This window comes from Adiantum capillus-veneris, chromosome 30 (assembly GCF_014529385.1).
Source record: "Adiantum capillus-veneris isolate H3 chromosome 30, ASM1452938v2, whole genome shotgun sequence".
Lineage (NCBI taxonomy): Eukaryota > Viridiplantae > Streptophyta > Polypodiopsida > Polypodiales > Pteridaceae > Adiantum > Adiantum capillus-veneris.
Genome location: NC_140960.1, coordinates 92,695,983 through 92,759,839, shown reverse-complemented (window position 1 = coordinate 92,759,839; position 63,857 = coordinate 92,695,983). Strand labels below are relative to the sequence as shown.

Below are 63,857 nucleotides of genomic sequence, written 5' to 3'. Positions count from 1 at the left end.
TAAAGAAGAACCGGTGTCACCAATGCATCAAAAAGATACTTCTTGAGAACCCAACACTTGATGTTTCCCGCATTACACATGTTCTCAAATGCATAATATGCTCTCTTTCCCGCTTCCAAACGACGCATAGCACATTCATGCCACTTGTGATTGGATGGAACCTCAAGGCCAAGGTACTTAAAGCTCTCAACAACTTCAAGTGTCTCGTTGTTGTACACAATGCATGGCTTCTCCTTATGGTTGGTTTTCACAAGCATAACCTTTGTTTTGGATTCATTTACAATCAGCCCACTATGCAAGCAAAAGTTCTCAAGGACAACCATAAGCTTTTGTGCATCTTCTAAAGTGTGTGCTAGAAGCACTACATCATCCGCATACAACAAAAGCATGATTACCGCATTGCAAATAGTGACCTCTTCAATGCCTTCTTCTTGCATAAAGTCAAGTACCATTTGTTCCAATTGATCGATGCATAGACCAAAGAGAGTTGGTGACAATGGACATCCTTCTTTAACCCCAATAGTGCTTACAAAAATTTCTGAAATTTCTCTTCCCATGCGCAATTGACAAATCACCTTCTCATAGATTCGAGAAACTGCAAGCATAAACTCACTTGGCACTTGAAGTTCTTCCATCCTTCTCCACAAATTGTTACGTGGAATCATATCAAAGGCTTTCTTAAAGTCCACAAAACAACAATACAATCGCTTGCCTTTCAACCGACTTTCCTCCATGAGAACACGAAGAGTGACAAGATGATCAATGGTGCTATGGCATCGACGAAAACCCGCTTGTCCCTTTGCACGCTTGTCATTCTCTTCAGCCCAATCACTCAATTTCATCTCCATTATGCACCCAAACAACTTTGCCATAAGAGACCCAATCATTATAGTCCGGTAGTTGCTTACATTCTTTACATCCCCTCCTTTATGCAAAGGCTTAACCCAATTAGTACTCCAATCATAAGGCATACCATGTTGAAGTGCAAGGTTGAACATATCACACATCCACTCATGGGTAAAATCTCCCGTCCATTTGATCATCTCTGGCTTGATACCTTGAAGATCTCCCGCTTTGCGAGTGGCCAACTTTTCAAGCCCACCGCATACATCCTCAATAGTAAAAAAAGACGGCATACATGGGAGTGAACCATAAAATGGCATTTTTTCAGTATTTTCTTGCTCATATAATTGCCTACAATGTGTGTACATATCCACTAGACTCAAGTTACCAAAATTCTCAACCCGCTTGCCTCTCAAGTTTCTCCAAAATCTTCCACATGCATGTGCCTTTTCTGGGGACTTGAAATTCTTGTTGCTTTACTTCCCATCTTCTTCTCTTCTTTTGAATCAATGCCTTGTATGTACGCAAATGACTTGATAGTTGTCTTTGTCCATAGTTGCATCAAGCTTTATCAAGGACTTTCGAGCATCTTGACATTCTTTATCAAACCACCTTTTGCGTGATCTATCTTTGTGGATACCATGGAGATGCTTTATGGAAAAGCATTCTTCCGTACAAGAACAAATAGCTTTCTTGAAAGCTTCCCATTTAGTTTCCAATGGTGCATCACATTGAAGCTTTGTCATCCATAATTTTTGCTCAACCATTTCAATGTACATTGGTGCCCGTTTGAAATCCATACATAGTGATAACTTCTCTTTCCTTTGGCTGAGATTATCATGCTTAGTTGCTTCTCCACATGAAAGGTCAATACATAAGGTGCGATGGTCGGATTCCGGGGTCCATTGACCAAACATAAAACTCTTTATGCGATACATGATGGCTTCAGAGAGTAGCATATAATCAATCACACTATCCCCATTATGTCTTCTACATGTAAATCCATTGGTTCCACTCCACAAAGATACACCATTGGCAATGAGCATACCCGTGCTATTACACATGTGTAAAAGTAACTTTCCATAGTGATCCGGCTCTTTCTCATCCATTGAAGTACGATCATACAAGTGAACTTCCTCCAACTCCCTTGAAATGTATGGCATATCAAATTGTTGAGTATCATGTTGCAATGTTTTTGTGCGAGTATTCATATCCCCAAATACAATAACATCACCTTCACCTTTGAAATAAGCAATGTCCTCTTCCAAATCAGAAAATGGTTGATCTCTATCCATGCAAGCATAAAAGGGAGAATCATGATGAGCAATGTAGCAACCGGCTACAAAAATGGGTGCTCTTTTTGGTGTCATAATTTTCAGCCATACATAACGTTTGTACTTGTCATCTTTCACAATTGATACAAAATCTTCCAATCCTTTCTTAACCATACATGCTAACCCTCCTTGTCCTCTTCGTTGCTTGAGATTCTTTGACCACATCAATGAATGTACATTGTAATCCTCCAAGCCGTTAATCCTTTGTGTATCATGCTCCCAAGTTTCAACAAGAAGTACAACATCGGCTTTGCTTGTTAGTTCATCAAAGCCAACCCCCGCATTCCATGGGTATCCATTACAATTCCAAAAGCATATTTTCAATTGTAACTCGGTCTCATAGGTCACGCATCCCTATTTGCTTGAGAGACTTGCCTCCTCCTTGGGCACATTTTCTTCATGAGAGATCTCCTTGTTTTTATTATTCTTTTCCTCATATGCCTTGCGACGCATATTTTGTTGCTTAATAGTGCGATCTTCACATACAAAACATTTTGTATCCCTCAAATAGATCCAACTATTATCAAGGATAATCTTTCGCTACAATTGGCCGTTCTCCCGAGCGAGGAGCTCCTTGCTTCCCCACTCTATGTGCTCCATAGACCATAACTCCGGACATGCCAAAGTGGGTTTTGAAGAAATCTTCAATAACAATGGCAAGAGAAGGAGGTGTCTCTAACTTCTCTTCGGGAATTCCACGAATAACAATGTTCTTGGAACGTCGCTCCCGTTCCTTCAACTCCTCCACATCCACATTCTCAACATTCTTTGTTTGAACCATAGCTTGCATGAGTGAGGAATTAGAAACCACATTGCTACCACATACATCAGCCCAAGACTTGTTTGTGCATACATTTTTCATGTCGCATACATCCCGGCTCATAGTGTCAAATTTCTCCTCTTTCAATACATGGTCATGCTCTACTTTGCTCATCCGCTCCTTCAAAGCATTCAAGTCCACAAGAGAGCGTTTACATTCCTTGACTTCCTCTTCAAGTTGCATCAAACGTGTTGTTTGCATCTCAAGTGTCCTCTTGAGATTCTCATTCTCAACCACAAGTACCCTTAGTGTGCCATTCTCCATTGCAAGTGCTCGTAAGTCTTCGCCTTGTTTGTTTACGGTCTGTTGCAATGATACCAAGTACGCCATGATCATGGTTTCCGATGTCGTTGGTTGGGTGGTTGTGTTGCTATCTCCATACTTAGGAGATTTTGGATCATTTTCGACAATGGTTGTGGACCTTGTTGAAGAAGAAGAACCCTTGCGAGTGCCGGAAGACATTGTATGTAAAATAGGAGATGAGAATCAATTTTGTTGAACCTGTTCACTTCGGAAATGCTGCTACAGAATCGCCTTCCATAACTCTGAAAATTTCTGTCTTTACATCAATGCGTAGAGGACTTCGTGCTCTTCGATTGAGGATATAGATCACCCAAATCGGAGTTCGGATGAAGAAGTTATGATCAAAAGAGTGGACTGCTGTCTACTAGGTCAAAAAACGGCTGCACTAAGAGAGAGAGAGAGAGAGAGAGAGAGAGAGAGAGAGAGAGAGAGAGAGGGCCAAACCTTCTTAGGACGCAGACCTGCTTTCTGTCGGAGACGAGCCTACTATATTTTGCACGTGCTTTCTGTCGGAGACGCAGACGGAGGCTCGAATGCTCTTTCTCTCACTCTCTTTGACTCCCGCGGTGTGTCAATTTCTCTCTCAAACCTTTTAATGACCGCACGTGCGGAATCATGCAACTACATTCTATTTTTTAATAACCACGTGGGGCGCCACCGGGGGTAACCGTTATAAGTGTCATTTTGAGAGAGAGAGAGAGAGAGAGAGAGAGAGAGAGAGAGAGAGAGAGAGAGAGAGAGAGAGAGCGCAATGGAGAAGACATCTCCCATGGAGTTTCTACAAACTCCGCCAACAAAAGGTGATCTCTCTCTCTCTCTCTCTCTCTCTCTCTCTCTGTATTTCTAACAATAGCTAGCAAATAATGTATGTGTGTGTGTGTGTGTGTGTGTGTGTGTGTGGAAACAAAGAAAAACCCATACTGTTCAACACACACACACACACACATACACACACAGACAGACACAAACACACACACACACACACACACACTCATAGGGTCGCAAACAGACACACTTTGTGTGTGTGTGTGTGTACTAAAGGCGCGCAGAGACAACCAAATACCGTCTGCAACTCTCTCCACGCGCCTTTAGTACATTCATGAGACCTCGCTCTCTCTCTCTCTCTCTCTCTCTCTCTCTCTCTCTCTCTCTCTCTCTCTCTCTCTCTCTGATCTCAACAGTACTAAAGGCGCGTGTAGAGAGTTCCAAAGAGTCCGTGGTTGTCCTTGCGCACCTTTAGTACACACACACACACACACACACACACACACACACACACACACACACACACACAGAGAGAGAGAGAGAGAGAGAGAGTTTTGGAGAGAGAGAGAGAGAGAGAGAGAGAGAGAGAGAGCGAGAGAGAGAGTGTGTGTGTGTGTGTTTTGTGGAGAGAGAGAGAGAGAGAGAGAGAGAGAGAGAGAGAGAGAGAGAGAGTCTATGTGTGTTTTTTGGTGTGATTTGGAGAGAGAGAGAGAGTGTGTGTGTGTGTCTATGTGTGTATTTTTGTGTGCTTTGGAGAGAGAGAGAGAGAGAGAGAACAAAGACTTGACATGTTTCCTGATGAATAGGATTAAGGTCCAGTAGGCAGAAGAGGCTAAAACCTGACCCAGAGCTTGTGCCAGGATTCATGCCTTTGCAGGTTCACGTTTCTGCCAAAAGAACTGTTGATTTTTGTCAGGACATTGATGAAGAAGAGTCAATTTGTGAAGATGAGTCAGAGAGGTCAGCAGGCCAAGAGGATCCCTCATCCTACAAGGGTCCCTCACCCTCTACAGTACTTGTCAAGAAAAATACAAGAAAGAGGAATATAGACTTCTTAGATGATGTAGATCTCCCAGCAAGCAGTCCTTGTGCAAGTAAAGGTAAAGCCAAAGAGGATGTGCCTTCTCTGGAAGACCCAGCTGTAACTGATGAGAGGTTGGTCGATTTTGCAGCATCTTGTGGTGCTGGAGACAAATATGATCTAGTTAATTCTATGTTTAACCCAAAATTTGATATTGAAGACCTTTTAGCTCAGCACAGTGAATTCTTGCAGTCCTCCACAGATAAATTTGAACTGATGGTGTAGGTAGGGAGGGTTGTTCTGCCCAGTATGACTGTCGTTAATTTAAATGACTGCGGTGGAAAAGGATAGGGACTGAAGAAGTATAGGGAATTACCACCTGCTTGCCGACATTCAGCCTGCTCTTTGCAACAAAAAGAGTGCAAACGTATTCAGGAATCCTTTGGCTTTATGATTTACCTGAATAGCTTGTTTGGATTCCTCATGCAGAATCCTGATGAGGTGTTAGAGGAGTAGGATGCAACACCAGATGAAGAATGCGAGGAGACAACACATATACAAGAAGTCAAGGAGGTTGAAGATACAGTCTACCTTGAGGTTGAGGCAATTGAAGTACAAAGAAGTAAGATGCTCTCTGTGAAAACAATTAAAATCAAACCACCCTTGGATGTCAGTAACTTCACTGAGAAGCATGCTCAGATGATGCTGCCTGCTGTGCCTGACTTTAGGATTGGAGACAGGACCTATATCTTTTTACATCATGTGCAAAGCATCTTTTATTTAAGGGAGGACTTCTCCTTGGCTATCATTTCCAGAGTCCAAGAGGAGAGGAGTGTATTTGTTTCAGAGGATAGTAGTGATGATGAGGCAATGCAAACATCCAGCAATCCAATGGAATGCCTCCGAAGATGCTTTGAGAAAGCTAAAAAATACAAGGAGACACTACCGGATGAAGCCACCTTCCAAGCAATAAGACAAATCCTAAGACCATCAACAAGTCACAAAGAAGTGGAGGATTGGTTTAACCATTCAGGTCAGGGGTCAACTACATCTGTAGACTTGTGGCAGGAAAACCTCTTTCTGCAGGATGAGAGCTTCATGGTAACTCTGTGTGTGTGTGTGTGTGTGTGTGTGTGTCACTTACTCAGACATGATATGTGAAGTCTTGGATTGCTGACAAGGATGACTTCCTTTGACGGCGGACTCGAGAGTATCGTGGAAGGGATGCGGCCCTAGCACAATACCTTTCAAAGATTTGCGAGTCGCCGATAGTAGTTTTTCACAATGGAATGTCACAAGAGGGTTCAATAGCAACTTACACATTAAAGACACTATCACGCTTCTTGGGTGGACCCGTGCTGCCTAAAAGTGCAGATAAAGTCATTCTTGTGGACAAAGTGTTTGCCAGAGATTGTTTTGGTTACATCCCGAGCTATACAGGTGGTCGGGCAGCGTATTACTACACTTACACAGCAATGGCACTAGCTCTTGGCAGACAAAACCCGGATGAACTTTTAAAGTATAGCAAACATCTCATGATTCGTTACAAGGGTGATGTGCCAAAAAACAAATTGAACCTTCAAAATCTTGATACACTTCAAGTAGCAATTGTATAAGATCATGTATTACAAAAATTTTGTACAATGTCATCCATTCAGAGTATCTTTCTCCACTTGTGGTTCACATACACCATTGTCTCTCTCCACCTTCGTTGACCTTCACGAGCACCGGAGTTGTTGTATGCCATTGATCTTTTAACTTTTTTTTTGTTGTAAATGTCTGATGGCTTGTGTTGTTACTGAAGAGATTAAGACTTCTTTTGCCTGCATTCGATGAATGATTCTACGATAGAACCATTCAAATAGTTCTCTCAAACTGTTAGCCTTGATTCGAGAGCCACCATGTCGTGTGTGCTTGAAATAAGCATTTCTCGCCATGTAATGAGACTTTTCCATCCCTTGGGTATTCCATATTGCCGGGTTCCCATACTTTTGTATAAAATATGATAAATGATTGAAAATGATGTGCTGGATATGAAAACAGATTACTTAGAATGTTTTATACTCACATAGTTACACATAAAAGAGAATCAAATACACAATAATACCATGTAGTGAGTAATCTGGGTGTCTGTCCATATTGTCTTGAATGATTTTTTTGAGAAGGTTGAGATTCTCCTTGAACTTGTTCAAATCACCTTGTGACCAGTCATCTTTGTCGCACATCAAAAATAGGATGTCTATTGATCGCCAAACCTCAGCCTTCGTGTTACGAGTAGTTGGTTCTTGATCTTTGACTGCAATATGTAGCTTTTTCCATCTCTGATACTCTACCTTGCTAACATAAGATGTGTTATATATTTTTCCATGTTTTGTTAGCTTCAGATCTCGTATTCCTTGGGATTTAGATAAAAACCTCCGTGCCTTCACCCCACCGATGGATGGTTTGCATGGGACATCCTTCTCAGTAGTTGATCTCTTTTCATCCCGCTGGATTTTCACATTGCCACCATGAAGCTCCATATCCGACAGTACCAATTCTAAGCACTACAGGGCCACTTGTCGCTCTCCTGAGTTCTTGATTTTCCAAGCAAACCCGATATATAAGTAGACCAATTTCTTCACAATTCTACAAAGGGCATGTATTGTACATATGTGGACATTCACAAGTGGTATTTTCAAAACCGATCGAAAAGCAGGGTCCTCAATGTGACGTGTTGGAGCTTTTCTCCACCACTTTGGGTCCATGACCTTTGCAAGCTCCATGCAGAACAAACACGGCGACTTTGCCATTGCACCCATTCCACAATTATACATGCATTTTAATGTTTCGAGGTCACCTGCAAGATGCCACTGAACTTGAAAGTCTCCCCTTCCATCTAAACGTAGTACCTCTCCTTGGTTAGTCTGTCAATCAATCACCTCCGGAACATTAGTTTGATGGAACACCCCATATAAAATCTCATGATCTTCTTTCTTTACCCGCAACACAAAATAAATGAGACTTAAGTAGATGTGAACATTTGAGCTTAGCTGAGAATCTCGCTTACCTCAAACGCACCAAGCCACCATATGTTAGATTCTGATTGAACACTAAAATACAAAGGGTCATCATTGGGACACTTTGAGAGGGCTCTATTCATTAAAGTAATAGTAACACACTCTAGCTTTTTCTATTTAACAAGCTCACACTCATCCAGTTTTAACACAAAATGTAATACCCTTCGTGACTCTTCAAATGTGATGTTGTAAAACTCCACCATTCTCTTCTGCAACATCTGCAGGTCCATAAAAATATTATTGAATTCATCATATGCCATGTTTGCTCCATGGCCACTGTAAGTTGCTTTAATACGAAAGGGTTGTCCAAGATATTCTCCCTGTGCGTCGTTAAGCTGAAGCCTCTCTTTCCACACACTTGAGGCTGATGATAAAAGTTTGGATTTTATACCCTTCTTAACAAAGATGGACGAGACATATTTTTGTATAGCCGAATATCCTCTTTTGCTTACACCAAGTGAATCAAGTGTGCCTTGTATCTCTTTTGCAGGCACTGAGTTCTCTGAAATAAAGCGGTCCACTACATTTCGTTGTAGGACCTTAAACTTCTTGTCATGTACTATATCTGCTACAAGGCTTCTACTTATAAGTGGCTTCAATCTCTTTTCTATATTGGCTTTGGGGTCAATGTTTTCCTTGTCAGGATAGATTGAATCTCTACATGAAGACAACGCATAAGTAAATAACAAAAAAAATACTTCACTAACACTATTTAGGCACATGAAACAATGCATAACAAGAAAAAACAAAAAAATTACTTAACTAAGACAATAGCCAACCAAGAAGCATCACCTTAATGCTCGGATTCTTTTCCTGAGACCTCCGAATGCAACCTGCAATGTTTCAAGATTGCGCAATTTCTTCTTTCGGATACGACCACCCAAGATGGTGTCCTTCATTTGACAACTTCGTACCTTTCCTTTCAGTTCCTGTATCTCTGTTTTGTGTTGCAAAATGATAACCTGATCTGTAGAATGTAAATGTGAAAGACAAACAATCTCACATTGTTGAGCTTGGAGAATTCCCTTATAAGTTTCAGCTTCCCTTGTAAGAGATTTATAATAACCCAGAAGGCCCTTTTCTCCATCATTAGCAAAGGTCAATAAGCTTGTAGGATTGACAAACGGTGGAGACACATTAGTCATTGGATTCTTAGGATGGAGAGAGCCTCTCATCCAGATATCTATGTGTTTAGCTCCCTGAGCTCTGAGCGTGTCTATGGATGCGGGAGGTATATGTGTGTTTGCTTTACTACGCTTAATCAATGGTTGGTACTCATTGTCCAAATCAATGTGAAGGTGATATTTGGTTCGTTTCTGCGTAACATTTGTGCCATTTGAGGAGTGTACCATTAGCAAAATGTCCAGGTTTAATGGAAAGTGAATAGGCGGCTGCACCTTCGTCCCTCCATGTTAGCCTCATTCCCTCCATGTTGACGAGGTTTATTCAATGCAACTGAAAAGAAGATTATCCCTCAATCATTACGGACGAATGTTCAGAAGAGTAAAGAATCTACTTAAAGTACACTTTTTGAACTTTTACCATGAAAGACCCACCTCTATTATTCGCCATATTTTCTAGAGAGAGAGAGTGCGAAAAATACATTTTCTTAGAAGGCCCTCCAAATGACCTCCGAAATTTCCTAATGTCTTAGTACATTTTGAAACATTTTCATCCATAGCCAGAAATTGTTTGAAGCACATAAAAACTTCAGACTTCGTTTTAAGCGGAAATACCCATGCATGCCTGGAGTAATCATTAATGAAAGTCATGAAGTACAGGTAATTGCCCAAGGACGGAGTTTGCATGGGCCCACAAACATCACTATGCACAAGCTGCAACTTGCATGTGGACCTAACTGAACCATCCTTTGGAAAATTTAAACGCTGCATTTTACCCAAAATATAGCCTTCACAAACATGTTTGACAGGTGCTTCAAGAGGCGGCAAAGAAGCAACCATATTTCTGTAAACGCAGCAAACTGACAAAATTCACATGACCAAAACGTGCATGCCAAAGTTTTGCATTTGAAATAGCCCTTGAATCTGCAACTGCATTTGTAAAATTTTGTCCACACTTACAAAGTGAGCTAGTATACAGCCCACGGCACAAAAGTCCAGATGCAACGATTTCATCACCAAAACTGAGATCATGAATTGTACATATGTCATCCACAAAATTGACTACAAGTCCAAGTCTAGCAAGTGCAAATACAGATAAGAGATTCTTCTTGATCCTAGGTACATAAAGTGCATGAAAAAGTGTGAAAGAACTACCATTAGCAACAGTAAGCACAATCTTTCCAACTACCTGAAGTGGATAAGAGGCATTGTTGGCACAAGTGATTGAATTCCCATGAGGGTCACACTCACGATGTGAGGTAATGTGCTTTGTAGCACCACTGTCAAAATACCACACATGTGAATCTGCAGCAACTAACATGCATGCATCATGGACAACAGGATTGTAAGTGCACTCTGCACTAAAAGCCCATTCTGCATCAACATGAGCATCACAGTCTCCTTTCACAAAAGACTCAACAATGGCTGCATTTGTAGTGGAACTAGCATTTGCAGTGGAACCACCCTCTTTCTTCTTAGCCTCTTTGGCCTTTAACTTAGGACACTGTTTGATCAAGTGATGATTAGCTTTACAATAATGGCAATGCATCTTCTTTTTTCCCTTATCACCAGAATTTCCAGACAAACTGTTGCCAGTAGAAGCATTAGGAACATAATTTTTTCCACTCACAGTAGAACCATAAGAACTGGCTGCATTGCTGTTACCACCCTTTCTTTGAGAAGCAATAAAAGCCTGTTCAACTGCACGTTGTCTAGTCCTGTTTTTCTGGAAAGTGACTCTTGCAACAACAATGTGCATAATGCATCAAACTTGACAACTTGAGGATTTCCTTGGGTCATAAGTCTCCAAGTAGTAGCAAAAGTCTTGTAAGAATCAAACATCACGAACAGTCTGCACAAGGGAACTGCCTGAAATGAGTTCACCTGCAGAAATAAGTTGCTCATTGATATCCTTGACACTAGCAACGAAAGTGTCCATATCATCTTCCTCATACATAATCTTTGACTCCATCTCTTTACGCAGAAAGAAATTTTAGCCTCATTGCAACTTGCATAAAGACCAGCCAAAATATCCCAAGCCTGTTTTGCAGATTTTGTTGAACGGATGTGAGAAACAATGCTGCGCTTCACAGACAACACAATCAATGCATGAGCCTGTGCATCCTTTACATCCCAACGAGATTGTTTTGCCATTGGCAAAACAAATGTAATAGCAGAAATCCTTGCAACATCCTCAACATCGCCTACATCCTCAGAACCAGGACGTACATCAATGCCCTGCACAATATTGTAGACGCCCTTTGACACAAGAACATGTTGCATCATATAAGCCCACATAGGGTAATTGTCCCCATCCAACCTGTCCTCAAGTAGAAAACATCTTGAAGAGATTTGTGTTGTTGTCAGCCATGGTAAATGTTGCACCTGATGTGAAAACTGCTCAAAAATAGGAGAAACGCAGCGGGAACAACACGTGCTATATAGCACAAACCGTAGTAGACTGTAAGGGATCTGTTATGCAGAAAACAAAACTGTCAAAAATTTTGCACAAAATGACAAAATTGCATATACAAACCTGCCTGTAGTGGAACGGAGGCTGAAATGAGCTCGAATCAAAATCTGAGCAGACTAGGCGCTTTGAGCTCTCTCGAAATATTTTTTGACTTGCGAACGCTCACCAAACCTCACTGTAATCGGAGAAAGTGAGCAGGCATGTGCTGGAGCAGCTGGCGACTAAGCTCGGGAGGACGTAACCTGCTCTGATACCAATTGTTGAAATTAGGGTTTGCAGAGAAACGCGTAGAGCTTAGAGAAGATGAAGGAAGCTCAAGGCACACAATAGGGAGTATGTTACTTGGTGTGCAATGGAAAGATAGATAGCCCTAGAGTGATGGGTGTATATACAATGCACGGGGAAAAAAACCTCCTAAAGAGGAAAAAAAATGTCCCGATGGTCCTAGTGTGTTCACACACATCACTACCACATGTATATGGTAACATCGCATACTGCATGGGAGGTGAGGGGTGCAACTACCAATAAGGCTCCACACCGAAGGCACACAACCAAGGCTAAATAAAAAACTAGAGATCTCACTACGTCGCTAACAATGATGGTGTGGGAAGTGTGGATAGCAGGGCTAACGCTAGTGAAGCATGGCGTTTAAGGTAGTGGGGGTATATCCACAATGCACAAAATATCACAAGCAAAGAACCATTGATGAAGAAAAATCATCGAGCCCGTGTCTCTCAAGTCAGCACATGAAAATGTGGAGTAGGGGATTCCTAAGGGTGTCCTCTCTCTCTCTCTCTCTCTCTCTCTCTCTCTCTCTCTCTCTCTCTCTCTCTCTCTCTCTCTCTCTCTCTCTCTCTCTCTCTCTCTCTCTTTCTTAGCACGAGCAGAACTGCTTTGGCCAGCCAGTCGAATGGAGGTGTGCAGGGTCGTGTGCTAACGTGGCAAGCCCTTTTCATGGTCGGAGCATGGCTGGCTGACTGGTGTAGCTCAAGCCCCACCTTTCCCAGTTAGCTCACTTCCTGCTTCGCCTGAGCTTCCCGCCTGTTTTTCACCTAGGTGGCACGTTCTCGACCTTTGATCTTTTCGTCACCTTTCTTGTTGTGCTCAAGACCTCGAAGCTCATCGGGCAGGCCATTTTCTCCAACCTACTGCTGGTTGGCTGGCCGTGTCTCTCATTGTGCTAGGACTATCTCTCTCTCTCTCTCTCTCTCTCTCTCTCTCTCTCTCTCTCTCTCTCTCTCTCTCTCTCTCTCTCTCTCTCTCTCTCTCTCTCTCTCTCTCTCTCTCTCTCTCTCAACGACAGACAGAGTGGCTGGCGAGCCGTAGGATTTCATTGAAAGTTTTCCAACTCAAGGTAGTAGTATGCATCCACACAAAAATGATATCTCAACATTCTTGTGATGCTAGCTCCAGTTGGAATACCCTGAGTAGGGCTTTCATTAACGTAATCACGATCGGTTGATTACGTCAATAACTCTAGTATTTACACAAAAAAATCATGTGATCACGTTGATTGTTAACGTAACTTTGATTTTGACTTGCAAAAACCTATAGAGCCAGTTAGCCCTTCGGGGTTTCCATTTTTCCCTGCAGGGCCCGCGGGGCTTTTTCATTTTCCCGACGGGCCCACCGGGTATATGCAATAGCCCGAGCCCGTCGGGAAAATAAAAAAGCCCGGCGGGAGTAATTATATATAGTAAATAGTGTGCTAACCCGGTCTTTTAGCCAGACAAATCCTTGGGGAGTGTATCCGAGTGCCGAGTATAGTCATTTCCTTGTGAATTGACCTAAGGTTACAGAGTCACAGGTCCTTTTTTTGGGACAAACGTGATTCTTAATTTAGTAACCACTTCTAAATTTTTTTTACTTCGTTTACCGACATAAAGCTAGGAAACCAAAACAACTGAAAACTTGGAGAATCATGCTCATTGCGAAGAAGCCATTGGTCCAAATGAGGGTTGTAATTGGTTTTAGAATATGAGCATATGTAAATGACGAGTCGATAGTCAAGGGTCGGATGTCCTGTACTAGTGTACTGGGCATATAAAGATCCTTGAAGTCTTGCATTTGAGTTGATTTACACTTGTCACTCCACAATATAAGAGCTTTAATCCTTGACTGGGTTAAAATAGCTTTTATATATTGAATTGGTTGCATGGGTGGACTACAATCCTTCACTGGGTACAAGTAGTCCTCAATTGAGTGATTATATTGAAGATTTATTTGCATTAGTTCATGCATTGGTTTATACAGAGAGTGCATTATGTATTACGATAGATTATTAGTGCATGAAATGACCAATCATATATTTTATTGCTTTCATTTATTTTTTTGTAGAAAATGAAATTAGATGTGTCTTATTGTTTGCAAATCAAAGTGGACATATAAATAATCATTATAATAATAATTGCATAGAGAGATTCATAGCATTGTTATAGTTATTATGCCATGTATAGACTACATTGCAATGTGTATGGTTGCTCACAATATAGGTGATTGATATGTGGATTGACTAGCGTGCATTGAAAATCTCATATTGTGCATCATGGTTACTTTCATATTGAATGGTTTTTAAATTATAATATATATTGAAAATAAGAAAAATGTTTCAAAAACTAAACATCTTGTTCTTTTGTCTTCAGTTTTAATTTAAAAGCAATGGAACAAACTGTGGGCACAAGTCCAGTACGAAGAAGCCAAATAATAAAAAAGCTCATGGCAAAGAGTGGGATTATGCTCACGACATATGCGTCCAATATATGGAGTGGCAATGTAAATTTTGTCACACAACAAAATTAGGCGGTGCACCACGTATTAGGGATCATTTTTTGGGTAGCGATACAAGCAGTTGTAAGGAATGTGAGCATCCTCAGACACCTGCAGTTGTAAAGCGTTTGAGAGAAGAGCTCGCCAAAAAGGCTGGCAAGAGACAACAGATATATAGCTCTGTGGCTTTAGGTCAAGAGTTCCCACAACCAAATATTAACTCCATAGATCCCGTAGTGATGCCAACTAACCTTGGAGAACAACCTGCGCAAGGAGAGGAAATTCCAGGCAGTGTTCCTTTTAAACGTCACAATGAAGGTGGAATTTGTCAAATGCGTCAACAATCATTACATCAAAGCTTTCGAGTGCAGTCTCTAGAAGAAGCACAAACTGCACTCGCCAAAGCAATATTCTTTACTAAAAGTGCTTTGGTCATGGTAGACAACAACCATTCGAAGGCTGCTTGGAAGAAAATCGGTGAGTTTGGTCTAGGATTTTCAGCTCTTTCTTATCACACGATAAAAAATGTTTTCTTGGACGAATGTTACATCGAAGTCAAAGAGTGTGTTGGCAAAATAATACTTGGGAATATTTCGCTTTCAGGATGTACGATTGTAAGTGATGACTGGTCAAATGTTCAGAGAAGACCGCTGATCAATGTAATGGTGGTTTGTCCAAGGGGAGAAACGTTTATAAAGGCGATTGATAGTTCTTGTACAATTAAAAGTGGCAAATACATTTCTGAGGTCTTGATTAATGTAATTAAAGAAATTGGTGTTGAACATGTCGTTCAAATAGTCATGGACAATGCAAAGAATTGTAAAAACGCCAGTAAATTAATAAAGAAGTGCTTTCCATACATTTTTGCCAATGGTTGTAATACGCATTGCTTGAACTTAGTGCTAAAAGATTGGTACACTAGCGAAGAAACCACATGGTTCGCCAAAATAATTGATACAGCACGTCACGTTGTGAAATTTATCTTGAAACCACAAAGAGTGCTCGATTTGTATAGGATCCGCATGTCAGTGATGTTGAAACTTCCTACTGAAATTCGGTTTTGCACACACTTTTATACCTTGCAGGAATCACTTCTCCATAATAAATGCGCTGTGATTGACACATTCAATTACGCGGCCTTTGATGAATGGCAGCTTGAGTTGAAAGAAAAAGTGAAAGATAAAATTATATGTCTACGTGGCAATGTAGACAAGGTTGCTTGGTGGAGGAGTGTAATAGATGCATACCATGTAATGATGCCCGTTATGTTCATGATCTGCAATCTTGATCAAAGGGCGCCAAACTTGGTGGATGACATGGTGGTCAGTCCAATATTGTCTTGAAAATCCTAAAGAGCTAAAAGAGTCTGTAGTAGAGAAAGAGTGGCGATTACCATTCTCAACGAAAAATTTTCGCTAAGTATTTTCATGCAAGGTGGAAGAGCACTCATAGTCCACTCCATAGCGTTGCTTACATGCTCGATCCAGACTATTGGAATTTAGATCTGATGTCCAATACAGAGGTGGTAACGATTTCTATCACGTGGTCAACACGTTCTACTTCAACGTTCAGGACCGAATTGATTGCATCAAAGAAATGAGTGCATTTAGATTAAAAGAAGGTCCTTTTGCGAATGATTTTGTACATGTAATGGCAAAAGAGCAACCTACATGGAAGTGGTGGATGATGAATGGTGGAGAGCATTACTCTACCTTACGTCCCCTTGCAATGAAAGTACTCGCAAAATGTGCAGCAAAATCAAGTTCAGAGAGAAACTGGAGTATATACAAGTATGTTCACATCACTATTCGCAACAGACTATTAACAGACAGAGCAAAAAAGTTAGTGTATATGTTTTGCAACAAAAATATATTGTATCACATCGAAGGTGCTGGCTACGAGGAGGAAATGCCAACCTGCTTGTATGATTGTCAAAAAGAAGATGAAGAAGAGTTCAATGTTGGTGTATCTCAATGCACTGTAGACAAAATAGAAGAGAATTTGATAATAGATGTAGAGGTTGAATTACAAGGAGAACCACAACGCTCAGACTTAGAACTAGATAACAACTCAATTGATTCAATATAGCTTGAGAGTAAAACGAGTAAATGTCAAAAACCATTGTAAAAGACCTTGTATTTAAATGTGTTTTGAGTAATTACAATACTTCATATTTGCAATAGTACATAGTTTGTCAATCTCAATGGTGTTGCCCTGAAGCAGCGCTCATCAAACAGATTTTTAATTGTGCCAGGGGTATCTGGGCGTTCTTGCTTGAATTTATATTCGTTTTCCATGCCAAACATAATATATATTCCTTGTGGAATATCTTGAGAACAGATTGCGCATCGACTACTATTTTGCATTAAATGAATAAGACAAATTAAATGATAATAATGACCACATGTCAATGTATAATATCTACTCCATCCATCAAAATTCTTGTAGCAAACTGGACATTGGGAAGATGAGGATGCATCTGAAGTAGACAAAGGGACCAACTTCGGCTGCATGACAAGGTGGCTGATGTGTGTCCCTTGTATAGGCGTTGGATTCACTCGCTGTGTCAGATTTTGAACGTCCAGACTTAAGCAGTGAATTCTTTTCTCCATCCGGACTTGTGAGGGTTGGGGTATCTTGGTGGCTATAGAAAGCCGTGTTATTTCTGCATCTTTCTCTGCCAATTGTGTCGTGTAAATATCCTTCTCTCTTTTTAAATGTAGGTCGGTGCCTTCCACTATCAATGCCAGCTCATCTCGGGTGAAAGTGACACAACTCTCCCTTAAATCATGAGTGGCAACATTTGTCTCCTTTGACGAGAAGTCTATTGGTTGCTGTGTTGCACAAAGTGAACATATCACATTTTTGCAAAATATAGTGCACAATCTGCATTGTGCAGGGGATGGACATAAACCTCCAAATAAATCCTCTTAGCGTTATCTTTGATTGCATCATGGTTGCACTTCGAAACCTTCCACCTTCCTTTCTTGATCTCTGCGTCCTCACATGTCCATATTGGCTTGATCATGTCCTTTGTCACTTCTTTACTGATCTCTTTCCATTGCATATGGTTTGGATTTTCCCACTTTGAGAGTCAGCGAGCAGTACGTGTCGCTTGTTGTGCCGACATACCATGTGCCAGAGACTTCATGCGCTGAAATGCATTAACAGCTGCTTGTTGTTGATCATTAGGTAGTGATTGGGCGCCAATATCTTGTTCTTCATCGGCCATTTTCTCTTAGAGCTTCAGTCAACAGATTGACAAATGTTCAATATCATTGGCAAATATATATTCTTACTCATTGGGACACTGCGCGGAATCCACTAAATCAAACCACAACAAATGCGACTAATTGAACCACAATGCAAATTTGAAATACTGACAGTTAAATGATAAATTTGAAATGACTAAAGGTAATTGATTCAATTAGGTGAACCACTGCAAACCGGATAATACACTTCAATAAAAATAAGAATACCCTGGACAAGACATATGTATATCATAGCGCAGACGAGCAAGCAGATTGATCAGGGTAGGCAAAGCCAAGTGTGGTGCACTTCTTGAAGCGCCACTACCAGTGCATGTCCATACTAGTTGGGAGGGGGACACACACACACACACACACACACACACACACACACACACACACACACACACACACAGAGTAGAGCAAAGCAACACGAAGAAAGGAACAATATCCTCTACATGGAGGGGAAGAGAATAGGCCTTTCTTTTGTGAGCTCACTTAAAGACTGCGCCAAAGAAGTACCAAGGCAGTAGGATACATGCTGATATTCATGATAGTGGGTTACTTGAAAAGAACACATACTTAGGCAACACCTTAATCAGTATCTATGTCAAGTGCACTACACTCTCCAAACACTACAAGAGGCTATTCATATTGGCGACGCTCACACAGCGACGCTAAAAAAAAAATTCCCGGCGTCGCTATGAGCGTCGCAAATTTACAAAGAAATTTGAGACGCTCATAGCAACGCTCATAGGGACGCCGGCCAGGCTAAAAAAATAACCGAGCGCGCCCAAAAACTAAGATCTCAGATCTGAGTTTTTCGGCGCCCTCAAGCAAGGAGCAGGTAACGCTCTCCCTCTCTCTCTCTCTCTCTCTCTCTCTCTCTCTTTTTCTTCTCCACACACACACACACACACACACACACGAGGAGAGGAAGGAGAGCCAGGTATGCTCCTTCCCTCTCCTCATTCTCATGTTCCCTTCCCCTCTTTCTCTCTCCCTCTCTCTCTCTCTCTCACACACACACACATACACACACACACATAGTGTTTTGGAGAGAGAGAGAGAGAGAGAGAGAGAGAGAGAGAGAGAGAGAGAGTACAAACAAAAACAAAAACGCACACACACATACATAAACAAAGAATGCACACACACATTGAGAGAGGAAAAGAGAGAGAGAGCATGCATAAACAAAAAACGCACGCATTGAGAGAGGAAAAGAGAGAGAGAACATGCATAAACAAAAAATGCACACATTGAGAGAGGAAAAGAGAGAGAAAACATGCATACGATCCAAAAAAACGTACACACATTGAGAGAGAAAGAGAGAGAAACTAATTTAACGTCGTAGGAAACTAATTAAAATTAAAAGACCTAAAGATCTAGCCGACGAGGAGTTGAACTCAAGACCTATTATTCAAGAGGGAAATGGCATAATCAATCTATCATACTTGGCATGGGTGATAGAAAGGTTATACCATTTATCTCTTTTTATTGGCACACACATCCACACACGCGCACACACACAAGAAGAAGAGAGTTATAACGTCGTAGGAAACTATCTTAAAAGATGTTAAAGATTAGGTTATATGTAGACTTACATTAAATTAGATTTAGGTTTATTTTTAACTAGATTTACGTTTATTTACGCTAGATTTAGATTTACGTTATATTAGATTAGATTTAGGTCTCCATAGACTGCGATGCCTGCATGAAGCGGGTGAAGAAAGCCCTCAATGGAATATAGGGTATTGCTGCCTTCACTCATGGTGGGCTCCGTCGATCCAAAAGTACTGGTGAAATGTCTTCAGAAGATAGGGAAGAAGGTGGATCTTCAGGGCGGCAAGAGTCACTACATCCCCGACACAATGACCATCTAGACAACCTCTAGTCATTCAACAACAACTTCAAAGTTAGTAACAAGAGCAAGAACGGTCTAAAGGGCCAATTGCTGTCGTCAGATGTGGATGGAGATGAGGCAGCGTCACCGCCGGAAGTTAACTCTCACATCTTTAGTGATGAGAATGCCAACTCTTGCCGAGTTATGTGAAAAATTATGTGTTAAATCAGTTTTAAGGTTCTTATAATCCCTGTTAGTTTAGTTCTTTGTTTTTAATATAACATAATTTACGTTAGATTTAGATTTATGTTATATTAGATTAGACTTAGGTTTATTTAGGTTTACCCACACACACACACACACACACACACAAGAAGAAGAGAGTTTTAAAGTCGTAGGAAACTATCCCAAAAGACGTTAAAGATTAGGTTAGATGTAGACTTACGTTAAATTAGATTTAGGTTTATTTTTAGTTAGATTTACGCTTATTTACGTTAGATCGAGTCCACGCAAGAATTACTTACGGTTTAGGGTTTAGAGTTAGACGAACAGTGAAAAGATCTACAGTGAAAAGATGTTAAGATGCTGTGAAGTGCTACAGCTAGAGAAGAGGCAAAGGGGTTTTGTCCACTACATGCAGTATCATGTAGACGTGGGTGTGTAGATTTCTTGTACCCACAAATATAGGTATTGACCAATAAAGACGAGATTATAACCCGGTGGTTCTGATCTCCGTGCACCTCTAGACCGAGGTGTGCGGGGATTGGACATGACTAGAGAATGTGAGGTAAAGAGAGAGAGAGAGAGAGAGAGAGAGAGAGAGAGAGAGAGAGAGAGAGAGAGAGAGAGAGAGAGAGAGAGAGAGATAAGACGAAGAATGCCAATAGAATATTAAATTTGTTGTCCAGGTTATAAGTTTTTTATCCTCATTATGAGTAGTGACGAGGATGTGGGACCGTCCAACCGAAACACCTATCTCTCAACGAGGGTCTTATGTCCTTGTAATCAATGCAAGCATGCTGTGCGACGGACAAGACGTGTTTCTTTGCAGCACGTTCGCGAATTTGGCGAGTTCGATCCATCTATTATAGATTGAGTTGTTGCCAATTATAACTCGTCGGACTCTGACGCTGGCCAACAAGCAGCAATCTTGCAACCCAATAGACGTGTTCGCAGGCGCTTTGGTCAAGCAACATATGTGAGGCCACAAGATGTAGCCTCTGACAGCTCGGGGGATGATCATGCAGAGCACATTCCCAACAAGGCAATGTTTGAGCCCGAGATTGATGAAATGATCGAGACGATCATGGATTTAGAAAGGCTTATCTATGATGATATGAAAAGTGAAGCCGATACGCCATTGTATAATGGAGCACGTATGTCTAGATTGAAAGCACTCCTGGTTCTTCTCAACATGCAGGCAAAGTTTGGATGGAGTGACACTAGCGTCACAACGCTTTTTAGGTGATCTATTAGAATTAGTTTACTTTAATAAAACTCTAAATGTATAATGATCTGATAGATTTTTACACGACTGTATCATATTTTTATGTTGTGTAGATTGCTGAAAGAGCACATACTACCAGCTGACAATGTGATGCCAGATTCCCGAGATGAAGCAAGAAAGATTTTGCAAAACTTGGGGATGGATTACAATTCTATCCACGCTTGTCCTAATGACTACATTCTTTTCAGAGGGGAATACATAGACATGGAGAAGTGTCCGAAATGTGATTCCGAAAGATATCGAGTAGATCTCCACGTACGGGACAAAAATTCCACAAAAGGTTTTGCGACATTTTCCTCTGCTTCCTCGCATCAAGCATTTCTTCGAATGTAAGTCCATGGCCGCCCTAGCATCATGGCATGAGGAGAATAAATCTTCGGATGGTGTGCTACGAATTCCTGCAGATTGCGTAGCCTGGAAACATATAGATGGAACATGGTCGGATTTTGCCAGGGAAGCTCGAAATTTGCGCTTAGGCCTGGCTATGGATGGCGTAAATCCATTTGGTCAAAGATCAACGTAGACTCCATACCATTCGCCAAACTAAATGCTGCGGAGCTTGTGTGCATGTTTGAGAAACATTTTCCTACTACAATGCTAACCATTCAGGTGCATCTTCTTGTTCACATAGTCGATGAGGTGGAAATAGCTGGCACAGTTCATTCCAGATGGATGTTCTTCTTAGAACGTTTCATGAAAACGCTTAAGGGATATGTGCGTCAAAAGGCACGTCCGGAGGGTAGCATGGCAGAAGGTTGGTTGGTATCAGAGTCCCTAGTGTACATTGGAGAGTGGCTAGACGGATTTGATAAAGCCCAGGACACGCTATGGCGAACCGTAGATGATGAGCGCATATCTGGGATTGTCATGTGCAATCTCGGTGTTGAGAAGAAGATGACGGAAGATCTAGAGGCTAAAATCAACCGATTTTGCATGCTTCACAATCCAGTGATGCAAAAGTGGATTTCACAATATGAGGATGCAAAGCAAGAGCGACAAAGGGCACGAATCGAGTGGAGACGGGGAAGACGAGCACCGATGCACTATCCAACGGTTCTGGAGAGCCTACCAACCTTCATGAGCTTAAGATGGTTGCACAACCAATTGAAAAGCGCACAACAATGCGGTGACGAAGTGACTGAGGAAGAGTGGGAGTACTCTCGGGGTTGCGCGACCAAGGTAAGTTTGCAATGTACGACTAGCAAGTGACTTTATTTATAAACGTTTGAACGGCCACTCATAATCTTTGTTCGTTGTAGTATAAGTCATACACAGCAGCATGGTGTAAAGGTCGACATTTTAGGGTGGAACGAATCGACAAAAAGCGTTTTACTCAAGATTGTGGAATCATGGCAAAATTTGAACAGTCTAGTCGACGACGTTCCTCTGATGCAGATCCTGTGGTGGCGGAACTCACTTACTTCGGCACGCTGCAAGAGATTTTGAGGATCGATTACATAGGATTTTTTGTCGACTTGTTCGACGTGCAATGGTTCAAGATAATCATGGAGGGTCGCAACGCTACTGTGCGTAGAGGAGAGTCTGGTTTTCTTGAGGTGGATTCTACTAAGAAATGGACTGACCTAAGAGACACTTTCATACTACCCGAGCATTGTGAACAAGTAAGTATGTAAATAGTTAACATCCCCCTTTTACAAGTTATGTGCTTGAAAGCTCTCATGTAAGTTATGTGGCTCTGGCAGGTAATATTTCATCCTACAAAGTCTACATCAAATTGGTGGTACGTCATAGAGGTAGCCCCTCGTAGTGCAAGGACGTATGAAGGCTACCATGTGCCAATCACAACGGCATCAATGGAGGAGATCAGAGAAGATGCTCAATCAGAAGCCGCTGCGGTGGTGCTAGACGAGCATCAAGCTGCTACTACTCTATATGGGGTGCATGCAGAGGAGATACAAAATGAAACAGAGGATATGTGTTTAAACGGAGAGCTCTATATAGATATAGGAAGTTATGCTGAGTTATGCGAGGATGAGAGAGAGATCTCTTAAAGCCACAAATATTGTATTTGAACAATTTTGCTCCGTGTTGTAAAAGCTCTGGCTCTCTAAGTACCTTCCATGGTGTATAACGCTCTTTTCTACTCGCGCTCACATCTTTTGATTGAAAATTTTGAGTTTTCGACTTGCCTCTTCTATCACTCAATTCATTGCGTCATTGTATTTATATGCGTCATTACGTCATTGTATTTAATGGTCTTTGCGTCATTGTCTACTCTATTCATTCAATATTAAGTTTAAATATTCGTGTGTTTAATGCAGGTATGGATGATGAGGAGTTTCTTTCTTCTTTGTCACCGCAGCAGAGACAGTGGTACGTGGAGCGTCATCGCTCTGGCGCATCATCGCGCGTTCCTACTCCATCCGCATCTCCCTCTCTTTCGGAGCATTCGGCGCGCTCCGAAGCTTCGGCGTCGACGAGACGAGCTTCACACTCGTCTAGACATCGGCGCTCTAGTGGTGGCGGTGGCGGTGGCGGTTGTTGTGGGGATTCCGCCACCGATGCCTCCACACCGCCTCGTGTTCGACGAGGCTCTTTACCCTCCCCTTCTTTGCCCGCCCCCACACCAGCCACAACATCGCCATCTACGCCAGGTTTTGCAGGGCTGACTGTTCGTAGAAGCTACACACCTCTACCTACTCCGCCAGGAGCCACTCCACTCGACACTCCTCGCTTCGGGGCCCAGACGCCGGTGGAGACACCTGACGTCCGTACCCCCATCGACACGCCGCTAGAGACCCCTGCCGGGACACCCAGGTTCACGCGTCACCGACCAGAGGGCTTGTCTTACTCCATTGACTTCAGCGGCGGCATCATCATGGTTGATGACGGCAAGAAGGTGATCTCGCGCATGCGTGGTCTTTGCTCTCAGCTGTTTAGACACTACATACTAAACAAATGGAGTGAAGTACCAAGTGATTTAAAAAACAGAGTCATCAGCATACTTCATGATGAGTTTCCCGTTCCAACACGGGATTAGCGCTTCAATGAAGACCTGATGAAGATTCGAATGCGCGAATACTGCAAACACAAGCGTTCCGAAGTGCAAAAAGCAATCAAGAATGGGTGGAACAGGCCAGATTGGCTGGCCAAAGAAGATTTGAAGAATGCGAAGAAAGCAGCGCGCGAGAATCCCGACAAGTGGAAGCAACAAAAGGATGCAGCCAGAGCGCGAGTAGAGGCAGGGAGCTCGCACCTCTTGGGGAGCGGTGGATGGGCATCATTTGAGGCCGATTTTGTAAGTGTTTTCACATTGCTCTTTATGTTCGAGAGTTTAGGGTTTATGAGTTTTTTAATTCTAACATAATGAAATCTTTGTATGTTTTGACAGTGGTCGATGACAGGACGTGATCCCACACCGTACGAGCGCGAGTACGCAGACAGGAAGGGCTTAAACGCCTTGATGGACATTCTCAGTTCTCGCGGCGGCATGGTTAGTATTAGGGTTTACTCTTTTTAATTTTTTGTATTGTTTTATAAATGTCGTTATATGTTTATACTTACTGAAAGCTGTCTTATTGTCTTTTTTTGCAGAATCCGACAGATACGCCGCTTGGACGCGATGAGACGTCTGACTAGACGACGTCAGTTTAGCCGTAGCTAGATAGCATTAGTTTAGGGTTTCTCATAGCTTATGTATCATGAGACGGATTTTATACGTCTTTTTGAACCATGTATATTATTACATTTGTCACCGGAGTTCCTTTTGCCAATCAATTCTTTATGCCTATGATGTTGTACAATTGTCATTATTACATTTGCCAATCTATTCATTTTGCCTATGATGTGTACAATTGTCAATTTTGCAAACAATGCGTCTTGTGGGTGACTATTTTGGGTCTATTATCTACCCTTGCACTTTTTTTAAAAAGTGAATCAAGTACAATATGGTTGATGGGTGGCAGAGCATTCAATGCCCTGCCACCAAAAAAAAATTCTCTCGGGCGTCGCTATAACCGTTGCTATTTATGGCTCTGTAGCATCGCTATGAGCGTCGCTATAGTCTGCAGTGTAAACGTTGCTATAAGCGTCTCTATATAGCGACGCATATAGCGACGCTTATAGCAACGCTCGTAGCGACGCTTATAGCGACGCTCGTAGCGACGCTCTCGTAGCGACGGTTTTAGCGACGCCGGGGGTTATAAAAACCCAGTGTATTTCCGTCGCTAACAGCGTCACAAGAGCACACAACCTCTTGTAGTGAAAGCGCAACAAGTCCTCGACGAGCTTCCTCTTTGCAGTGTTGTCTCGTGGAGTGCATTGATTGCTGGATATGTCCAATAAGGTCAAACTTAGGAAGCTCTAGTTGTTTCCGATAGATGCAGAGAGAGGGTGGTGCACTTTTTAGAGTGCAATAGGTCCTCGACGAGCTTCTTATTCGTAGTGGTCTCATGGGGTGTATTGATTGCAGGATATACAAATATGTACATCAAGTGTGGTGCACTTCTCAGAGGGTAGTATCTATGTCAAATGCAATAGGTCCTCAACGAGCTTCGTGTCGGCAATGTTGTCTCATGGAGTGTATTGATGTAGGATATGTCCAACAGGGTCAGGGCCAGGAAGCTCTCGACTATTTTCAGCACATGCAGAGAGAGAGCATCTTTTCAAATCCAGTCACATACACTTGCACCTTGAAGGCATGTGGCATTACACAAGATGCTGAAATGGGCAGAAGAATTAACGGTGATATTGTTATTTAGGGCTTGTTGAAAGAAAACATTGCGCTTGGCACTACTTTGGTCCACATGTGCCAGATGTCGGTGCACTTCATAAAGCACAAAAGAGCTTCCTGTCTGCAAGATGTGTGGTCTACAGCCCGATGACAAAGGTTTACACACACACACACACACACACACACACACACACACACACACACACACACACACACACACACACACAGAAGGCGGCCGTCCATACTAGATATATATATGCAAGCTATCTTGACATGTGGAATTTGAAAATCAGTACGCCAAAAAAACTCATTGATATTATTCATCACTGCTTTTGCACGCTCTTCATTTCATGAGTGCTCACTATCATATTCAACCAATCAATTTGTTTCTTTACAAAAATTAAAAACTGAAATTGTCTTAAAAAATTTTTGTATTTTCCAATAGCAAAAAGGAAACCCATCTCTATAGCCTTTGCCTTGGGCAGGTCAAAAACAGCTTTGCCTTTTTCATTAGGAAAAAGGGAACACATCACTATGGCCTTATCCTTTGGGCAGACCGAAAAAGGAAAAAAGGTTGAATTATTTCTTAATATGGAGAATCAACAAAGATCCCTTCACTTCATTTGAAGAGCAAAAGGGAAGGAGAACACTGGTCAACGATCATGGGGAGCTAGCCAGGTGGAAAATTGAAGCGAAGAAAAGGTGGGGACTAGCCAACAACTGCCCGTGACATCACATAGCCTGCAGTAGTGAGGGACTCGTGGCAGAGGGAGCTTATTTCTTGATCTAGCCGAGCCGGTAGCACCAAATCTCAAGCTTTCAACCCCTAAATTAGGGGCGGTGCCTCTGCCTACCTTCATCAGATGAGTCTTCAGCAGCAAGACAAAGTGGTCCAACTTTAGAGTGCATGCAAGCCGCGACTCAGAGCATGGTGGATCCAGAAGTGGGGCTTGCTCTGTTTGGCAAACATATACAATGAATGTGCTATAATGAGTCGTCAGACTATGTGGCTTTTTCAGAAGAGATGTGCTTGATAAGGCGAGTCAGGTATTTATCCGTAATATCGTACTTTGATGCCCCGTGAGCTCGAGGTCGGTATTGATAGGCTCCATTTGCCCAACCATTAGAGATTTCTCTGATCGAATTTGTCAATTTGCATCGAGTATGCTACCTATGTCTGCTGGGACATTAGCATTGGGCTCGATTTTTACACGAGTACCCTCGACATGAGCATCCAGTGATGCCGTACTGCTTGAACCACATAATATCCTTGAAGAAAACATCCTTGCAAAGAGTATGCTTGTTTTTCCGCTTTCCGAGTCCCACAGGTACCTTGCGGAGTGCTCCCCCCCGCTGTCCAATAGCGTTGGCAATGTTTGGAGAAGTGGCGAGACTGGTTGACATTGTAGTTGTTGAAGTAGCAGAATTTTGTCTGTTGCATCGTGGAGCATCGACTCCACAGTCTAGCTTGTCGCTTCCTAGCTTGCACATCTCCTTGCAATTTCACCTCTTCCTTAGTAAATGTGTGCTTTCCCTTTGCAATCCTTCCTCCTCCTCCTTGGCACATAATCCCCATATTGGCTACATTTTGCCGCTTTCCAATTCCTGTCTAGAAGCAAGGGATTGCTGCGCTTCCCTTTCACTCGACAATTTTGCGCTTCAGCCATTGCATTCTCTCAGAAGCGGAGCTCTCTTCTTCACAAATTTTCTTTGCCTTCCAACGACGTTAAGTGTGGGCTGAACCCATTTGCATTGGGTCCTGTTCAATCGCATTCAAACCCTCCTCTTCATCAAAGCTTATGACACGAGAGACACCTCCTCCTTCATCTAACCCCCTTGGTGAAAACTCCCCCTGAGTTGACATAATCCGTGGTCAGAAGCTAATTAAAGGCAAGGGACATCTCATATAAAAATTAAAGCATTACTAAACAACGTTTGTATGCAGATAGCCTGTATTACTAGCGAGGGACCAACGATAGTCGTGGAGGAGGCGACATCGAGAGGCTGTGAACAATTCAAGAGCCAAGGCAACAGCAGTGGGTCTGAATCCGTCTGATCCCAAAACCATCATGGTGGGAGAATCTCCAAGTGGCTGCAGCCCCTCCTGCAACAGCCCTCTACGTGCTCTGTCAAAAGCTGCAACCACCATCAGTCTCTCTGCGAATGATCCTTTTTTCGCATGTGCACGGCCTACCGGCCGGTCGCTGACGTTCAAATTCGCCATTGATCCGAGCGCAAACAGTCCATCACTGCACTACATCTACAGAGTTCGCCATCACTACTAGAAAAGTCACGTCCTTATGAGAACTCTCTCTCTCTCTCTCTCTCTAAAGTTTGAACAATCTAGAAAATGGCAATATTCTTCTATCTTTTCTAACCAAAAAAAAAGTTGCATTTTTAAAATAACCAATTAGAATTTATGCATTTTTTTAAAATATTCTCTCTTTTTCACTGACAAAAAGGGAACACATCACTATGGTCTTAGCCCTTTGGGCATACCAAAAAAGCTAAAATGATTGTCCGTGTGCGGGAGAGAGAGAGAGAGAGAGAGAGAGAGAGAGAGAGAGAGAGAGAGAGAGCAGCCAGATCTTGTTGGAGGTACTCTTAGTATTGTCCTTCTCATCCCAGCTTGCCGCTTTGCCTCCACTGTGAACTTTTGAGCCCACCTTCACTCCAAGCCTATGAAGAGCACCTTCTCCTCAACAGCCATCAACGTCTCTCTTGTCCGTGTGTGTGTGTGTGCGTGTGTGCACCGGGGATGCATTGCCAGGGTGTGGCATGCCATGTGCTTGATAGCGCCAGCAATGACGGGCTTAGCGACACTCGATGGTGTGTGCATGTGTCAGAGAGACTGGCCCAGATCACTGTCCACTGGCGGCAATGTACAGAGAGAGAGCGAGAGAGAGAGAGAGAGAGAGAGAGAGAGAGAGAGAGAGAGAGGCGTCTGGACTTTGGCAGGTTGGCAACTATGTAGAGCGTGCGCATGCACACACATCTCTCCGATTGGTAGCTGATGAATCCTTGCAAAGAACGTTGGTACAGGTATGGTCGACCTATGGCAGTGCAAAAAGCCCAGGCATAGTAGTTTGCAGGCAAATGACGGGAACGTTGTGCAGGTATTTGATGCAGTTAGGAGCCAAGTGCACAGGGGTGGAGCACTCGCTAGCAGAAGCTACAAGTATTTTTTGCTATCACAGGTGACAAGATCAAATGCTTATATCACAAGCTTGGGAATGAGGCAAGGGATGCTTGATAGAGGTGCTATGAAGTTTATGATATGGGACTTTGATCGAGATGTGTTCAGAAGACTCTACTTGCCAGGGTATGTATGGCATATGTGGTGTTTTGTAGGTCAAAGATGCTTTTCCAACTCTACTGGTCGGGAGCTTGAAGGTGCCAAGGGATGGTGGATCTCATCTTCAAATGATGTCACAATATATGCATAATGCTTGCTCATGTTTGACGAGTCCAAATTGTTAGGAAATAAGACGTAGCTAAATAGATATTTCAGTAGATTACTTAATGGAGAGAGATAGATTTCACACACAAGAGATTATAGAGCAGAGAGAGAGAGAGAGTACATACGATATACGTGGTTCACCCAATGTGGGCTACGTCCACGGGAAAGCAGTCACTCAATGGCTTTAGTACTTCAAAACAAGAAGTAGTTTACAAAGGGATTATACTCTTAATGGAGCTCCCGTCTTGCTTCACTCTCACCACCTCACACTCACCTTGTTGCATCAACTTTACACTATGAAATGTGTGTAGAAATGGCCTCCTTTTATAGGCCAAAAGGGCTGCTGTCTCTTATGAGAGACAGCCATGTGTAGCCGCCCTTGTGCGAATAAGTCCAAATCGGACCCTCCAATCCGCCCATGTGTGGCCGCCCTTGAGAAGACAAGTCCGCTTTTGAATTCGGCCACCGACCACCGGCCATCGGCCATTGACTACCGGCCATCGGCCAACCGACCGGTTGTTTTCCGACCACTTTCCGGCCACCGTTCGACCATAATATTCCGGCGAAAAAAAGTCTCGGGGGCCTCCGCCCCTGAGGCCTATAAAGTTGCCCCTGATTTTTGTCCGTTAAAATTTTGGTTTCCGGTGAGTGATTTTCCTTCACGCACAATGGCTTCTCTTCATAATGGGGACCTTACAAATGTGCGCTTTTACCACAGAAAATTACAAGGGTAAATCAAGCTCCATACTTAACACAAATCTCTTTCGATGCTCGCATACCGGGGAATGACACTTTTCCAACTAAAAGTTATGGCAAGCAATTGCAACTTTAGAGTCAAGGCGGTTATAACATCTCCCGACGGAGATCTCGTCACCAGAAAAGTTTTTGCGGAGCGAACTTTGTTGACTTATGGCCATGATGAAGCCTTGGAGAATTGTTTTGATGGTGCTCAAGCGAGATAATTGAAGTTTCCTAGCATATGTAGTCAAAGATGTTCATGAAGGGTAGGCCAATTAGCGGAGCCATGGGACGCATGGGAACATTGCCCAAGGAAGGAGTTAAAAAGAAAGAAAAAAAGAATTTTTTAAAGGTTGCCACAGAAAAAAAAACGAGCTGCAGAGCAGATGGAGGGCGCCACGTGCACATAGAAAGGGTGCAGGACTGCTAGTCGATGGGAGAAGGAGCCTCCATGTGTTCGGTGTGGTGGCCATGCAAAAGCAAAGAGGGGGCGACTCAAGGGCGCTTATACAGGGGCGGTAGCATGGAGAGGAGGTGATCATAGTGCTACAGGAAGAGGTTGGGGGGTCTTAGACTCCCAGGTTCCTGAATAGCAGAGGAGGTGGCATAGCAGGTGCAGGAGGGGGAAGGTGGTGCTACTCAAGGGGCACGAACATTCAAGTTGAAGGGGTACTTGAGGACCGGGGGGGAGAAGATTCATGACAGCGGGTGGCCAGAGAGGGCTGCCAGGAGCGCCATTTACAGGTGAGGATGTTTGTAAGAAAGAGTGATAGACCGCTTGTTGGGTATGCAGGAAGAGCATATGATCGAAGGGAGGAGAGCTGCAGGTTGGAGTACCGTGAGAAGGAGAAAGCTTGGAAGTACCGAAAAGGAGAAGGGCAGGTTGGAGGTTACCAGAAGGAGCAATCAATGCTCTTTAAGAGTGCATGGAGGAATGCAGAAGGGGCTACTTGGGCGCTAGCTGCTGAGGAGTGCCGTGAGTAGGAGAAGAAGGCCGCCAAGGAGTTGAGGCAGGCCGGTGTTCTTGCCATGCTGCTCTACATTAAGAAGCCGATAACTGTAGGTTGAAGGTTGTGAGCACGAGATCATCGAGGGTGGCGATGTGGAGAACACTGAGGGGCTAAAGTTCAGAGCCGAAAGTTGCTTGCAAGCTGGAGGCTGCTTGAGTAAGAGTTGGACTATGGTGCAGGGCCAAGACGGATACTTAGGTACCATCAGTTGCACAGGTGCTGGTGGCATGAAAAACTGGGGGTTGTCACCGGATAAAACACTGTTAGTGCATGAGGCAGCGCTACTGCTGAGGCTCAAGAGCAAGAGAGGATTGATGTATAGTGCAGGTGGCTCATGCAATGCTCATTTAGGAGGGTGAAGAGCATCACTATCTAAAGAGAAGGAGAGCCGCCAACGATGGTGGCCGGTAATCGGTACGCGGATAGGAGAGCCACCATGGTGGCAAATGAAAAGCACGGGTTGTACTCGCCGTTAACGACATCATTGTACCTGCACATATATGTGTTTTGATGCATGATTTTTTCTACGGTTTATGCGATTGCTCGACTCGCATCACTTTACTACTTCGTCTCGTCTTGTGCGTCTCGTCCGTGGTAGCGATGGCTCCGGACCACATGGGTGTGTGTGTGTGCAGAGAGAGAGAGAGAGAGAGAGAGAGAGAGAGAGAGAGAGAGAGAGAGAGAGAGAGAGAGAGAGAGAGAGAGAGAGAGAGAGTGATTGCCATTGCAGCGTGGGTGTGGGTTTGCGTGCGGTCGAGGTGTGTGAGGCCTCCCACCGATCTGTGAGTGTGTTTACGGGATTTGGTGAGTGTATGCATCAATATGTGGGCTACGGGTGATGTTGATGGGCTTGTTGTGTTGAGCTGTTTTTGGGTGAGTGTGTATAGCTGGTGGTGCTCGTAGGCAAGTGGGTGCATTGGAGATTGGCAGATAGTGTGCATGTGTGTGTGATTCTGTGTGGTTAGGGGTATAGAGAGTCAGGCATATTGTGTGCCGGCTGTTGTTCCCATTTTCCCCTTTCCATCAGTGGTGCACCCATTGAGGACCTACTGATTGCTCCTTGGCGAAGTCAAAGACGGTGTTGCGGTTTGAAGAGCAAGATCTAACAAGAATGGCATGGTCGGGTTTTCCGACTTTTACAAGTGCTGAAGATTCCCTGGGCTATAGAGAGTCAGGCATATTGTGTGCCGGCTGTTGTTCCCATTTTCCCCTTTCCATCAGTGGTGCACCCACTGAGGACCTACTGATTGCTCCTTGGCGAAGTCAAAGACGGTGTTGCGGTTTGAAGAGCAAGATCTAACAAGAATGGCATGGTCGGGTTTTCCGACTTTTACAAGTGCTGAAGATGCTGAGGTTTGGCTGCAAGACTACGGCCTTTTTTTACTGGACAGCAGCTTGTCAAGAGCAAAGGGGGTGGCCCAAGCTTTCCCGATCTTGGTTCGTGGAAAAGAAAAGGTATGGTACGAGGGCTTACAGGCTGAAGAAAACAGGATTGGAGCATATTGGAAGTGGCATTCTGAAGCCGATATGTGGCCAACAGGCAGTGGAGTGAAGTGAAGCAAATGATGGACAACCTAAAGCAAAGCATTGACGGTGATTTTCGAGCATTCGTGTCGGAGTTCGAGGCCATATGGAGCGAGTTGGTGAAGGTAACTGCTGTAGAGAATGCAGATTTTTTGAAGATGACCAAGTTTGTGGACTGCTTGCATGTAAAAGTACTGGATAAAGTCGAGATAGATGGACCGTGCACGTACGAGGAGGTGGTAGCCTATGCGCAGAGCAGGACGAAGAAGGTTTTAAAGAAGCAACATGCAAAGCAAGTTCTGGCGAGTCCATTGGTGCCAAGGCCAATTGCTAGGGAAGAGCTTCAGGTAATCCGACCCTTTGTTGATGCACATGTGGTAGCAGTGGATAAGCGTGATGACAGAGTAGAGACGATATCCTGTGGGCCTATGAGGCCTCAACAGCTACAGAGACGAGTCTACAGAGTACCGCCTGATGTGCTTGACCAAGTGACTTATGAAAAGCAAGCAGAGGAGAAGATAGCTGAAGTGCCAAAGCCGGTGAATTTTGTGGAGAAAGATGAGGAGTATTCGAGCTATAGCATTGCCTTGGATACGGACAACATATGGGGAAACGGAGTCTTCTTTCTCAATGTATGAGACATATGATGTTATGCATGTCGATAAGGTGGTCAAAGAGCAATAGATTGTAGGTGAAGAGAAATTTTGTGTAGACCAAGGGGTTGGGAAACCCTCTCTCTTGCCTTATGATGGTAAGGCCAGTTGACTAAAGAACAGTGCTTCGATGAAGCAGACTGAGGGTTCGATGATCCAGTGGTCGATGTAGATGACGAATCGCAAGTTTTGGTTGTTAAAGCTATGGCGAGAATACAAGGTATGCAAGGCTTTTCGCCTTTTCCAGTGCTATTTGAAGGGACTACAAGTGAAGGTATGCCAGCGTTTGCTTTGGAGGATCAGTTTCCGCAGGTGGATGCCATGCAGTTGATGGATATGTTGTTGAAGGTTGCTATGAAAGCGCCTCTATGCCAATTGCTACAGATTATCTTGTTTGAAGACAATCATGCTATGGTGAGCTCTCTAGCCGATGGCGAGTTGGTTTCATATGATGTCACTGCTACAGACATTGGTATAGTACATTCTTATCCAGTGTACAAAGCAAGTTTATGGATACAAGTTGAAGGAAGACCAGGCTATGCCAAGCAAGAGTGGTCGGCTTACAGATTTTTTGGTACAAAGCAGGGATGGTTTGTATGTGCTTTACAGACGGATGGTGATAATCGATGCCATATTTTTGATCCAGGTGGAGTTTACACTATGCTTGGGAGAGCCTATGGCTTTCCATTTGATCCGGGCGGGTTCTACAGCCAGTGAAAGTCTCTCTCTATCTATCTAATGCTTATGTAAATAATAACTACCAGTTCTCTTCTTATGCAATGATATATTATCTAAATAATGCTATCGTTGAGCATGAATGCTCAACGAGGGGTTGGGCAACGATGGTACAGCTGAGGAGGGTCGACCTATGGTAGTGCAAAAAGCCCAGGCATAGTAGTTTACAGGCAAATGATGGGAACATTGTGCAGGTATTTGATGCAGTTAGGAGCCAAGTGCATAGGGATGGAGCACTCGCTAGCAGAAGCTACAAGTATTTTTTGCTATCACAAGCGACATGATCAAATGCTTATATCACAAGCTTGGGAATGAGGCAAGGGATGCTTGATAGAGGTGCTATGAAGTTTATGATATGGGACTTTGATCGAGTTGTCTGCAAGAGAATCTACTTGCCAGGGTATGTATGCCATATGTGGTGTTTTGTGGGTGAAATATGCTTTTCCAACTCTACTGGTCGGGAGCTTGAAGGTGCCAAGGGATGGTGGATCTCACCTTCAAATGATGCCACAATATATACATAATGCTTGCTCATGTTTGACGAGTCCAAATCTCTTTGGATGCTCGCATACCGAGGAATGGCACTTTTCCAACTAAAAGTTATGGCAAGCAATTGCAACTTTAGAGTCAAGGCGGTTGTAACATCTCCCGACGGAGATCTCGTCACCAGAAAAGTTTTTGTGGAGAGAACTTTGTTGACTTATGGCCATGATGAAGCCTTGGAGAATTGTTTTGATGGTGCTCAAGCTAGCTAATTGAATTTTCCTAGTATCTGTAGTCAAAGATGTTCATGAAGGGTAGGTCGATGAGAGGAGCCATGGGACGTGTGCAAACATATATTGCCGAAGCCAGGAGTTTAAAGAAAAGAAAAAAAGAATTTTTAAAAGGTTGCCATAGAAAAAAAATGAGCTGCAGTAGGTGGAGGGCGCCACATAAAAACGGTGGCAGGACTGCTAGTCGATTGGAGAAGGAGCCGCCATGTGTTCGGTGTGGTGGCCATGCAAAAGCAAAGACGGGGCGACTCAAGGGCGCTACAGGGGCGGTAGCATGGAGAGGAGGTGATCACAGCGCTAAAGAAAGAGGTTGGGGGGTCTTAGACCTGCAGGTTCTTGAATAGCAGAGGAGGTGGCACAGCAGGTGCAGGAGGGGGAAGGTGGTGCTACTCAAGGGGCACGAACATTCAAGTTGAAGGGGTACTTGAGGACCGGGGGGGAGAAGATTCATGACAGCGGGTGGCCAGAGAGGGCTGCCAGGAGCGCCATTTGCAGGTGAGGAGGTTCGTGATAGACCGCTTGTTGGGTATGCGGGAAGGGCATGTGATCGAAGGGAGGAGAGCTGCGGGTTGGAGGACCGTGAGAAGGAGAAAGCTTGGGAGTACCGAAAAGGAGAAGGGGAGGTTGGAGGTTACCAGAAGCAACAATCAATGCTCTTTAAGAGCGGCGCATGGAGGAATGCAGAAGGGGCTGCAGCTGCTTGGGGGCTAGCTGCTGAGGAGTGCCGTGAGTAGGAGAAGAAGGCCGCCAAGGAGTTGAGGCAAGCCGGTGTTCTTGCACATGCTGCGCTACATTAAGAAGCCAATAACTGCAGGTTGAAGGTTGTGAGCACGAGATCGTCGAGGGTGGCAATGTGGAGAACACTGAGGGGCTGAAGTTTAGAGCCGAAGTTGCTTGCAAGCTGGAGGCTGCTTGAGTAGGAGCTGGAACATGGTGCAGGGCCAAGACGGATAGCTAGGTACCATCAGTTGCACATGTGCTGGTGGCATGAGAAGCTGGGGGTCATCACCGAATAAAACATTGTTAGTGCATGAGGCAGTGCTACTGCTGAGTCTCAAGAGCAAGAGAGGATTGATGTATAGTGCAGGTGGCTCATGCAATGCTCATTTAGGAGGGTGAAGAGCATCACTATCTAAAGAGAAGGAGAGCCGCCAACGAAGGTGGTTGGTAATCGGTTAAGGAGAGCCACCATGGTGGCAAATGAAAAACATGTGTTGTACTGGCCGTTAACGCCATCATTGTACCCGCATATATATGTGTTTTGATGCATGATTTTTTCTACGGTTTATATGATTGCTCGACTCGCATCACTTTATTACTTCGTCCTGGCTAATGCGTCTCGTCCGTGGTAGCGATGGCTCCCGACCACACGGATGTGTGTGTGTGTGCACAAAGAGAGAGAGAGGGAGAGAGTGATTGCCGTTGCAGCGTGGGTGTGGGTTTCTGTGCGGTCGAGGTGTGTGAGGCCTCTCGATGTGAGTGTGTTTACGGGATTTGGTGAGTGTATGCATCAATATGTGGGATACGGGTGATGTTTTGTTGATGGGCTTGTTGTGCTGAGCTGTTTTTGGGTGAGTGTGTATAGCCGGTGGTGCTCGTAGGCAAGTGGGTGCATTGGAGATTGGCAGATAGTGTGCGTGTGTGTGTGTGTGATTCTGTGTGGTTAGGGGTGCGGGTTAATCCATGGGCTATAGAGAGTCAGGCATATTGTGTGCGGGTGTTGTTCCGAGTTCCCGCTTTCCAACGTGTGTGTGTGTGGCTTGAAGACGCTGCAGGCTCACCCACATCAGAGAGGCACCTCAACCCCTGCAACAACAACACCCAGATATGAGGATGGCTGTGAAGAACACACATACATATGCCGTAATGGCCCACCTTATCGCCCTAGAACCTGCTGTGAAGCACCCGCATGAGAGAGAGAGAGAGAGAGAGAGAGAGAGAGAGAGAGAGAGAGAGAGAGAGAGAGAGAGAGAGAAGGCTCACCCACATCAGAGAGGCACCTCAACCCCTGCAACAACAACACCCAGATATGAGGATGGCTGTGAAGAACACACATACATATGCCGTAATGGCCCACCTTATCGCCCTAGAACCTGCTGTGAAGCACCCGCATGAGAGAGAGAGAGAGAGAGAGAGAGAGAGAGAGAGAGAGAGAGAGAGAAGGGATGGCTCTGGTGATTAGAAAGAAGTGCGCCCATCTCACTCTGCTTCCTGCAATATCTTGCTTTGCCAAACTCGGTGCAGTATACCGCATTTCAAGGGTTTGTCTCACGCCCCACTCACCCGCATCCCGAGAGTCGAGACCCGCTCTCAATTCAATGTATCGGTAGCCTCTCTCTCTCTCTCTCTCTCTCTCTCTCTCTCTCTCTCTTCCCATTGTCTATTTGTCTCTCTCTCTGTGAGCATGTAGGAGATAGTGCACACTTGCTTGAAGTGGCCGGAGAAAGCACGTTTCGTCACGTGGTCGAGCAGAGGGGCCGAAATCCCTTCCCCCATTATAATAGTATAGATAGCTACTCTTTTAAACAAGTAAAAAGGTCATGGTGGCTTTCTAAGAGGGCTCCCCCATAAACCCTCTTAATCAAACTTTAAGAGAAGGGCCCTTTTAAATGTAAAGGGCCCTATAAAATTCCCTTTGTGTGCCCATAAGCCTTTAAACAACAAGTTTTCAGTCATTTGCGCCAAGGAATTGGGAGTAGTCTTTCTCTTTTTGACTTGTTGATCTCAGATACCAAGTTATAAAAGCGTTTCTCAAGTGTAGGGGGTGGTTGAAAGACCCATACATTTTCAATGAGACATTTTAGGTGAAGGGCCCTTCACTTTTGTGGAGGCCTATGAGGCACGGATTAGTTTTTTCAAGGGCCCCCTAATAGCACCTTTAGAGGGCCTGTGGGGGAGCCCTCTAAAACAATAACAAAATGATAAAATCATTACGTTGAGTTTAACTAGAATTATATAAGGTAAATTATATAAGGTAAAGCATTGTTCAAGAATATCTCTTTTATTAAAGGATTGAGTTTCTTCCTTGCAAAGAAGCAAACCGAAAATAATAGTCGAATTTTTGAATTTGTAAGATTTTTTAACTAAGTCCTCACATATTTCACCATTTCTTCTTCCCTTTACCATGGTTTGCTCATTTAGTGTGTGTGTGTATATGTATATGTGATACTGGATGGAGCCTTCAATGCAAGTTTTGAAACTCTTCAGTACATAGTTAGTACGGTTTATGGCATTTACGCTTTGAAAGTGTGACATTGTATATTTTGAATAACAAAAATATTTGTTTTTCCTTATTTTCTCAACGAGTTTCACTTTGAAATGCCAATTATCAACGTAAAGTTAGCCTCTTCCTCATTGGTCGAGCACCACTCTCTCTTTAGAACTAAAAGGCCCAAAAGTGAGTCCAAAGTTCTCCTAATGCAACCTGGAAAATTTAGCAGGGAAGGCAAAGATATAGGCAAGGTTCTTGAAGATTGGATTGAGTGCATGGATAAGTACTTTGATTTAGCTCATTCGTCTGCAGTAAACAAAGCTATCATTGCTAAGTTCAAACTAGAGAAAACAGTCAAGTGTTGGTGGAGAGGCCATTGCATAGAAAACAATGTTGATCCTAATGCTACAACTTGGGATTATCTTAAGACCGAGCTCAAGAAGAACTATCAGAACAAATCTTATCATTCAGATTGTATGAAGGAGTTTCTTGATTGTATTGAAGGAGCCAGAGATCTAAAATCATACTATCAACATTTCTTAACCCTTGTCAAGTATGCTCCAGTACGAATGACTCAAGAGATCAAGGTAGCTCGATTCGTATCAGGGTTACATAATCTTATGAAGACTAGACTCCAGAGTCTTCCTCTTAACAATTTTGCAGATGTCCTTGATGCAAGCAAACCCATTGAAATAGAGTTATCCACTATCAAAAAGAGGAAACCGAAACCTATTCCTGTTCATGAAATCAAAAGGCCTCGCCCCGAGGAGGAACAAAGGTCTGGAAATCCACAACAAAGAAGAGAGAACTTATTACATATGAAAGCCATACAAGATCATTTGTGCAACACTTATCTTGATCATGGTCATCAATCTAGGGATTGTCCATTTAACAATTCAAGCTTTAGAGGATTGGTGGGCAATTATGAACCTAGAAACTTTAATCCGAATTGGAATTTTGGAAATTGTAGACCTAGACCATTGGCAATTCAGAGGAACTTCAATCAGCAGAACTTTAACCAAATTTAGAGACAACCTCAAAACCAAGGGAAGTTTAGACCAGGCAATCCACCTTTTGTTCGGAATGGACCACCTGCCAATAATAACAACAATGGAAATGTTAACCGTCAACCTCGTCGAGGAGGAGGAGAAAATCAAAGACCTCAAGGAAGACCTCAAATTAACAGAGCTCAGGGGGCTAGAGGTGAAGGAAATCAGGAAAACACCTCTGTTCATGCTGCAATTGAACATCACGGAGTGAATGAACAATTTTCAATAATTCAAATCCCAAAGGAGTATCAAGGTACTTATTGATTGATTCAGGGAGTACACATTCTTTCGTCTCTCTTAAGTGCGTCAAAAATCTCATTTTGCCTGAACACCCTGTGAAGAACTTACAGTGGAATTAGAAAGGTTAAATATTCTACTTTAGTGGATAACTTGAATTTTGTTTTGGATGGTCACAATACATCTACAAACTTCAGAGTCTTACCCATAGGGATTTACAATGTTATCCTAGGAATGGATTGGCTTAAAGCCAATGATGCTCACGTACATTGTAAAGATGCTTTATTGATTTCAAAAATGACTAAAAATCTGGGTTACAGTTACTGGAAAACGGGAAGATCCTAAACTCAGACTAATGATCTTCACCAAACTTATGAAGAGTTATAGGAAAAATGAAAGAATTTACACAGTAAACCTTAACCCTAAGGAGGACAAGATCACTTGAACCTCAATGGATAACAAAATTTGATGATGTATGTTTCAAAGAACTTTCACAATTATCACCCAAGCGTGATGTTGATCATGCAATAGAGCTTACTCTAGGAGCTCAACTAGTTGTCCATAGAGCATACAAAATATCGATACTTGGATCTGCACGGAACTCAAGCAGCAACTAACTCAACTTCTTGAACAAGTCTTCATTCGACCCAACATTTTTCCATGGAGTACTCTAGTTCTCTTTAATTGGAAGAAGGATGGTACTCTACGTCTTTGTATTGATTATCAAGAATAAGTATGCATTACCAAGGATTGATGAACTTCTTGACTGATTACATAGAGTTTCTATCTTCACAAAAAATGCTCTTAAGTCGGGATATTACCAAATCTGAATCAAGGAGAAGGACATACCAAAGACAAGATTTAATACTCGTTTTTGGACATTATGAATTTACAGTTATGCCTTTTGGACTTACCAATTCTCCTGCAACTTTTTAATTGTCTCATTATCGATGTGTTTCGAGAGCATCTTGATGATTTTTTTATCCTCTTCTTTGATGATTTCCTGGTTTATTCAAGAAATGCAAAAGAACACAAACAATATGTGTGTCAATTACTTGAACTTCTTTGTCATGCCAAACGTAACAAATGCACCTTCTTCACTGACATGGTGGAATATTTGGGATTTATTGTATTGATGGATGGTGTTTCTACTTATCCAAGTAAGATGGAAGCTGTTATAGCTTGGCTTGCACCAAAATTAGTAGGAGAATTACGTGGCTTTCTTGGTTAAGCAGGATGGTATCGTACATTTATTCAGGGCTACGCTAAGATTTCATCTCCATTGACTAATACACTTAAAAAGGCTAAAGTGTTTACTTGGAATGAACGTGCTCAAGCTAGTTTTGAGAAGCTCCAATACTACAACTTTGAGACTTCTCAAAGACATTCATTGTGCTCACTGGTGCAAGTGGACAAGCAATCAATGGCGTATTGTCTCAAGAAGGAAAACTAGTAGCTTATGAATCTTGTAAGTTACGTATACATGAGTTAAATTATCCTACACATGATTTGGAATTATTATCTGTTGTGCATACTCTTAAAGTATGGTGACATTATCTTCTTGGAAGAAGGATATTTGAACTACATACCGACCATAAAAGCCTGAAGTGGATCTACACCCAACCTGACCTTAATACGTGGAAATGAAGATGGATGGAGTTGCTATGCGAATATGATTTTGGAATCAAATACAAATCTGGGAAAGAACATCTTGTGGCCGATGCTTTAAGCAGGAAGAGTACTGTAGCGGCTGTCACAACCTCCACTACCTCTTTAACTGACCTTATTTGAGGAGGTATTCCTTAGGACTCATATTACATAAAAATCCAATACTTGATGAACTTAAATAATTGCACGGAGAAGCAAGAGAGGAAAATCAAAGGCTTTCACATTGAGGCATTGACCTTTACTTCAATAAATGTCTATGTATCCCAAATCAAGGTGGAATCAAACTTCAGATATTACAAGAATCTCATGAAATACCTATAGCAGGACACCTAGGATACATTAAGACTTACTCTATTGTAAGGAGGAGTTTCTTTTGGCCAGGAATAAAGCATGATGTGTTGAACTATGTTACAAGATGTTACCATGTCAACATATTAAAGCTGAACGGGTTCGATACCTCGGTAAGATTCAACCTTGTTGAGATGTAGAGAGAAAGAGAGAGAGACGAGACAAGAGACACACCATATACGTTCCCAAAGACTGATTCATATTGAGGACAAGATACAAATATATAGGTAAGACCAAGTTTAGTAGAGTGAGCCATATATAGCTCCAACACCCCTACTCAAACAAAGGTCTCTAGCTTTGGATGAAAAAACCCTCGGGGAGTTCAAGGGAAAAACCCAAGCTCCTATACAATGTGAAAATATGAACCAGCGGTGATGATGTGAAAGTGAATTGTGCATCTATGTACAAATATTCAAGTGACTTAGATATCACAATGTGCAAATGTGGAGTGTGCATAGTGCATGGTACCTAAAAGATTACAATGTCATATATACAAAGCTACTATAATAGCAAAGAAGCTAATCTAGAAAGAGTGATGCCGAAGCAACTCCAAGATCCGAGCGCAAGAGGATGAAACGTGACTTGTTGAGGCCTTTGGTCAAAATGTCTGCAATCATCTGGTCACTTGGATAGTGTTCAACCATAATGGTTCCTTTGCGTACTTCATACTTGACATAATGATAATGCACAGCAATGTGCTTTGACTTATTATGTTGAACATAGTCTTTTGCAAGACTAATAGCACTTTGGTTGTTACACCGCAAGGGTGTGCTAGAAAGAGGAGAGTGACCAATATCAACCAGCATTTGTCGAAGCCAAATCAACTCACGAGCTGCAAGTGATGCCGCAACATATTCTGACTCAGTCGTAGAAACTGCAACACAACATTGTTTCTTGCTGGTCCAAGAAACAAGACAACCATTTATAAAGAAGCAATTTCCACTAGTAGATCGGATAGATAAATGTGAGCTTGCCCACTCTGCATCTGTGTAACCCAAAAGAGAAAGAGTTTGCATAGAATCCGATGTGAGTTGTCGTCGATAGACTAAACCAAAATCTGTAGTGCCTTTTAAGTATTTCAATACATGCTTTGTAGCTTTGCAGCAGACCAATTCTTAAGAGAAGGACATGCAAGATGTTGTCCAAGATAATTAGCAGCAAACAGAATATCAGGATGAGTGTTCATGCCAACAAACTGAAGACATCCAATCAAGTTAGCATAAGGTTGATTTGTGACAAGTTGACCACCATTGTCAGAAGTGTTCTTCGTAGAGCTCGCAAGACAAGGTGTGTTGGCTGAATGAGCAGATTCCATACCAAATTTTTGAATAGTATCTGCAATAAACTTTGACTGTCGAAGGAATAAAATACCTTTTGTATGGTTCCATTGGATTTGAATGCCAAGACAAGAGTGAATCTCTCCAAGATCCACCATATCAAATGCAAAAGACAATAACTTTTTCACTTGCTGAAGAAAATCCCAAATCATTGGAAACAAGGATCGTATCATCCACATAAAGAGCAAGAATCACAAAATTGCTACCTTGGCATTTTATGTATAAGTTGGGGTCTGACGAGCAAGAGATGAATCCTTTAGAGGTGAGAAAAGATCAAATTTTGTATACCAGGCTCGCGAAGCTTGTTTGAGACCATATAGTGCCTTATGGAGTTGAGCAACAAGGTCTTCTTTACCTGGAATAACAAACCCTTCTGGTTATTCCATATAAATTTCCTCTTCCAAGTCACCATTAAGAAAAGCAGTTCGCACATCCATTTGATGAGCTTCTAAATCAAATTGAACAGCAAATGCCAATAAAACGCGAACAAGTGGTGAAAAAGTCTCTTGATAATCAACACCAGCTACTTGGGAGTAACCTTTTGCAACTAAATGCGCCTTGAACTTGTCAAAAGATCCATCTGCTTGTACTTTTGTCTTATACACACACTTACATTTCATAGCTGTACGACCAGGAGGTAATTCAGTTAGTATCCATGTACCTTTAGAGATAAGAGAATCATACTCTGCTTCCATAGCCTCTTGCCATTGATCCTTTTGTGGCGAAGATATAGCTTCATCATAAGTAACGGGATCTTCAGAAGTAGAAAAATCATTATCAGCAATATCGTCATCATAAACATGACATGAGCCATGTTCAAAATCAATAGGCAGATCAACAAAAATATCAATATCATCATTGGAAACATTTGGAATGGATGGTTGTGAAGAGGAAAGTTGCTCTATAGGAAGAGTTTCATCTTCTGAAAGAAATGGAAAAGCCTGAAGCAATGATTTAGTATCATCAGAATCATCCATGGACCATGAGCCTCCCATAAGCTGTTCGTTAAAAGTAGCATCACGATTCACAATTACTTTCTTGGAGGAAGGGTCATAGAATTTATAGCCTTTGGAAGTGTCAGAATGTCCAATAAAAATAACTTTAAGACCAGGAGCATCAAGCTTTGTTCGTGTTTCTTTGTGAACATGAATATAAGCAATACATCCAAAGGTTCGAAAATGAGATACAGAAGGAATGTCACCTGTCCATGATGTGATGGGTATCTTACGAGAGGGTGCAGTAGTAGGAAGATGATTCTGAATAAATGCTGCTGTCAAAGTAGCTTCAGCCCAGAAAACATGAGATAAGCCAGAATGAATCAGCATACATCTTACAACATTGAGAATAGTGCGATTCTTTCGTTCAGCAACACCGTTCTGTTGAGGCGAATATGGAACAGTGTGTTCATGATGAATTCCACTATCAGCACAGTAACTCACAAACTCTCGAGAAACATATTCACCTCCATTGTCACTACGAAGCTTCTTAAGGCGACGACCAGTTTGAAGTTCCGCAGCCTTGTGGAATTTTTTGAAAACAGACAAGGCTTCAGATTTTTGTCTGAGTAGAAATACAGTCGTATACCTTGAGAAATCATCAATGAAAGTAATGAAGTAGCGATATTGTGATCTCAAAGAAGGTAGAGGTCCACATATATCAGTATGAACAAGATCCAATATGTCATGAGATGAGTTGTATTTGAAAGAGGAAAGGGTTTACGATTGTGTTTCCCAAGAGCACAAAATTCACAAATTCCCATATGGGGATGGGCTTTAAGATCCATGCCATGAACAAGATCACGACGTTGAAGATCAAGGAGTTTTGAGAAATCAGCATGAACAAAACGGTGATGCCATACTTTGCAATCATGATCACCTAGAGCAGTGACAATATTTGCTACAGCATCGTTGAGAGAGAGTTCAAACAAATTACCGTTTCGAGGAGCAGTGGCTATAGTCTGTCCATCTTTCTCAATTCGGCATTTGGTATGATCAAATCCTACAAATAGACCAAGATCAACAAGTCTAGCAATTGAAAGAAGATTACGTTGAAGATCTGGTACATGTAATACTCCTCGTAAAATTTGAGTGGAAGAAGATAAGGTACCAAGATATAAGTCTCCAATACCCTTTACTTGACAAATAGTATCATTAGCAAGATAAACAACACGTTGAACTGGTAGTGGATGATAGTTATGGAGCCACTTAGACTGATATGTCATATTTCCTGTAGCACCAAAATCGACAATAAAAAGTGATCCATCACGTACATGAAGTATTCTGTCTGGAGCAACTGAACATAAGACACAGCTTGTTTCTAGTACAATGTTGTTTCGATGTTCAGTAGCATATGCTCTATTCCGATTTGTGTCGAATCGACGCTTATAGCACATATGAGTGGGATGATCAGATCGTCCACAATATTCACAAGAAGAAGAAGAAGAGTCTCTAGATAAACGTGGTTGTTTTGTGGTAATATTGTGTTCTTCATCATATTGACGTGCCCAACAATCATCTTCAGTATGGCCATTTCTGTAGCAGTAAGAACATTGCTTATTAGGAAATTTAAGACGAGAGAAAATATTACCGCGACGGCCACCTCTGCGGTTTCCTCGTTGAAATGGACGCCTTCGAGCATAAAAAGCACGTTCCATCTGTTGTGACTCAGTCTCCTCTTGTGAAATCATAGTTGTATCGTGACCAGCATTCCGACGTTCTTGACGTTGAGAGTATTCAATTAAAGACATGCAGGCTTGGTCGTAATCAAGACCATCTTTATTAGAGAGAATAGTAACAATGTTATCATAAGAAGAGTCCTTCACCGTATCAAGGAGAAGTGTAATCAGTTGCTTTTGTGGAACAGGATCACCGCCAGCAGCAAGTTGATTAATAATAGATTTGAAATATTCAATATGTCCCGTCATATGGAAGTACCAACTTCATATTGTAACTTGTTAAGCAACCCTCTCAAATAAAGTATTTCTGTAACAGATTTCTTCTGAAAGTTTGCAATAAGGTACTTCTATACGTATCAAGCAAAAGGGAATCAGTAAGAGCAGAAAGAATATACCGACGAGCTTCTTTATCACATCGTTGCCAATCCGTATAGGCAACATTTCAATCTTCAAATATAGGTCCTTCAGTGATAAGCACGTTATCATTTTCCGTATCAACAGGCTGAGGCGGACAAACATGATTTCCAAGAACAACATCGGAGAGTTCATCACCTTCAAGAATTAACATCTTTGCTTTCCAGCCTGGAAATCCTTGACCTTGGAAAGGAGAAACAGAACGCTGGCCAGAATGAAAGCCGTTGACGAGAATATTCATAGCTATATCTTGTTGCGAGAAGACGTGTAAGATAAGATCGCAAAATCTGCACACCATATATGGTGAAGGTCGCCGCAATTGAGAATGAGAGAGATATGAGTACTGCGTTCTGTCAATGATAAACGTAAGAAGGATGCTCAAGGAACGTCCAAAGATGTGAGAGACGTCACCCAAAAAAGGCAGGGTAAAGGAGACGTTAATAATAAACGAGTCCTCAAAATAGAGTGGCGTGAGATACAAGATTGACGGCCACAATAGGCATAGCAAAAAGCTAAATCTTCTCAAAAAATTTAATGCCAAAATAAGCAAAATGATCGCGGACGCTTCATGAAGAAGTAGGACGAAGAAAGCTGCGTCAAGCTCAATTGCAGTAAAAACAACATAACTTTCTGCTGCGAAGTCCGATTGAGGCAAACCTAGAACTCAAATCGAGGAGCTCGAGGAGACGAACAAGTTTTGGATGAAACGTGCCATTGCGCTATGCTCGCGCTACGCTCCATTGCGCTTTTCCCGTTTCTCCAAATTTTGAGCAGAACAACAAGAAAAATTGAGATGAAGTTCAGGGTGTCATCAATAAGAAAACGTAATCAACGATTAGATTGATTAGAAATAAATGCCACATAAAACACTAATCATATTCTTCTTAACACAAAACAACCACAGTTAACAAGAATCAACGCTCAAAAATAAGTTTTGTAGCAATTTTGAATCTTACATGCGAATCGCATACACATACTGTTGTGTCACCATGAATTGAATCAGCGCGTGATCGTTACCGCTCTGATACCATGTTGAGATGTAGAGAGAAAGAGAGAGAAACGAGACAAGAGACACACCATATACGCTCCCAAAGACTGATTCATATTGAGGACAAGATACAAATATATAGGTAAGATCAAGTTGAGTAGAGTGAGCCATATATAGCTCCAACAAACCTATTGATGCACCACAAATGGAATGGAAATGCATATCCATGGATTTTATTAGAGGACTTCCTACATCTCTCGGATATGACTCTGTTTTTGTTGTTGTTAATATGCTTACAAAAATGAACTATTTATTTCCAGTCAAGACAACTTTTACAGTTAAGGATATAGCTCAAGTTTTCATGAAAGGTGTCTTCATGTATCATGGTTTACCTCGATGGATAATTTTTGATCGTGATGCGAAGTTCACCTTATAGTTTTGGAAAGCTTTATTCTCAGCTAGAGGAACCCAATTGGCCTTTAGTACTCCTTATCACCCTCAAACTGATGGGCAGACAAAAAGAACAAATCAAATCATTGAAGACATGTTAAGAGCTTAGTGTATGCATGAGCAGAGTAAATGGACTAGATATTTGTATTTGATTGAATTTGTGTATAATTCCTCATTCCAACGCTCAATTGGGACATCTCCTTTTCAAGCATTGTATGGACAAGAGTGTCTTACTCCACTCAACTGGACAGACCCTCTCACACAAGTTCAAGCATCAAAAGAAATGTTGGATGAAATGCAACTACAAACCGATCCGACAGGATATTAAGACTGCTAAAGATAGACACAAGAGTTATGATGACCTAAAACGATCTATCAGACTTTTTGAAGAGGGCGATATGGTATTTTTGGGAGTAAAATCCAAATGTAGTTCTTTATCAATGGATAAGTGTAAGAAGCTCAGTGCGAGATATTGTGGACAAATTTTTTGGTCTCTTTTAAAAATAAGAAAAATAGCTTTCAATATCTATTTTGTCAAATTTTGATTTAAGATGCTTGATTGACAATATTGTAAGGTTCTAAAGTAAATTCAAAGCCGTTTCCATGTTTCAATAGGTGAGAAGAATGTTTGGTTCAGTTTTGAGAAAATCCGCTATTCTTAGTTTTCTCATAAGAAAAATAGCTTTCAATATTTTACTGTCAAATTATGATTTAAGATGGTTGATTGACAATATTTTAAGGCTCTAAAGTAAAAATTAAATCCGTTTCCATGTTTCAATAGGTTAGACGAATGTTTAGTTCAGTTTTGAGAAAATCCGCTATTTTTAGTTTTTTCATGGTTTTTGTGCTTTTATGCAAAAAGCAAGGTCGGACCCTTAATCTACATCTTTCGGGGGAGCTATGGTTCAATTTTGAAAAATATATTCTTTTTGAGTGCTTTTTATACTATTTTTAGTTTTTCATGATTTTTAGTGCTTTTTAGTGAATGGACAAGCAAAACCCGTGGTTCAATTTTAGGTTTTTCTTTTCTTTTTACGCTATTTTTAGTGCTTTTTAGTGAATGGATAAGGGAAACCCGTGGTTCAATTTTAGATTTTTTTTTCATTTTATGTTATTTTTAGCTTTTCGTTCTTTTCGGTGTTTTTGAAAAGTAAGGTTCTTTTTAGGATGACCTAAACATAAAAATATTACTTTTAGTCTGTCAGATATAAAAATGATCACCTGGAGGAAAAACGGGATTTTTACGAGAGTTATTTTATAAAAAGAGATATTGTAAATACGCCAAGGTAGTACGGGAACGTCATAATTATGTCAGGGCATCACGGTGCGGCATAGTCTAGCCACGGTTTCATAAGCTGGTTGGATACTATTCAATTGGTCAGCATTACTCTAAAAACTGAATGGTAAGTGGGAGATTTGACCACCAAAAGCAAAGGCATATTTTTATAAAAGTTCCAAATAGCATGGAGCTATTCCTAGGCAAGAAGGGGGTGCTAGTAGCTGGAATGAAACTCACTCAAGATTTTTGTAATGCCTGTAAAATCACCTGCAAGCCTCAGTTTTTAGTGTCGTCTATTGCGTCTACTACCGCAAGGCTATACATATATATTATACGGAATGGTGAAATCTCTTCATCACCACCTCCATAAGCTCTTCTCTTGTATACGTGAAGAAGAATAAGAAGAATAAGGAGAAGGATATTCTCTCTCTACTTGCTTACTATCTCCTCTCTTGTTTCACGGTGTACGCGCTCTCTAGAAGCTCTCATGGTGAAAACCTCTACGTAGCTCTCATCACCTCTCTCTTGTGGCAAAGAAAGAAGCCTTTTCATAGTCCCTAATCAATCCAAAAGCACGGTGAGAAGCTCTAAGCCATCATCATCATCTCTCTCTCTCTCTCTATGTCATTTTTCTGAGTATTCACCCTCTTGGTGTGACTGTTTTTTCATGTGTACGAGTGCATGTATGGGTTTGAGTATGTATGAAGTTGTCCCATGAATATTTCATCATGTTTAACACGTTGATTTATGCACACAATGTGTTAATGATCACGTGCGGACATAAAAAATGCTTTTCGTTTCAACTCATAGAAGTGGTAGGAACACTGTTTTGGTCATAACTCACAAACCGTTATGAATCAATCCGAACCCTTTAAACCAAAGATAAAAACACATCATTTAGAGCATTTTGTTTCTATGGTGTCATGTGAAAATCACGCACGAGCTAAGAGATATGGTCCAAAAACAGCTTGTTGTCCACTGCACAATCAAATTGTTTGACCCCAGGCTCCTTGGAGAACCACTATATCGATTCACTGGATGGGAAAAACCACTTAATCAATTGAAAATATTGATGATAAATGTATTTAGGTCTCCGTTATTACCTCGGGTATGCGAGTTATTAATCCTTTCATAACCGGTTTTACCTACGCATGTAGGGGTGCTACCAAGGGGGAGTACCATATGATGTCGTGAGTTAACTGAACCGCTTATGTATGATTTAAGGTTTGTTTTAATGACTTGTTTTCAGTTATTAGATGCCCATAAACTCATGTGAGAATATATGGTTAGTCAACCCGAACCGCATAGGTAGATATGATTAAAGTGGCTTTCTTTTTGGGTTACCGTTTGTTGTGTGAGTATCATATGGGTAAAGTGCTTTGATAGAATGCTAGTCTATATTATAGAGCTGAACTTAATGCATTGGCTTGAGCTCAAATACTTTCATTTTCATGTTATATATGCTCCCGAAAATGGCAAAAGGTTGTTTTTTGCATATGTGTAAAGTTATGGTTTATGGTCGACCTAAAGGTCGGCGGAGCTGTTTTTCATCATGCTTATGGTGGTGGAATGTTATCATATGATGTATGAAACCTTATGGTTTGATGTGGATGCTTCACGTGCATGTGTATGATTGCTTTCCACCTTTCTAGTGAGTGGCATAAAATGGTAACCATCTTTTTGCAACATTTGTCAGCCTACTCAACGTCCTCTTCCTCATATGTGTATATATTTTTCTACGCTATTAAGTTATCTAGAGTAAATTCTCCCTCTTCGTTTAACCTTTGTGGCGACACATACATTATACTCTTCCCAAAAATGTCACCTTAGTCATATATTTATATTACCACCCTTTTCTTTTTTGGTTTGTAAATAGAATAAGCATACAATAACCAACTATATACCCCCAAACTTTCTTACCTCTTGTGAATTAGTAGTAGAAAAATAATATATCCATCTTCCATCTCATATAGATAAATTCCCATGGAAATCAACTCTCCACTTGTCTTTACCAAAGATTATGGTCCCTCTCTACAAGTCTTCTATGCCCCCTACATAGGTGGCCCAATATCTCTTAAGAATATACATATAGTTTCTCTCCTTTCAAAAAAGACTCCAATTGTATATTCTTTTCACAAGAAAATAATATTGGGCCCTCCTCTATTTGTTTAAGCATCATAGCTTTTTGAAAAAGCATGATTCCCCTTGGATGCATACAAGCAAAGGGCCCATACAAGAAGACTTGGAAGCAAAAGGTTCCCTAGCCTAGTGTGGACCTTCCAAACCGAATTCCTTGGTGCATGGGCGTGAAGAATAGTCCAAATTCATATCAAACATGTTGAGAAGGTCAATTTTGCCTTTTGAAGCATGTCATTCCGAGCTACAGGTAAAAAGTTATGGTCAAAATAGTGTAAATCTGTCAGATTCGCAGCAAAAGGGAACTGTAAATCAAGTAAATCAAGAGGGTGAGATCTTATTTTTCCCCTACTCATCTTCTAGAAGAGCAATGAGTGCTCAAGGTCACTTGCATGTGATGGGACCAACCTAAAGATGCTTTCTAAATGCCAAGATAGACAAGTTGAGATACCCCACAGGAGCCACCCATAGGGCCTCATGGTGGGGCCCACCTACATTATGCACCCCTATGGATCCAGCCTTCACGGTCTAAAATGATATTTTTGGTGAATAAATAGTCCCTTTTATGTCCAAAATTCAATGAGTGGTCAAAGGACACTTAATTAGGTCTAATCACTTACTCTAATTAAGTGTAGCATAATCCCACTCCTACACAACTATAAATAGCCCCCCTTGGAGAGACTCAAGGACACACACCTATATTTTCAACTTCATGTTGTTTCTTGATCAATAGTAGAGAAAACCCCAACTATCCCTCTTTCACATCCTCCCTCCTAACCCTCCTCTTTGGAGGAAGTGCAACTCTATTCTCCACTCTTTCCATTCTACCATCTCTTACTCCATCAACCCAATAAATCATTTGTAGAACCTCAATAACTTGTAAATACATCATGATCTCTCTCATGGTTATGTTAATGATCATGAAATCATCTTCAAAACTTTCAAGTGTCGCAATTCGTGATGGTTAGCTAGCGTCTGGCCTCCCCTTAAAAGGTGTGCGAGAAATCAAGTAAGTGTTCTATTCTCAATTTACCATTGGTTTGTTTCTCCACACTTATTCAATTGGTCTAAAGAAATTTCTCACTCCAACTCTCTTTTGCTTCATTACATATGCATGTGGCTACCTCTCATGGTGATTTTATTTGTTTCACGGCATTGCATAGATGGAGATGAGCTCTCTATGCAAAGTGTGTTAGTTTGATGTAAGTGATTCTCTTGTGTGTTTGAGAGGCAAGTCTTGTGCGCATGATTTTCTTGATGAGTGCTTGAGAGAGGAAGAGTTTGGATGTATTATGGGTATTCTTATGGGGAGAAGGTGAATGCTATTCCACAAACTGCATATTTCATTTTAATGCACGGCATTGGGTTGCATAATCGTTGATGGTGTTCAAGTGTCCAAAGTGTATATAGAGTAAGGGGGTTTTCAAAGTGTGTTGCTTGAATGGGTGAGTGCAAGTGTTATTTTGATTGGTTTCCTTCTTGATAGCGGGAAAAAGAGTAGTGCAATCGGGTGGCCTCTGTACTCGTGCACACTCCACAAACCACGTCTCATGCAAACAAGCAAAGAACAAAACAAAGGGGGCACCACCCTAAATTAAGAGGTTTAGGGACCTCACACATAGTGCACATAGGCAAGTGAGACTTCTGGCATTATGATGGCATCAAAACATATGGCAAAACACATAGAAACAAAGCTTAGGGACCTTATGTAGCATATATATACACAAGACATCAGCTTAACAATACAACGGCATCTGATCATACATAACAAGGATATAGAGAAGCAAGCCAAGGATGGCATAATCCGTTGTCAAAAACAATCAACCCAGCAAGTAGGTATGATCCTACTAGCAACACATCAATACCTTAGAGAATGATGGTGAGGATGGTGGCCATGGAGCATGAGAGAAGACTCCTTATTTAGGTTTTAGGGCTAGTAATGTAGCATACTAGAGGGAGAGAGAGAGGGGGAGAGAGAGTAGAGCTCCATCCATAGCTCCTCCTTGTGAGCAATGTCGTCATAGCTTCATTGCTTGGTGAAGTGGGTGAAGTGTTGGTTTTTTGAGTGAGAGAAGGCCTCCTTATATAGGTTTCTGAGAGGGTTTAGGATTAGGGATAAACATGCTTAAATCCGCTGATTGGGGTTACTTTTTGCTTAGGGTGGTCAACAGATTGAGGTCACCTGATATGTCACCATCAAAATATTCTCTAGAGTGATGTGAGAGGGGAGGGTAAATGCTGATTTTTCTGATTGTGACACATGGGGAGAAGGCCTTGACCAGCATTTAAGAGCAGGTAAGGTGGCTGTTGAAACTGGAGGTTCTGCACATGTCAGCTGGGTCCTCCTGAATATCAAATTCTCAAAAAATCCTCAACCATGGCTTCTTTTGACATGTGTTCTTTGAAAAAATCAGCATGTCTCTTTTCAACTCAAAAGTCTTTATCCCTGTTGACTCACCTTTACCATAAGATTTTCCCCTTTTCTCCTCCTGTAACTGCATTGTTGATGCCCAATCACTGCTTCTAGTAACAGTGAACTGTTACCTACCAAATACTTATGGTGCAGTAAAAAATATTTACCATGGGTAAAAAACGTTACTGTAGGTAAAAAGTGATTTGTATTTACCATGTAGGTGAAAAATATTTACTGTAGGTAAAAAATATTTACTGTCGGTAAAAAAGTGAAAACGGAGTATGCTTTGCTGTGAGTCCACACGAACATCCTCGTGTAAATTTCACTAGAAATTCACACCTAGAATGGGCTATTCTGTAAGATATAGGTTGTAGGCATGCATAAGAGCTCATTCCCACGTATCTTCTGTCCATGACACTTTTTACTCTTTGGTGCTTGTGAAGTAGATTTTTCTTCTCTTTCGAGATCCCTTGGACTAGAGTATCCTCATCTCCCCAACAACTGACTGTGCCTTTATTGCATCTTCAGAAGGGGTCCTAAAAACCATGCATCATATAGCCCTCCCCCTTAAACTAGAGGTATTTGATGCCTCTAGCTGTAGGTTGTGCTACAATAGGGTTCTCTTGAATACTTACCCACCTGGTACCAATTGAATTTGCCATGTTACTGCTTTCTTGGCTGATGCACCCTGTTTTTTCCTTTTTGATGAATAATTGTATCCATCCATGACTAACAACTGGTCTCCTAGACCCTTGAAAGCCATACCCTATCCATTGTCAATATCCGCTTTCACGGGTAGCATTCTCTTTTTTCTTTTTTTCTTCTCTCTTTTTCCTTTTTTTTTTCTTTCCTTTTTTTTTTGTCTTCTCTCTTTTTTTTTTTTTTTGAAACGACTATGTACATGATTGTTACCTTAGTTGGAGCTCGAATATGATGAGCTCTCCTCTGAACCATCCTTAGCATTGATTTCACCAGCATATGGCTGTGAAAGACGACATTGGTAGGCCTTCAATCGCCAACCATTTACCGGGGTTTGATGTACCTTACCATCTAGGTCACCTAGTTGGTAACTACCATTTGAGAACCTCTGTATCACTACAAAAGGGCCTTCCCACTTAAGCAAGAACTTACCATCCTTCCTGCGATCAAAGCTATTGTCGTATCTGAGCACTAAAGAACCTTCCTTGATACCTTTCTTGACAAGGTTGCGATTGAACTTCTTTCGTTTCTTCTCTGCCTGGGCTGCATAGTACTTCACTGCTGACTCTCGATCTAGCCCTAACATCTCCAAATCGATGATTCTTCCTTCCACCTGCTTCTCTTGACTATCCTCTTGATGTGCTTTTAGAACTCGGCGGCTCGCTAGCTCCACTTTCACTGCTGACTCTCGATCTAGCCCTAACCTCTCCAAAACGATGATTCTTTCTTCCACCTGCTTCTCTTGACTATCCTCTTGATGTGCTTTTAGAACTCGGAGGCTCGCTAGCTCCACTTCTATAGGCAATAGTGCCTCTTGCCCGTAAACCAAGTGAAAAGGTGTATACCCCAAGGATGTTTTAAAGGATGTTCTGTAGGCCCAAAGTGCTGCATCTAGGTGTTTGTCCCATGCCTTAGGATGTAAATGCACTTGCTTAGTGATGATTTTACATATAAGACCATTTACCTTTTCCACAAGACCATTGCACTGAGGGTAGTATGGTGTAGAGTGCCTGCGCTTGATTTTTAACTTGCTCATCAATTGCCCGACTAAATCAGCTCGAAATCCCGGTCCCCTATCCATGAGAATCTCCAAAGGTGTGCCAAAACGGCAACAAAGGCATTCAAAAATGAAATCACTCACGTCCTTGGCTATGATGCGCTTTGTGGAACGAGCTTCTGCCCATCTGGTCATGTACTCCACCCCCATAATGATGTATTCCTTCCCTGATTGAGTGCAAGGTAGTGGCCCTATTGCATCTATCCCCCATTTTTCAAATGGCCCATAGGTTTTGATTGGATGCTGATTTTCATGGGTAAGACGCCTTGGTCCAGCTTTTTGGCAAACCTCACATGTGCGGCACCAATGTTGTACATCTCGATGGAGGCTTGGCCACGTGAACCCTGCTTGTAAAATCTTTCTGCTAGTAATCTCTTGTGAAAAGTGGCCACCACACACACCTTTATGACAACTAAACAAAATATCCTTTATCTCTTGGGATGCAAGAACTCTCCTTAAGACAACATCTTTCCCTCTACAATACAAGTCCTCATTCACTAAGCTATAGCTGGTAGACTTTTTTGCCAACCACCTACGTTCACTTTTACTCATACCAGAGGGTGCTTCACAATGCTCAAGAAAGTAAAGTAAATAATGCAGCTCCTTCTTTCCCTGGTATAAAGGACTTTTCACAAGGATAGCACCTACTATGAGAGTTTGTAGTTCTTCACCTGCTAAGGCATCTGCTTCTCGATTTTGATCTCTAGGTACAAAGTGCACTCGAACTTCTTTAAAACCCTTCAACAAGGCCTTTGCTTCCCTCATCTTAACAGACACTTTGTCATTTTTACAGGCCCATACACCAACCATTTGCTTAACAATCAACATGGAGTCACCAAAAACATTTAGCTTCATGATGCCCTGAGAAAGACAACATTGCAACCCTAAAACAAGGGCATGGTACTCTGCTTCATTGTTAGAATGAACCTCTTCTAGATGAAACCCTTTTGCAAAGATCTTCTCCTTCTCTGGACCTAATATTACTATGCATGCTGATGCCTTGTCTTTGGTCCTCTTGTAAGCCCCATCAAAATACAGATTGTGTGCTCCCAATAGAACTTCAGGCTCCGGGATAGGCGGTACCTTACTAGGTGCCTCTTTCTTGGCCTTCTCATAACACCTTTGTGTGAGGACATCTGCCAAACAAGCACGGGTGGAATCCTCTACTTGTAGTGTGTAGTCAAACTCTTGAAGCTGCACCACCCACTTTGCTATTCTTTGAGACAATTCCATGTGTTGTAGGGCATATGGAAAAACCTCCTCAGATGTGATCACCACAAATTGTCTCGGAAGTAAGTAAGCCCGAAACTTCTCCACTGCAAACTTAAGAGCTAGCACCAATTGCTCAGTTGTGCTGAAACCCTTTTCAGCAGCTGTCATCACTCTACTAGAGAAGTAGACTGGTCTTATGAGAGATGTCTTTGGGTCTTTTTGCATCAAGACAGCTCCTAGAGCTTCTGGACCTACACTAGGATTTACATAGAATAAATCACCCCATGTGGGTTGTAGGACGACAGGCAATGAGCTCAGAATGGTTTTAACTTCTTGAAAGCACCTTTCACCCTCCTCACTCCATGTCAGTGTAGTGTGTTTAGTGAGTTGCTGCAAAGGATAGATTGCCTGAGAAAGGAGATGTATGAATTGTCCCATGTAGCGAACCTTTTGAATGAAGGAGACTAGTTGCTTCACGTTTGAAGGAGTAGGTAAAGCTAACAATGTCTTTACCTTTTCAGGGTCAGCCTCAATACCATCTTGAGACACAACATGGCCTAGTAGAGTGACCTTGCTCTCACCTATGTGGCACTTGTCTTTATTCAATTGCCCACCCAATTGGGCCAGACGGGTGAAACCTTCATCAACCTTGGACAGATGTACTTCCCTAGAGCTGTAAATGCAAAAATCATCAATGAAGACTCGTATGGACTTACCAAAGTAAGGTTGAAACACCAAGTTCATAAACCTCTGGAAAGTAGTTGGGGCATTAGTTAAACCAAAAGGCATAACTCTATAAGCAAAACACCCCCAAGGTGTTATGAAGGTAGTCTTTCTTTGGTCTTCATCTGCAATTCTGATTTGGAAGTAGTCTGAGTACCCATCACACACTGTGTACCTTTCATGACCAGCCACTTCATTTAGTATTTCATCTTGAAAAGGCAAAGGAAAATGGTCCCTTTTTGTGGCTGCGTTTAGAGGCTTGTAATCCACACATACCCTCCACTTCCCATTTTTCTTTGGTGCTACCACAACTGGAGAGACCCACTCAGAATCTTCCACTGGGCAGATAAATCCTGCCTTGAGTAATCTTTTTACTTCTTTTAAGAGTGCATCTTGTTGCACTAGCCCTAATCTCCTTAGCCTTTGCACCACTGGTTTGGCACCCTCCTTTAATTGGATATGGTGTTGGGTTACCGTCACTCCTTTAATGTGCTTGTAATCAGTTATAAAGAGGCCAGCATGCTTCTTTAATACCTGCAAATAGGGTTCTCTCTCTTCTTCTAATAGGTCCTTAGCTAGCATCTCCTCTAAGCATGTGGCTTCTTCCTTGTTTAGAGAGTCTTGACCACCTTCTCCTTCTGGGTTTCGCAGTATTATACCCATGACTTCCAAAGAGCTAGCATCCTCCTCAGATGACTCATCCTCAGATGATGAGCAGCTGCTTGTACTCCATTCATCCATAGAAGTCTCCATCTCTAGGTCTTGTTGTCTACCCTGCTTCATGTCATACGCAATTTTTTGTTGCTTGCCACCTACCTTATGATTTGGTCGCAACTCAAGGGAACCTGTCTCCCAATCTTGCCTAGCTTTCATAGCCATAAGCCAAGGTCTTCCAAGGATTAGCGGATAGCCCTCCCCCTTAGTTGGGATCACATAAGCATCAATTGAGATTGCAACACCAAAAGCTGAAACCTTCACTCCATTAACCTTTCCCACACAAGCCACCCTTACATTATTTGCCATCTTAGCTTGTAAGGAAGTTTGCTCGTTTACTTCCAAACCCAACCTGTGCATTAATTTCTCTGTCATAACACAAATCTCGGCTCCACCATCTACGTACACATTGGAGACTCGCTGACTCTTAATCTCTGCATCAATGACTGGCACGATATCCTTCATGCCTCTTGCACTAATAGACCCAACTGACTTTGCCTTAGCCCTCCTAGTGCTGACCATCTTAGACTAAGTTCTACGCATCTTTGGGGAAAGGTGGAGGAGTTGCTGCCATGAAATTTTTGGTCCTTGCTTACTCACATCTGCTACCAGGTCGTAAGGTATGGATCCTACCCCAAGTGGAAAGTCTTCTACTCCTATGTGCCTCCTTGACCTACTCTTCCTTTTCTTGTCTCCTATCACTTGGGAGGAACCCTCATTCCCTTTATCCGGCTCTGAAGCTTCCATTTCATCAGTTCTTTGTCTCCTAACTCTCTTTATTGGCATGGCAACAACTTCCTCCATTTTTTCTTTCCCTTTATCCTTACCATTGTCAAGACTTATGACAGAGACAGCCCTATCCTCCCCTTCCGATGGTAGTGGAGGGATCTCTGCTGGTGCTTGTGGTGGTGGAGGAGGGGGTCTCAATATTTGGATTGGTGGAGCCATGTGTGCATTTTGTCCATTTAGTGGCCTAGCTCGAGGAGGAGTGACTTGCTGGTGAGGAGGCCGTCTTTGATTACCATTTCCTTGATAGCGTCGTGGATGGGGGCAATAATACATGCCGTGACCTACCTCTCCACAGTTGTAGCAAATGTACTCACGTGCTTGCCTTTGTCCTTCTGGTCTATTTCGTTCATTTCCTGGCTAGGGAGCCCTTACACCTTGAACCAGATTGATGGACAGGCTCTCTAGTTGATTGGTGATTTGTTGAAGTAATTCTTGTTGAGAGGACTCTTGGTCTGTTGCTCCTGTCCCTACTACTACCCTTGCCGTAGGTTGAGCTAGCGGTGGAGGCTCCATTCCCCCTTGTAGTTGAGCTTGGAATTTTAACTTCCTATCCTTCTCCCTTGCATAAGTCATAGCTTTATCAAATGTATCTGGGAATTTACCTTTTACCTTTTCTCGAAGGATGGGGTAAAGCCCTGCCAGGAAACAGTCCTTCTTTAGGCATTTTGGCGCCCTTTCTCCTTCACCTAGTGATGCACACCATTTCTTCCACAGGTTGGAAAACTTTACTTCATAGCTTCTATAGTCATTGGGTGATGTTTGGTGTAGCTCTAAGAGCTGTCTCCATATCTCCTCTGGAGGCTCATGGCGGAGAAATTCTTCGATGAAGGCCATCTTTAAGGACTCCCAGTCTCTTCTTTCTTCAGGTGCCAAAGTTTGATACCATAATTTTGCACCTTCCCTCAAGACCAAAGGAAAGTCCCTTAACTTAGTAGCTTCGTCATCCCTTCCCGATACCAGAAAGGCCATTCCCAAATTATCCAAAAAGTCTGGAGCAACCTCCCCAGGCTTACCATAAAAATTAGGGAAGGCCATAGGTGAGAGAGTAAACAATTACACAAACAGCTCCAATTTATTTTAAAATAGAGTATGGTAATTACAATTTGGAGCTTTAGCACAACTTAGCTCAAAATAGGATGAAGATCGACACATCAAAGGAATGGTAATAGTCTAGTAAGGGTAGAATGACAGGATGAGGAGAGCGCAAGATTTCCCCAAGTCTCTCGGCTCCAAACAACAGGGCTATTCTTTGCTGATAAAAGATTTTTCTATCAATACAAATATTCACACGGATATGACGCACAAAATGGAAAGGAAACATGCGGGGATCATCATTCTCATTATTGGCATCCATACTTACACACAAGAGCCTAGCTTAGTTGCACCACCTTGGGACCAATGAGCCTGATCAGCCACAGAAGGTCAGCACCTCGGATCACTTCGACTCTGCCTGATGCATCTGTGAAGACATAAGGCGTGATGGCAACACTTTGTACAATGCTGAGCCTTTTAGCAAGCAACAATTGGATGCTATTACCATAATCAGCATGACGAATGAAAGTGACACCATTAATGTGCAGCACATCATCAACTAAGATAGTTTCCATAGATTGAGATAACTTCTTGAAAATTAGCAGCAAAGGTAGGGCAGGGAGGCTTTTCACCCGGTCTCCAAAGCACTTTGGACAATATCCAAAGTGATCTTCACGCGGACAGGAGGTTGGCTTGGGATTGGTGGTGTCTGGATTCACAAAGTGCACTGGGAGCACTCGCAGACGGGCGGCAATCTTGTAGGCAAGCCTTCGCCTCTTTGCTTCAGGAGGATTAAGGGGTGAGAGTCGTGGTTGCAAGTTGGAGGTTGAAGTTGGTTGCTCACTAACCTTTTTCTTGCCTGTAGTGGTCATGTAGTCCCTTATTAATGAGATTAAGCCAAATGTTACCTTACGCTTGAGCACGCGCTGCGGCCTTGGGCCACTTAGGTGTAGAGGTGATCTTCCTCCTCTTAGTCGGCTCCTCAGGAAAGAGAGGTCTAGTGATGCTTTCTCTTCCCTTAATGTGTGTCACAGTACCTTCGTGTATGTTGATGTAGAGTATTTCAAGCTCGTGTGCGTTGGAGGTTCCTGGAGCACTCATAGGTTGAGAGGAGAGGTATATCAAGCTCTTCTTCTCACTCTCCTTCGTTGGCAACGATCACGACCAAGGCATGTAGAAGAACTTACTTCTTGAATTTCAATGAAACTGCAACCTGGTAACAAGACCTCGGTGAAAGCTTTTAAGGCCTCTAAAGCCTCCTCCTCTTCTGTTCTCCAATTTGCAAACTCCTCACGCCATTCCTCCATGTTGTAGATTGCACATCTTCATTGCCTGTGGACTGAAGGTCTGTGTAGCCCTCCTCCGTGGGGGCACCAAAATGATAGCGGGAAAAAGAGCAGTGCAATCGGGTGGCCTCTGTACTCGTGCACACTCCACAAACCACGCCTCATGTAAACAAGCAAAGAACAAAACAAAGGGGGCACCACCCTAAATTAAGAGGTTTAGGGACCTCACACATAGTGCACATAGGCAAGTGAGACTTCTAGCATTATGATGGCATCAAAACATATGGCAAAATACATAGAAACGAAGCTTAGGGACCTTATGTAGCATATATATACACAAGACATCAGCTTAACAATACAATGGCATCTGATCATACATAACAAGGATATAGAGAAGCAAGCCAAGGATGGCATAATCCCTTGTCAAAAACAATCAACCCAGCAAGTAGGTATGATCCTACTAGCAACACATCAATACCTTAGAGAATGATGGTGAGGATGGTGGCCATGGAGCATGAGAGAAGACTCCTTATTTAGGTTTTAGGGCTAGTAATGTAGCATACTAGAGGGAGAGAGAGAGGGGGAGAGAGAGTAGAGCTCCATCCATAGCTCCTCCTTGTGAGCAATGTCGTCATAGCTTCATTGCTTGGTGAAGTGGGTGAAGTGTTGTTCTTTTGAGTGAGAGAAGGCCTCCTTATATAGGTTTCTGAGAGGGTTTAGGATTAGGGATAAACATGCTTAAATCCGCTGATTGGGGTTACTTTTTGCTTAGGGTGGTCAACAGATTGAGGTCACCTGATATGTCACCATCAAGATATTCTCTAGAGTAATGTGAGAGGGGAGGGTAAATGCTGATTTTTCTGATTGTGACACATGGGGATAAGGCCTTGACCAGCATTTAAGAGCAGGTAAGGTGGCTGTTGAAACTGGAGGTTCTGCACATGTCAGTTGGGTCCTCCTGAATATCAAATTCTCAAAAAATCCGCAACCATGGCTTCTTTTGACATGTGTTCTTTGAAAAAATCAGCATGTCTCTTTTCAACTCAAAAGTCTTTATCCTTGTTGACTCACCTTTACCATAAGATTTTCCCCTTTTCTCCTCCTGTAACTGCATTGTTGATGCCCAATCACTGCTTCTAGTAACAGTGAACTGTTACCTACCAAATACTTATGGTGCAGTAAAAAATATTTACCATGGGTAAAAAACGTTACTGTAGGTAAAAAGTGATTTGTATTTACCATGTAGGTGAAAAATATTTACTGTAGGTAAAAAATATTTACTGTCGATAAAAAAGTGAAAACGGAGTATGCTTTGCTGTGAGTCCACACGAACATCCTCGTGTAAATTTCACTAGAAATTCACACCTAGAATGGGCTATTCTGTAAGATATAGGTTGTAGGCATGCATAAGAGCTCGTTCCCACGTATCTTCTGTCCATGACACTTTTTACTCTTTGGTGCTTGTGAAGTAGATTTTTCTTCTCTTTCGAGATTCCTTGGACTAGAGTATCCTCATCTCCCCAACATTTGACTGTGCCTTTATTGCATCTTCAGAAGGGGTCCTAAAAACCATGCATCACTTCTCCACTCCCAAAAGAAGGTGGTGCCCCAAGTAGTGTGCGTACCTCTTTACGAACATTTTGTGAGGGTAGGCCCATTGGTTTGGGTTTAGAGGCCCCATTTTCAAAAAGCTCGCCCTCACTAGGTCAAAACTAGCTCCATGTGCTAGAGAGGTGAAGTGTAGATGTGATGCATGAACTTTGCATTGTTGGATGTTGTCAAAATTGGATTTTTATATCATTTTTAGCTGTTGGTCGGACTTCTTTTATGCATGAAAATCTCATGTCTTAAGAGTCACGTGTGTGGACTCTGATTGTCTACAATGGATATATAAAACTCTAAGTGTGGGAGCTGGTTGAGTGTGAATATGATTTGTGGTTAAGGGTTGAGATTCCCTCATGGATTATGGTTGCGATTTTATGGTGGAAGTCGGTGTGGCTCTTGGTTTTTTTTTGCTGGATATGGTTATGTTGTCAAAATGCTGCCAAAATGTTTTGTAGCCATGTTATGTTCTAAAGTGGTTATGCAGGATTGATTGTGCTTTACCCGAGTTGGGTGGAGTGATCACCCATGTCATGTGATTGGATTATGATTTATGATTTTGGGAGTAGATTACGAAGTGATAAGGATGGTTTATAATAGACATGTAAGGATAGAGACCGTGTATAGTCTAAACTGCTTGGAAAAGATTGTTTGTGCACATGGAAAGTGCTATTGTCATTGGACTCATGTGTTATGTTTCTCATGGTAGCATCGCTACAACACTAGGATTGCCTATATCACTTAGCCAATTTAGACAAAAGGGTCCTTGACCTAGGGTTTTGCTAGATCGGGGGTGTTTCCTAGGTCTTCTTCTTTTTGTTGGGCTCATCTACACAGTTAGTGCTTTGGGTGGTTGAATGACCTACACGGTTAACGCGTGGGGATTTTGCCCTGGCTTTGCGTAAACACCAGGTGCTACGCATCGAAGAGGCATGGCGCCTAAACTGGTATGGTTGGTGTTGATACCCTACCACCTACTAGTACTTGGATCCTTTCAGAGCTCGCGTTCATGGAGGGAGGCGAAGAGGCCTCACCTTATGTTTGGCTCAAGTAGGTTAGAGGTGTTCTGGCTCGCTCCCAGCGAAGTGAAGTTCTCTCTAGTCGTTGTAGAGACGGAGTGGAAGGGTGGGCTGGTTGATCCGTACAGAGGGTCCGGAGCTCTGCTACTTATATTTTTTTAATGTTATAGTATACCCAGACTTTTCCATTGCATTAATATATGGTTGCATGTTCATTTAGATGGGGCATTTAAAGACTCTCTATGGTCATTCTCTCACGTCTCTGTGCACTCTATTTCATCCTCTCTCTCTTTCTTCCTGCAATGCTATGTACACATATATTCAACCTCACAATGTTATATTTTTCTTGAAGTACGCTTTCAGGCATAACACCCATTCAGGGTAGCACTAGTCGCTAGGTGCCTCTGGATGCATTCCGGCTCATGGCCTAAACTCCATGCTTGGTCGGGCGCTGAGAGTTCCTCCCCTATGCAAACGCTTCTGCAACTCTGATGTATATTGAAATTTGTATAAAGGTGCAAATTGTATATTTTATGCATAGACACCCGGGGAAGGGTATCTCTCACTATCAAGCACTACTACCTAGCTTTGTCTCGGACAACATTTTCGGTGACACGTTAACATGCTTACACCCTCGTGAACATAAAAACCCTTTTTTTATGGTAATTTGACCACCTTCCATTTCCTGCTTCGGACTTGGATCTCCGGACTATAAAGCCATGGAAAATCTTTACAACACTGCCTTTAAAGCCCGAGGATATTTTCGTCTTTTGACTTCTCCTCAGCCTTGAACAATGCGCTTAGAAACAAAAAGAAATATTTGACTCCCTT

At 42.3% G+C, this 63,857-nt stretch overlaps 2 protein-coding genes and 1 pseudogene across 2 annotated transcripts; 2 read left to right on the top strand and 1 right to left on the bottom strand.

Moving 5' to 3' along the window:
- Positions 1-26,290: 26,290 nt before the first annotated feature.
- Positions 26,291-27,783, bottom strand: LOC147418411 (uncharacterized; annotated as a pseudogene).
- Positions 27,784-32,356: 4,573 nt separating this feature from the next.
- LOC147418410 (uncharacterized) lies at positions 32,357-33,178 on the top strand. The gene has a single exon (XM_086507369.1). It carries the CDS (start codon positions 32,567-32,569, stop codon positions 33,164-33,166), a length of 600 nt encoding a protein of 199 aa, XP_086363495.1. The 5' UTR covers positions 32,357-32,566; the 3' UTR covers positions 33,167-33,178.
- Positions 33,179-33,372: 194 nt separating this feature from the next.
- On the top strand, positions 33,373-36,297 carry LOC147418409 (uncharacterized). The gene has a single exon (XM_086507370.1). The coding sequence runs from the start codon at positions 33,386-33,388 to the stop codon at positions 33,896-33,898; it is 513 nt and encodes a 170-aa protein (XP_086363496.1). The 5' UTR covers positions 33,373-33,385; the 3' UTR covers positions 33,899-36,297.
- Positions 36,298-63,857: the final 27,560 nt, after the last annotated feature.

What these genes read in the sequence shown, in the direction of transcription:
- LOC147418410 (XM_086507369.1), top strand. Translation starts at nt 32,567, where the DNA reads ATGATGGACAACCTAAAGCAAAGCATTGACGGTGATTTTCGAGCATTC.
- LOC147418409 (XM_086507370.1), top strand. Translation starts at nt 33,386, where the DNA reads ATGGCGAGAATACAAGGTATGCAAGGCTTTTCGCCTTTTCCAGTGCTA.